Here is a 72089-nt window from a genome sequence, read left to right on the forward strand (position 1 = left end):
GATTTAACATTGGCTATCTCCGCAAGGAAACATCAGATCTGCTCAACCCATGGTTTTTTGGTCTTCGGGGAGGATGGGGAACATGAATATGTGTTTGTTTTTCGAATTTGAGCTCTTTCTGCAATGGGCACTTTTCATGCTATAAGCAGTTTTTCCTAACAAATGCAAGATATAACATTGGCTATCTCCGCAAGGAAACATGAGATCTGCAAACGTTATGGTTTTTTGGTCTTCGGGGAGGATGGGGAACATGAATATGTTTTTGTTTTTCGAATTTGAGCTCTATCTGAAATGAGCACTTTTCATGCTCTAAGCAGTTTTTCCTAACAAATGCAAGATATAACATTGGCTATCTCCGCAAGGAAACATCAGATCTGCACAACTCATGGTTTTTTGGTCTTCGGGGAGGATGGGGAACATGAATATGTGATTGTTTTTCGAATTTGAGCTCTTTCTGCAATGGGCACTTTTCATACTATAAGCAGTTTTTCCTAACAAATGCAAGATATAACATGGGCTATCTCCGCAAGGAAACATGAGATCTGCAAAAGTTATGGTTTTTTGTTCTTCGGGGAGGATGGGGAACATGAATATGTGTTTGTTTTTCGAATTTGACCTCTATCTGAAATGAGCACTTTTCATGCTCTAAGCAGTTTTTCCTAACAAATGCAAAATATAACATAGGCTATCTCCGCAAGGAAACATCAGATCTGCTCAACCCATGGTTTTTTGGTCTTCGGGGAGGATGGGGAACATGAATATGTGATTGTTTTTCGAATTTGAGCTCTTTCTGCAATGGGCACTTTTCATACTATAAGCAGTTTTTCCTAACAAATGCAAGATATAACATGGGCTATCTCCGCAAGGAAACATCAGATCTGCACAACTCATGGTTTTTTGGTCTTCGGGGAGGAGGGGGAACATGAATATGTGTTTGTTTTTCGAATTTGAGATCTTTCTGCAATGGGCACTTTTCATACTATAAGCAGTTTTTCCTAACAAATGCAAGATTTAACATTGGCTATCTCCGCAAGGAAACATCAGATCTGCTCAACCCATGGTTTTTTGGTCTTCGGGGAGGATGGGGAACATGAATATGTTTTTCTTTTTCGAATTTGAGCTCTTTCTGCAATGGGCACTTTTCATACTATAAGCAGTTTTTCCTAACAAATGCAAGATATAACATGGGCTATCTCCGCAAGGAAACATGAGATCTGCAAACGTTATGGTTTTTTGGTCTTCGGGGAGGATGGGGAACATGAATATGTTTTTGTTTTTCGAATTTGAGCTCTATCTGAAATGAGCACTTTTCATGCTCTAAGCAGTTTTTCCTAACAAATGCAAGATATAACATTGGCTATCTCCGCAAGGAAACATCAGATCTGCACAACTCATGGTTTTTTGGTCTTCGGGGAGGATGGGGAACATGAATATGTGATTGTTTTTCGAATTTGAGCTCTTTCTGCAATGGGCACTTTTCATACTATAAGCAGTTTTTCCTAACAAATGCAAGATATAACATGGGCTATCTCCGCAAGGAAACATGAGATCTGCAAAAGTTATGGTTTTTTGTTCTTCGGGGAGGATGGGGAACATGAATATGTGTTTGTTTTTCGAATTTGACCTCTATCTGAAATGAGCACTTTTCATGCTCTAAGCAGTTTTTCCTAACAAATGCAAGATATAACATTGCCTATCTCCGCAAGGAAACATCAGATCTGCACAACTCATGGTTTTTTTGTCTTCGGGGAGGATGGGGAACATGAATATGTGTTTGTTTTTCGAATTTGAGCTCTTTCTGCAATGGCCACTTTTCATGCTATAAGCAGTTTTTCCTAACAAATGCAAGATATAACATGGGCTATCTCCGCAAGGAAACATGAGATCTGCAAAAGTTATGGTTTTTTGTTCTTCGGGGAGGATGGGGAACATGAATATGTGTTTGTTTTTCGAATTTGACCTCTATCTGAAATGAGCACTTTTCATGCTCTAAGCAGTTTTTCCTAACAAATGCAAAATATAACATTGGCTATCTCCGCAAGGAAACATCAGATCTGCACAACTCATGGTTTTTTGGTCTTCGGGGAGGATGGGGAACATGAATATGTGTTTGTTTTTCGAATTTGAGATCTTTCTGCAATGGGCACTTTTCATACTATAAGCAGTTTTTCCTAACAAATGCATGCTATTACATTGGCAATCTCCGCAAGGAAACATCAGATCTGCTCAACTCATGGTTTTTTGGTCTTCGGGGAGGAGGGGGAACATGAATATGTGTTTGTTTTTCGAATTTGAGCTCTTTCTGCAATGGCCACTTTTCATACTATAAGCAGTTTTTCCTAACAAATGCATGATATAACATGGGCTATCTACGCAAGGAAACATGAGATCTGCAAACGTTATGGTTTTTTGGTCTTCGGGGAGGATGGGGAACATGAATATGTTTTTGTTTTTCGAATTTGAGCTCTATCTGAAATGAGCACTTTTCATGCTCTAAGCAGTTTTTCCTAACAAATGCAAGATATAACATTGGCTATCTCCGCAAGGAAACATCAGATCTGCACAACTCATGGTTTTTTGGTCTTCGGGGAGGATGGGGAACATGAATATGTGATTGTTTTTCGAATTTGAGCTCTTTCTGCAATGGGCACTTTTCATACTATGTTTTTCCTAACAAATGCAAGATATAACATTGGCTATCTCCGCAAGGAAACATCAGATCTGCACAACTCATGGTTTTTTGGTCTTCGGGGAGGATGGGGAACATGAATATGTGTTTGTTTTTCGAATTTGAGATCTTTCTGCAATGGGCACTTTTCATACTATAAGCAGTTTTTCCTAACAAATGCAAGCTATTACATTGGCAATCTCCGCAAGGAAACATCAGATCTGCTCAACTCATGGTTTTTTGGTCTTCGGGGAGGAGGGGGAACATGAATATGTGTTTGTTTTTCGAATTTGAGCTCTTTCTGCAATTGGCACTTTTCATACTATAAGCAGTTTTTCCTAACAAATGCATGATATAACATGGGCTATCTACGCAAGGAAACATGAGATCTGCAAACGTTATGGTTTTTTGGTCTTCGGGGAGGATGGGGAACATGAATATGTTTTTGTTTTTCGAATTTGAGCTCTATCTGAAATGAGCACTTTTCATGCTCTAAGCAGTTTTTCCTAACAAATGCAAGATATAACATTGGCTATCTCCGCAAGGAAACATCAGATCTGCACAACTCATGGTTTTTTGGTCTTCGGGGAGGATGGGGAACATGAATATGTGATTGTTTTTCGAATTTGAGCTCTTTCTGCAATGGGCACTTTTCATACTATGTTTTTCCTAACAAATGCAAGATATAACATTGGCTATCTCCGCAAGGAAACATCAGATCTGCACAACTCATGGTTTTTTGGTCTTCGGGGAGGATGGGGAACATGAATATGTGTTTGTTTTTCGAATTTGAGATCTTTCTGCAATGGGCACTTTTCATACTATAAGCAGTTTTTCCTAACAAATGCAAGCTATTACATTGGCAATCTCCGCAAGGAAACATCAGATCTGCTCAACTCATGGTTTTTTGGTCTTCGGGGAGGATGGGGAACATGAATATGTGATTGTTTTTCGAATTTGAGCTCTTTCTGCAATGGGCACTTTTCATGCTAATAAGCAGTTTTTCCTAACAAATGCAAGATAGAACATTGGCTATCTCTGCAAGGAAACATCAGATCTGCACAACTCATGGTTTTTTGGTCTTCGGGGAGGATGGGGAACATGAATATGTGTTTGTTTTTCGAATTTGAGATCTTTCTGCAATGGGCACTTTTCATACTGTAAGCAGTTTTTCCTAACAAATGCAAGATTTAACATTGGCTATCTCCGCAAGGAAACATCAGATCTGCTCAACCCATGGTTTTTTTGTCTTCGGGGAGGATGGGGAACATGAATATGTGTTTGTTTTTCGAATTTTAGCTCTTTCTGCAATGGGCACTTTTCATACTGTAAGCAGTTTTTCCTAACAAATGCAAGATTTAACATTGGCTATCTCCGCAAGGAAACATCAGATCTGCTCAACCCATGGTTTTTTGGTCTTCGGGGAGGAGGGGGAACATGAATATGTGTTTCTTTTTCGAATTTGAGCTCTTTCTGCAATGGGCACTTTTCATACTATAAGCAGTTTTTCCTAACAAATGCAAGATATAACATGGGCTATCTCCGCAAGGAAACATCAGATCTGCACAACTCATGGTTTTTTGGTCTTCGAGAAGGATGGGGAACATGAATATGTGATTGTTTTTCGAATTTGAGCTCTTTCTGCAATGGGCACTTTTCATGCTAATAAGCAGTTTTTCCTAACAAATGCAAGATAGAACATTGGCTATCTCTGCAAGGAAACATCAGATCTGTACAACTCATGGTTTTTTGGTCTTCGGGGAGGATGGGGAACATGAATATGTGTTTGTTTTTCGAATTTGAGATCTTTCTGCAATGGGCACTTTTCATACTGTAAGCAGTTTTTCCTAACAAATGCAAGATATAACATGGGCTATCTCCGCAAGGAAACATGAGATCTGCAAACGTTATGGTTTTTTGGTCTTCGGGGAGGATGGGGAACATGAATATGTGTTTGTTTTTCGAATTTTAGCTCTTTCTGCAATGGGCACTTTTCATACTGTAAGCAGTTTTTCCTAACAAATGCAAGATTTAACATTGGCTATCTCCGCAAGGAAACATCAGATCTGCTCAACCCATGGTTTTTTTGTCTTCGGGGAGGATGGGGAACATGAATATGTGTTTGTTTTTCGAATTTGAGCTCTATCTGAAATGAGCACTTTTCATGCTCTAAGCAGTTTTTCCTAACAAATGCAAGATTTAACATTGGCTATCTCCGCAAGGAAACATCAGATCTGCTCAACCCATGGTTTTTTGGTCTTCGGGGAGGAGGGGGAACATGAATATGTGTTTCTTTTTCGAATTTGAGCTCTTTCTGCAATGGGCACTTTTCATGCTATAAGCAGTTTTTCCTAACAAATGCAAGATATAACATTGGCTATCTCCGCAAGGAAACATCAGATCTGCACAACTCATGGTTTTTTGGTCTTCGGGGAGGATGGGGAACATGAAAATGTGTTTGTTTTTCGAATTTGACCTCTATCTGAAATGGGCACTTTTCATGCTATAAGCAGTTTTTCCTAACAAATGCAAGATATAACATGGGATATCTCCGCAAGGAAACATGAGATCTGCAAAAGTTATGGTTTTTTGGTCTTCGGGGAGGATGGGGAACATGAATATGTGATTGTTTTTCGAATTTGAGCTCTTTCTGCAATGGGCACTTTTCATGCTAATAAGCAGTTTTTCCTAACAAATGCAAGATATAACATTGGCTATCTCTGCAAGGAAACATCAGATCTGCACAACTCATGGTTTTTTGGTCTTCGGGGAGGATGGGGAACATGAATATGTGTTTGTTTTTCGAATTTGAGATCTTTCTGCAATGGGCACTTTTCATACTGTAAGCAGTTTTTCCTAACAAATGCAAGATTTAACATTGGCTATCTCCGCAAGGAAACATCAGATCTGCTCAACCCATGGTTTTTTGGTCTTCGGGGAGGATGGGGAACATGAATATGTGTTTGTTTTTCGAATTTGACCTCTATCTGAAATGAGCACTTTTCATGCTCTAACCAGTTTTTCCTAACAAATGCAAGATATAACATTGCCTATCTCCGCAAGGAAACATCAGATCTGCACAACTCATGGTTTTTTTGTCTTCGGGGAGGATGGGGAACATGAATATGTGTTTGTTTTTCGAATTTGAGCTCTTTCTGCAATGGGCACTTTTCATGCTATAAGCAGTTTTTCCTAACAAATGCAAGATATAACATGGGCTATCTCCGCAAGGAAACATCAGATCTGCACAACTCATGGTTTTTTGGTCTTCGGGGAGGATGGGGAACATGAATATGTGTTTGTTTTTCGAATTTGAGATCTTTCTGCAATGGGCACTTTTCATACTATAAGCAGTTTTTCCTAACAAATGCAAGATTTAACATTGGCTATCTCCGCAAGGAAACATCAGATCTGCTCAACCCATGGTTTTTTGGTCTTCGGGGAGAATGGGGAACATGAATATGTGTTTGTTTTTCGAATTTGAGCTCTTTCTGCAATGGGCACTTTTCATGCTATAAGCAGTTTTTCCTAACAAATGCAAGATATAACATTGGCTATCTCCGCAAGGAAACATCAGATCAGCACAACTCATGGTTTTTTGGTCTTCGGGGAGGATGGGGAACATGAATATATGTTTGTTTTTCGAATTTGAGATCTTTCTGCAATGGGCACTTTTCATACTATAAGCAGTTTTTCCTAACAAATGCAAGCTATTACATTGGCAATCTCCGCAAGGAAACATCAGATCTGCTCAACTCATGGTTTTTTGGTCTTCGGGGAGGATGGGGAACATGAATATGTGATTGTTTTTCGAATTTGAGCTCTTTCTGCAATGGGCACTTTTCATACTATAAGCAGTTTTTCCTAACAAATGCAAGATATAACATGGGCTATCTCCGCAAGGAAACATGAGATCTGCAAAAGTTATGGTTTTTTGTTCTTCGGGGAGGATGGGGAACATGAATATGTGTTTGTTTTTCGAATTTGACCTCTATCTGAAATGAGCACTTTTCATGCTCTAAGCAGTTTTTCCTAACAAATGCAAAATATAACATAGGCTATCTCCGCAAGGAAACATCAGATCTGCTCAACCCATGGTTTTTTGGTCTTCGGGGAGGATGGGGAACATGAATATGTGATTGTTTTTCGAATTTGAGCTCTTTCTGCAATGGGCACTTTTCATACTATAAGCAGTTTTTCCTAACAAATGCAAGATATAACATGGGCTATCTCCGCAAGGAAACATCAGATCTGCACAACTCATGGTTTTTTGGTCTTCGGGGAGGAGGGGGAACATGAATATGTGTTTGTTTTTCGAATTTGAGATCTTTCTGCAATGGGCACTTTTCATACTATAAGCAGTTTTTCCTAACAAATGCAAGATTTAACATTGGCTATCTCCGCAAGGAAACATCAGATCTGCTCAACCCATGGTTTTTTGGTCTTCGGGGAGGATGGGGAACATGAATATGTTTTTCTTTTTCGAATTTGAGCTCTTTCTGCAATGGGCACTTTTCATACTATAAGCAGTTTTTCCTAACAAATGCAAGATATAACATGGGCTATCTCCGCAAGGAAACATGAGATCTGCAAACGTTATGGTTTTTTGGTCTTCGGGGAGGATGGGGAACATGAATATGTTTTTGTTTTTCGAATTTGAGCTCTATCTGAAATGAGCACTTTTCATGCTCTAAGCAGTTTTTCCTAACAAATGCAAGATATAACATTGGCTATCTCCGCAAGGAAACATCAGATCTGCACAACTCATGGTTTTTTGGTCTTCGGGGAGGATGGGGAACATGAATATGTGATTGTTTTTCGAATTTGAGCTCTTTCTGCAATGGGCACTTTTCATACTATAAGCAGTTTTTCCTAACAAATGCAAGATATAACATGGGCTATCTCCGCAAGGAAACATGAGATCTGCAAAAGTTATGGTTTTTTGTTCTTCGGGGAGGATGGGGAACATGAATATGTGTTTGTTTTTCGAATTTGACCTCTATCTGAAATGAGCACTTTTCATGCTCTAAGCAGTTTTTCCTAACAAATGCAAAATATAACATTGGCTATCTCCGCAAGGAAACATCAGATCTGCACAACTCATGGTTTTTTGGTCTTCGGGGAGGATGGGGAACATGAATATGTGTTTGTTTTTCGAATTTGAGATCTTTCTGCAATGGGCACTTTTCATACTATAAGCAGTTTTTCCTAACAAATGCATGCTATTACATTGGCAATCTCCGCAAGGAAACATCAGATCTGCTCAACTCATGGTTTTTTGGTCTTCGGGGAGGAGGGGGAACATGAATATGTGTTTGTTTTTCGAATTTGAGCTCTTTCTGCAATGGCCACTTTTCATACTATAAGCAGTTTTTCCTAACAAATGCATGATATAACATGGGCTATCTACGCAAGGAAACATGAGATCTGCAAACGTTATGGTTTTTTGGTCTTCGGGGAGGATGGGGAACATGAATATGTTTTTGTTTTTCGAATTTGAGCTCTATCTGAAATGAGCACTTTTCATGCTCTAAGCAGTTTTTCCTAACAAATGCAAGATATAACATTGGCTATCTCCGCAAGGAAACATCAGATCTGCACAACTCATGGTTTTTTGGTCTTCGGGGAGGATGGGGAACATTATGTGATTGTTTTTCGAATTTGAGCTCTTTCTGCAATGGGCACTTTTCATACTATGTTTTTCCTAACAAATGCAAGATATAACATTGGCTATCTCCGCAAGGAAACATCAGATCTGCACAACTCATGGTTTTTTGGTCTTCGGGGAGGATGGGGAACATGAATATGTGTTTGTTTTTCGAATTTGAGATCTTTCTGCAATGGGCACTTTTCATACTATAAGCAGTTTTTCCTAACAAATGCAAGCTATTACATTGGCAATCTCCGCAAGGAAACATCAGATCTGCTCAACTCATGGTTTTTTGGTCTTCGGGGAGGAGGGGGAACATGAATATGTGTTTGTTTTTCGAATTTGAGCTCTTTCTGCAATGGGCACTTTTCATACTATAAGCAGTTTTTCCTAACAAATGCATGATATAACATGGGCTATCTACGCAAGGAAACATGAGATCTGCAAACGTTATGGTTTTTTGGTCTTCGGGGAGGATGGGGAACATGAACATGTTTTTGTTTTTCGAATTTGAGCTCTTTCTGCAACGAGCACTTTTCATGCTATAAGCAGTTTTTCCTAACAAATGCAAGCAATTACATTGTCAATCTCCGCAAGGAAACATCAGATCTGCACAACTCATGGTTTTTTGGTCTTCGGGGAGGATGGGGAACATGAATATGTGATTGTTTTTCGAATTTGAGCTCTTTCTGCAATGGGCACTTTTCATGCTAATAAGCAGTTTTTCCTAACAAATGCAAGATATAACATTGGCTATCTCTGCAAGGAAACATCAGATCTGCACAACTCATGGTTTTTTGGTCTTCGGGGAGGATGGGGAACATGAATATGTGTTTGTTTTTCGAATTTGAGATCTTTCTGCAATGGGCACTTTTCATACTGTAAGCAGTTTTTCCTAACAAATGCAAGATTTAACATTGGCTATCTCCGCAAGGAAACATCAGATCTGCTCAACCCATGGTTTTTTGGTCTTCGGGGAGGATGGGGAACATGAATATGTGTTTGTTTTTCGAATTTGACCTCTATCTGAAATGAGCACTTTTCATGCTCTAAGCAGTTTTTCCTAACAAATGCAAGATATAACATTGCCTATCTCCGCAAGGAAACATCAGATCTGCACAACTCATGGTTTTTTTGTCTTCGGGGAGGATGGGGAACATGAATATGTGTTTGTTTTTCGAATTTGAGCTCTTTCTGCAATGGGCACTTTTCATGCTATAAGCAGTTTTTCCTAACAAATGCAAGATATAACATGGGCTATCTCCGCAAGGAAACATCAGATCTGCACAACTCATGGTTTTTTGGTCTTCGGGGAGGATGGGGAACATGAATATGTGTTTGTTTTTCGAATTTGAGATCTTTCTGCAATGGGCACTTTTCATACTATAAGCAGTTTTTCCTAACAAATGCAAGATTTAACATTGGCTATCTCCGCAAGGAAACATCAGATCTGCTCAACCCATGGTTTTTTGGTCTTCGGGGAGGATGGGGAACATGAATATGTGTTTGTTTTTCGAATTTGAGCTCTTTCTGCAATGGGCACTTTTCATGCTATAAGCAGTTTTTCCTAACAAATGCAAGATATAACATTGGCTATCTCCGCAAGGAAACATCAGATCAGCACAACTCATGGTTTTTTGGTCTTCGGGGAGGATGGGGAACATGAATATATGTTTGTTTTTCGAATTTGAGATCTTTCTGCAATGGGCACTTTTCATACTATAAGCAGTTTTTCCTAACAAATGCAAGCTATTACATTGGCAATCTCCGCAAGGAAACATCAGATCTGCTCAACTCATGGTTTTTTGGTCTTCGGGGAGGATGGGGAACATGAATATGTGATTGTTTTTCGAATTTGAGCTCTTTCTGCAATGGGCACTTTTCATACTATAAGCAGTTTTTCCTAACAAATGCAAGATATAACATGGGCTATCTCCGCAAGGAAACATGAGATCTGCAAAAGTTATGGTTTTTTGTTCTTCGGGGAGGATGGGGAACATGAATATGTGTTTGTTTTTCGAATTTGACCTCTATCTGAAATGAGCACTTTTCATGCTCTAAGCAGTTTTTCCTAACAAATGCAAAATATAACATAGGCTATCTCCGCAAGGAAACATCAGATCTGCTCAACCCATGGTTTTTTGGTCTTCGGGGAGGATGGGGAACATGAATATGTGATTGTTTTTCGAATTTGAGCTCTTTCTGCAATGGGCACTTTTCATACTATAAGCAGTTTTTCCTAACAAATGCAAGATATAACATGGGCTATCTCCGCAAGGAAACATCAGATCTGCACAACTCATGGTTTTTTGGTCTTCGGGGAGGAGGGGGAACATGAATATGTGTTTGTTTTTCGAATTTGAGATCTTTCTGCAATGGGCACTTTTCATACTATAAGCAGTTTTTCCTAACAAATGCAAGATTTAACATTGGCTATCTCCGCAAGGAAACATCAGATCTGCTCAACCCATGGTTTTTTGGTCTTCGGGGAGGATGGGGAACATGAATATGTTTTTCTTTTTCGAATTTGAGCTCTTTCTGCAATGGGCACTTTTCATACTATAAGCAGTTTTTCCTAACAAATGCAAGATATAACATGGGCTATCTCCGCAAGGAAACATGAGATCTGCAAACGTTATGGTTTTTTGGTCTTCGGGGAGGATGGGGAACATGAATATGTTTTTGTTTTTCGAATTTGAGCTCTATCTGAAATGAGCACTTTTCATGCTCTAAGCAGTTTTTCCTAACAAATGCAAGATATAACATTGGCTATCTCCGCAAGGAAACATCAGATCTGCACAACTCATGGTTTTTTGGTCTTCGGGGAGGATGGGGAACATGAATATGTGATTGTTTTTCGAATTTGAGCTCTTTCTGCAATGGGCACTTTTCATACTATAAGCAGTTTTTCCTAACAAATGCAAGATATAACATGGGCTATCTCCGCAAGGAAACATGAGATCTGCAAAAGTTATGGTTTTTTGTTCTTCGGGGAGGATGGGGAACATGAATATGTGTTTGTTTTTCGAATTTGACCTCTATCTGAAATGAGCACTTTTCATGCTCTAAGCAGTTTTTCCTAACAAATGCAAGATATAACATTGCCTATCTCCGCAAGGAAACATCAGATCTGCACAACTCATGGTTTTTTTGTCTTCGGGGAGGATGGGGAACATGAATATGTGTTTGTTTTTCGAATTTGAGCTCTTTCTGCAATGGCCACTTTTCATGCTATAAGCAGTTTTTCCTAACAAATGCAAGATATAACATGGGCTATCTCCGCAAGGAAACATGAGATCTGCAAAAGTTATGGTTTTTTGTTGTTCGGGGAGGATGGGGAACATGAATATGTGTTTGTTTTTCGAATTTGACCTCTATCTGAAATGAGCACTTTTCATGCTCTAAGCAGTTTTTCCTAACAAATGCAAAATATAACATTGGCTATCTCCGCAAGGAAACATCAGATCTGCACAACTCATGGTTTTTTGGTCTTCGGGGAGGATGGGGAACATGAATATGTGTTTGTTTTTCGAATTTGAGATCTTTCTGCAATGGGCACTTTTCATACTATAAGCAGTTTTTCCTAACAAATGCATGCTATTACATTGGCAATCTCCGCAAGGAAACATCAGATCTGCTCAACTCATGGTTTTTTGGTCTTCGGGGAGGAGGGGGAACATGAATATGTGTTTGTTTTTCGAATTTGAGCTCTTTCTGCAATGGCCACTTTTCATACTATAAGCAGTTTTTCCTAACAAATGCATGATATAACATGGGCTATCTACGCAAGGAAACATGAGATCTGCAAACGTTATGGTTTTTTGGTCTTCGGGGAGGATGGGGAACATGAATATGTTTTTGTTTTTCGAATTTGAGCTCTATCTGAAATGAGCACTTTTCATGCTCTAAGCAGTTTTTCCTAACAAATGCAAGATATAACATTGGCTATCTCCGCAAGGAAACATCAGATCTGCACAACTCATGGTTTTTTGGTCTTCGGGGAGGATGGGGAACATGAATATGTGATTGTTTTTCGAATTTGAGCTCTTTCTGCAATGGGCACTTTTCATACTATGTTTTTCCTAACAAATGCAAGATATAACATTGGCTATCTCCGCAAGGAAACATCAGATCTGCACAACTCATGGTTTTTTGGTCTTCGGGGAGGATGGGGAACATGAATATGTGTTTGTTTTTCGAATTTGAGATCTTTCTGCAATGGGCACTTTTCATACTATAAGCAGTTTTTCCTAACAAATGCAAGCTATTACATTGGCAATCTCCGCAAGGAAACATCAGATCTGCTCAACTCATGGTTTTTTGGTCTTCGGGGAGGAGGGGGAACATGAATATGTGTTTGTTTTTCGAATTTGAGCTCTTTCTGCAATGGGCACTTTTCATACTATAAGCAGTTTTTCCTAACAAATGCATGATATAACATGGGCTATCTACGCAAGGAAACATGAGATCTGCAAACGTTATGGTTTTTTGGTCTTCGGGGAGGATGGGGAACATGAATATGTTTTTGTTTTTCGAATTTGAGCTCTATCTGAAATGAGCACTTTTCATGCTCTAAGCAGTTTTTCCTAACAAATGCAAGATATAACATTGGCTATCTCCGCAAGGAAACATCAGATCTGCACAACTCATGGTTTTTTGGTCTTCGGGGAGGATGGGGAACATGAATATGTGATTGTTTTTCGAATTTGAGCTCTTTCTGCAATGGGCACTTTTCATACTATGTTTTTCCTAACAAATGCAAGATATAACATTGGCTATCTCCGCAAGGAAACATCAGATCTGCACAACTCATGGTTTTTTGGTCTTCGGGGAGGATGGGGAACATGAATATGTGTTTGTTTTTCGAATTTGAGATCTTTCTGCAATGGGCACTTTTCATACTATAAGCAGTTTTTCCTAACAAATGCAAGCTATTACATTGGCAATCTCCGCAAGGAAACATCAGATCTGCTCAACTCATGGTTTTTTGGTCTTCGGGGAGGAGGGGGAACATGAATATGTGTTTGTTTTTCGAATTTGAGCTCTTTCTGCAATGGGCACTTTTCATACTATAAGCAGTTTTTCCTAACAAATGCATGATATAACATGGGCTATCTACGCAAGGAAACATGAGATCTGCAAACGTTATGGTTTTTTGGTCTTCGGGGAGGATGGGGAACATGAACATGTTTTTGTTTTTCGAATTTGAGCTCTTTCTGCAACGAGCACTTTTCATGCTATAAGCAGTTTTTCCTAACAAATGCAAGCAATTACATTGTCAATCTCCGCAAGGAAACATCAGATCTGCACAACTCATGGTTTTTTGGTCTTCGGGGAGGATGGGGAACATGAATATGTGATTGTTTTTCGAATTTGAGCTCTTTCTGCAATGGGCACTTTTCATGCTAATAAGCAGTTTTTCCTAACAAATGCAAGATATAACATTGGCTATCTCTGCAAGGAAACATCAGATCTGCACAACTCATGGTTTTTTGGTCTTCGGGGAGGATGGGGAACATGAATATGTGTTTGTTTTTCGAATTTGAGATCTTTCTGCAATGGGCACTTTTCATACTGTAAGCAGTTTTTCCTAACAAATGCAAGATTTAACATTGGCTATCTCCGCAAGGAAACATCAGATCTGCTCAACCCATGGTTTTTTGGTCTTCGGGGAGGAGGGGGAACATGAATATGTGTTTCTTTTTCGAATTTGAGCTCTTTCTGCAATGGGCACTTTTCATACTATAAGCAGTTTTTCCTAACAAATGCAAGATATAACATGGGCTATCTCCGCAAGGAAACATGAGATCTGCAAACGTTATGGTTTTTTGGTCTTCGGGGAGGATGGGGAACATGAATATGTTTTTGTTTTTCGAATTTGAGCTCTATCTGAAATGAGCACTTTTCATGCTCTAAGCAGTTTTTCCTAACAAATGCAAGATTTAACATTGGCTATCTCCGCAAGGAAACATCAGATCTGCTCAACCCATGGTTTTTTGGTCTTCGGGGAGGAGGAGGAACATGAATATGTGTTTGTTTTTCGAATTTGAGCTCTTTCTGCAATGGCCACTTTTCATGCTATAAGCAGTTTTTCCTAACAAATGCAAGATATAACATGGGCTATCTCCGCAAGGAAACATGAGATCTGCAAAAGTTATGGTTTTTTGTTCTTCGGGGAGGATGGGGAACATGAACATGTTTTTGTTTTTCGAATTTGAGCTCTTTCTGCAACGAGCACTTTTCATGCTATAAGCAGTTTTTCCTAACAAATGCAAGCAATTACATTGGCAATCTCCGCAAGGAAACATCAGATCTGCACAACTCATGGTTTTTTGGTCTTCGGGGAGGATGGGGAACATGAATATGTGATTGTTTTTCGAATTTGAGCTCTTTCTGCAATGGGCACTTTTCATGCTAATAAGCAGTTTTTCCTAACAAATGCAAGATATAACATTGGCTATCTCTGCAAGGAAACATCAGATCTGCACAACTCATGGTTTTTTGGTCTTCGGGGAGGATGGGGAACATGAATATGTGTTTGTTTTTCGAATTTGAGATCTTTCTGCAATGGGCACTTTTCATACTGTAAGCAGTTTTTCCTAACAAATGCAAGATTTAACATTGGCTATCTCCGCAAGGAAACATCAGATCTGCTCAACCCATGGTTTTTTGGTCTTCGGGGAGGAGGGGGAACATGAATATGTGTTTCTTTTTCGAATTTGAGCTCTTTCTGCAATGGGCACTTTTCATACTATAAGCAGTTTTTCCTAACAAATGCAAGATATAACATGGGCTATCTCCGCAAGGAAACATGAGATCTGCAAACGTTATGGTTTTTTGGTCTTCGGGGAGGATGGGGAACATGAATATGTTTTTGTTTTTCGAATTTGAGCTCTATCTGAAATGAGCACTTTTCATGCTCTAAGCAGTTTTTCCTAACAAATGCAAGATTTGACATTGGCTATCTCCGCAAGGAAACATCAGATCTGCTCAACCCATGGTTTTTTGGTCTTCGGGGAGGAGGAGGAACATGAATATGTGTTTGTTTTTCGAATTTGAGCTCTTTCTGCAATGGCCACTTTTCATGCTATAAGCAGTTTTTCCTAACAAATGCAAGATATAACATGGGCTATCTCCGCAAGGAAACATGAGATCTGCAAAAGTTATGGTTTTTTGTTCTTCGGGGAGGATGGGGAACATGAATATGTGTTTGTTTTTCGAATTTGACCTCTATCTGAAATGAGCACTTTTCATGCTCTAAGCAGTTTTTCCTAACAAATGCAAAATATAACATTGGCTATCTCCGCAAGGAAACATCAGATCTGCACAACTCATGGTTTTTTGGTCTTCGGGGAGGATGGGGAACATGAATATGTGATTGTTTTTCGAATTTGAGATCTTTCTGCAATGGGCACTTTTCATGCTATAAGCAGTTTTTCCTAACAAATGCAAGATATAACATTGGCTATCTCCGCAAGGAAACATCAGATCTGCACAACTCATGGTTTTTTGGTCTTCGGGGAGGATGGGGAACATGAATATGTGTTTGTTTTTCGAATTTGAGATCTTTCTGCAATGGGCACTTTTCATACTATAAGCAGTTTTTCCTAACAAATGCATGCTATTACATTGGCAATCTCCGCAAGGAAACATCAGATCTGCTCAACTCATGGTTTTTTGGTCTTCGGGGAGGAGGGGGAACATGAATATGTGTTTGTTTTTCGAATTTGAGCTCTTTCTGCAATGGCCACTTTTCATACTATAAGCAGTTTTTCCTAACAAATGCATGATATAACATGGGCTATCTACGCAAGGAAACATGAGATCTGCAAACGTTATGGTTTTTTGGTCTTCGGGGAGGATGGGGAACATGAATATGTTTTTGTTTTTCGAATTTGAGCTCTATCTGAAATGAGCACTTTTCATGCTCTAAGCAGTTTTTCCTAACAAATGCAAGATATAACATTGGCTATCTCCGCAAGGAAACATCAGATCTGCACAACTCATGGTTTTTTGGTCTTCGGGGAGGATGGGGAACATGAATATGTGATTGTTTTTCGAATTTGAGATCTTTCTGCAATGGGCACTTTTCATACTGTAAGCAGTTTTTCCTAACAAATGCAAGATTTAACATTGGCTATCTCCGCAAGGAAACATCAGATCTGCTCAACCCATGGTTTTTTGGTCTTCGGGGAGGAGGGGGAACATGAATATGTGTTTCTTTTTCGAATTTGAGCTCTTTCTGCAATGGGCACTTTTCATACTATAAGCAGTTTTTCCTAACAAATGCAAGATATAACATGGGCTATCTCCGCAAGGAAACATCAGATCTGCACAACTCATGGTTTTTTGGTCTTCGGGGAGGATGGGGAACATGAATATGTGATTGTTTTTCGAATTTGAGCTCTTTCTGCAATGGGCACTTTTCATGCTAATAAGCAGTTTTTCCTAACAAATGCAAGATATAACATTGGCTATCTCTGCAAGGAAACATCAGATCTGCACAACTCATGGTTTTTTGGTCTTCGGGGAGGATGGGGAACATGAATATGTGTTTGTTTTTCGAATTTGAGATCTTTCTGCAATGGGCACTTTTCATACTGTAAGCAGTTTTTCCTAACAAATGCAAGATTTAACATTGGCTATCTCCGCAAGGAAACATCAGATCTGCTCAACCCATGGTTTTTTGGTCTTCGGGGAGGAGGGGGAACATGAATATGTGTTTCTTTTTCGAATTAGAGCTCTTTCTGCAATGGGCACTTTTCATACTATAAGCAGTTTTTCCTAACAAATGCAAGATATAACATGGGCTATCTCTGCAAGGAAATATCAGATCTGCAAACGTTATGGTTTTTTGGTCTTCGGGGAGGATGGGGAACATGAATATGTGTTTGTTTTTCGAATTTGAGCTCTATCTGAAATGAGCACTTTTCATGCTCTAAGCAGTTTTTCCTAACAAATGCAAGATATAACATTGGCTATCTCCGCAACGAAACATCAGATCTGCACAACTCATGGTTTTTTGGTCTTCGGGGAGGATGGGGAACATGAATATGTGATTGTTTTTCGAATTTGAGCTCTTTCTGCAATGGGCACTTTTCATACTATAAGCAGTTTTTCCTAACAAATGCAAGATATAACATGGGCTATCTCCGCAAGGAAACATGAGATCTGCAAAAGTTATGGTTTTTTGTTCTTCGGGGAGGATGGGGAACATGAATATGTGTTTGTTTTTCGAATTTGACCTCTATCTGAAATGAGCACTTTTCATGCTCTAAGCAGTTTTTCCTAACAAATGCAAGATATAACATTGGCTATCTCCGCAAGGAAACATCAGATCTGCACAACTCAAGGTTTTTTGGTCTTCGGGGAGGATGGGGAACATGAATATGTGATTGTTTTTCGAATTTGAGCTCTTTCTGCAATGGGCACTTTTCATGCTATAAGCAGTTTTTCCTAACAAATGCAAGATATAACATTGGCTATCTCCGCAAGGAAACATCAGATCTACACAACTCATGGTTTTTTGGTCTTCGGGGAGGATGGGGAACATGAAAATGTGTTTGTTTTTCGAATTTGACCTCTATCTGAAATGGGCACTTTTCATGCTATAAGCAGTTTTTCCTAACAAATGCAAGATATAACATGGGATATCTCCGCAAGGAAACATGAGATCTGCAAAAGTTATGGTTTTTTGGTCTTCGGGGAGGATGGGGAACATGAATATGTGATTGTTTTTTGAATTTGAGCTCTTTCTGCAATGGGCACTTTTCATGCTAATAAGCAGTTTTTCCTAACAAATGCAAGATATAACATTGGCTATCTCCGCAAGGAAACATCAGATCTGCACAACTCATGGTTTTTTGGTCTTTGGGGAGGATGGGGAACATGAATATGTGATTGTTTTTCGAATTTGAGCTCTTTCTGCAATGGGCACTTTTCATGCTATAAGCAGTTTTTCCTAACAAATGCAAGATATAACATGGGATATCTCCGCAAGGAAACATGAGATCTGCAAAAGTTATGGTTTTTTGGTCTTCGGGGAGGATGGGGAACATGAATATGTGTTTGTTTTTCGAATTTGACCTCTATCTGAAATGGGCACTTTTCATGCTATAAGCAGTTTTTCCTAACAAATGCAAGATATAACATGGGATATCTCCGCAAGGAAACATGAGATCTGCAAAAGTTATGGTTTTTTGGTCTTCGGGGAGGATGGGGAACATGAATATGTGTTTGTTTTTCGAATTTGACCTCTATCTGAAATTAGCACTTTTCATGCTCTAAGCAGTTTTTCCTAACAAATGCAAGATATAACATTGGCTATCTCCGCAAGGAAACATCAGATCTGCACAACTCATGGTTTTTTGGTCTTCGGGGAGGAGGGGGAACATGAATATGTGTTTGTTTTTCGAATTTGAGATCTTTCTGCAATGGGCACTTTTCATACTATAAGCAGTTTTTCCTAACAAATGCAAGATATAACATTGGCAATCTCCGCAAGGAAACATCAGATCTGCTCAACTCATGGTTTTTTGGTCTTCGGGGAGGAGGGGGAACATGAATATGTGTTTGTTTTTCGAATTTGAGCTCTTTCTGCAATGGGCACTTTTCATGCTATAAGCACTTTTTCCTAACAAATGCAAGATATAGCATTTGCTATCTCCGCAAGGAAACATCAGATCTGCACAACTCATGGTTTTTTGGTCTTCGGGGAGGATGGGGAACATGAATATGTGATTGTTTTTCGAATTTGAGCTCTTTCTGCAATGGGCACTTTTCATGCTAATAAGCAGTTTTACCTAACAAATGCAAGATATAACATTGGCTATCTCTGCAAGGAAACATCAGATCTGCACAACTCATGGTTTTTTGGTCTTCGGGGAGGATGGGGAACATGAATATGTGTTTGTTTTTCGAATTTGAGCTCTTTCTGCAATGGGCACTTTTCATGCTAATAAGCAGTTTTTCCTAACAAATGCAAGATATAACATTGGCTATCTCTGCAAGGAAACATCAGATCTGCTCAACCCATGGTTTTTTGGTCTTCGGGGAGGAGGGGGAACATGAATATGTGTTTCTTTTTCGAATTTGAGCTCTTTCTGCAATGGGCACTTTTCATACTATAAGCAGTTTTTCCTAACAAATGCAAGATATAACATGGGCTATCTCCGCAAGGAAACATGAGATCTGCAAACGTTATGGTTTTTTGGTCTTCGGGGAGCATGGGGAACATGAATATGTTTTTGTTTTTCGAATTTGAGCTCTATCTGAAATGAGCACTTTTCATGCTCTAAGCAGTTTTTCCTAACAAATGCAAGATATAACATTGGCTATCTCCGCAACGAAACATCAGATCTGCACAACTCATGGTTTTTTGGTCTTCGGGGAGGATGGGGAACATGAATTTAATTTAATAATTTAATATTTGCATTTGTATACCGCCCTTTCCCTGAGGACTCAGGGCGGTTTACAGGGAATTAAAATCGAAACATACAAAAGTTAAAACCAATTAAAAAAGCATTAAATTCACCCTGTAGATTAAAACCCCAGTTAAAATTTTCTCCTCAGCCTGGGCCCGAGAGCTCAAAGAGCCAGGTCTTCAGGCCCCGGCGGAATGATCGGAGGTCGGGAGCAGTCCTCAGCTCTACCGGCAGCTGGTTCCAGAGGGCAGGCGCTCCCACCGAGAAGGCCCTATCCCTGGGTGTCACCCGCCGGCAATCTCTCACCAGCGGAACCCTGAGCAGACCCTCCCTGTGGGAGCGCACTGGGCGAAGGGCGTTTGATGCCGGCAGCAGGTGTTCCCTCAAATAACCCGGACCCAGGCCATGTAGGGCTTTATAGGTGATAACCAGCACCTTGAATTTCACCCGGAGGGCAACCGGAAGCCAATGCAGCTCGCGGAGTAGAGGTGTTACATGGGAGTATCGGGAAACCCCCATTACAACTCGCGCGGCCGCATTCTGCACCAGTTGAAGCCTCCGAGTGGTCTTCAAGGGCAGCCCCATGTAGAGAGCGTTGCAGTAGTCCAAACGGGAGGTCACAAGCGCATGAGTGACTGTGCGTAGGGCGTCTCGGTCCAGATAGGGACGCAACTGGCGCACCAGGCGAACCTGTGCAAAAGCCCCCCTGGTCACGGCTCCTATGTGATCTTCAAAATTGAGCCGTGAATCCAGGAGGACGCCCAAGTTGCGAGCCCTATCAACGGGGTGTAACACCTCACCCCCCATCGTTAGAGGTGGAATAACTTGGTTAACCCGAGACGCCGATATGCACAGCCACTCAGTCTTGGCGGGATTGAGACGAAGCCTGTTTCTCCCCATCCAGACCTGAACCGCCTCCAGGCACCGGGACATCACGGAGAGGGCATCACTGGGTTGGTTCGGGGTGGAAAGAAAAAGTTGGGTATCATCAGCGTACTGGTGATACCCCACCCCAAAACCACGAATGATCTCGCCCAGCGGCTTCATGTAGATGTTGAACAGGAGGGGCGAGAGAACCGACCCCTGAGGGACTCCACAAATGAGAGACCTCGGGGCGGATCTCTGCCCTCCTGTCAACACCGACTGCGAGCGGCCCTGGAGGTAGGAGGAGAACCACCGTAAAACGGTGCCTCCCACTCCCAGCCCCCTGAGACGCCGCAGCAGGATACCATGGTCGATGGTATCGAAAGCCGCTGAGAGATCTAATAGGACCAGGACAGAGGAGCAACCCCTGTCCCTAGCCCTCCAGAGATCATTCACCAGCGCGACCAATGCCGTCTCCGTGCTGTGTCCAGGCCTGAAGCCCGATTGGTACGGGTCCAGATAATCAGTTTCCTCCAGGAACAGAGGGAGCTGATGCGCCACCACACTCTCAACAACCTTCGCCAGGAAGCGAAGGTTGGAGACTGGACGATAGTTGTTTAAAACAGCGGGGTCCAAAGCAGGCTTCTTGAGGAGGGGTCTCACCACCGCCTCCTTCAAGGCGGCAGGGAAGACACCCTCCTTCAAAGAAGCAGTTATTACTGCATGGAACCAGCCTCGTGTTCCCTCCAGAGCCGCATAAGCTAGCCAGGAGGGGCACGGATCCAACAAACAGGTGGTGGAGCTCAGTCTCCCCATGATCCTGTCCACATCATCAGGGGAAACAGGGTCGAACTCAGTCCAGATAACGTGCTCAAGACCGCCTGATTCCTCCACATCAGACTCTGCCCAGTCAGAGTCCAAGCCGGTCCGGATCCGAGCGATTTTGTCCGTCAGATGATGACTAAACTCCTCGGCTCGTCCCTGCAAGGGATCCTCCCTCACCTCCTGGTTAAGGAGGGAGCGAGCCACCCTAAACAATATGTGATTGTTTTTCGAATTTGAGCTCTTTCTGCAATGGGCACTTTTCATACTATAAGCAGTTTTTCCTAACAAATGCAAGATATAACATTGGCTATCTCCGCAAGGAAACATCAGATCTGCACAACTCATGGTTTTTTGGTCTTCGGGGAGGATGGGGAACATGAATATGTGATTGTTTTTCGTATTTGAGCTCTTTCTGCAATGGGCACTTTTCATGCTAATAAGCAGTTTTTCCTAACAAATGCAAGATATAACATTGGCTATCTCTGCAAGGAAACATCAGATCTGCACAACTCATGGTTTTTTGGTCTTCGGGGAGGATGGGGAACATGAATATGTGTTTGTTTTTCGAATTTGAGATCTTTCTGCAATGGGCACTTTTCATACTGTAAGCAGTTTTTCCTAACAAATGCAAGATTTAACATTGGCTATCTCCGCAAGGAAACATCAGATCTGCTCAACCCATGGTTTTTTGGTCTTCGGGGAGGAGGGGGAACATGAATATGTGTTTCTTTTTCGAATTTGAGCTCTTTCTGCAATGGGCACTTTTCATACTATAAGCAGTTTTTCCTAACAAATGCAAGATATAACATGGGCTATCTCCGCAAGGAAACATCAGATCTGCTCAACCCATGGTTTTTTGGTCTTCGGGGAGGAGGGGGAACATGAATATGTGTTTCTTTTTCGAATTTGAGCTCTTTCTGCAATGGGCACTTTTCATGCTATAAGCAGTTTTTCCTAACAAATGCAAGATATAACATTGGCTATCTCCGCAAGGAAACATCAGATCTGCACAACTCATGGTTTTTTGGTCTTCGGGGAGGATGGGGAACATGAAAATGTGTTTGTTTTTCGAATTTGACCTCTATCTGAAATGGGCACTTTTCATGCTATAAGCAGTTTTTCCTAACAAATGCAAGATATAACATGGGATATCTCCGCAAGGAAACATGAGATCTGCAAAAGTTATGGTTTTTTGGTCTTCGGGGAGGATGGGGAACATGAATATGTGATTGTTTTTCGAATTTGAGCTCTTTCTGCAATGGGCACTTTTCATGCTAATAAGCAGTTTTTCCTAACAAATGCAAGATATAACATTGGCTATCTCTGCAAGGAAACATCAGATCTGCACAACTCATGGTTTTTTGGTCTTCGGGGAGGATGGGGAACATGAATATGTGTTTGTTTTTCGAATTTGAGATCTTTCTGCAATGGGCACTTTTCATACTGTAAGCAGTTTTTCCTAACAAATGCAAGATTTAACATTGGCTATCTCCGCAAGGAAACATCAGATCTGCTCAACCCATGGTTTTTTGGTCTTCGGGGAGGATGGGGAACATGAATATGTGTTTGTTTTTCGAATTTGACCTCTATCTGAAATGAGCACTTTTCATGCTCTAAGCAGTTTTTCCTAACAAATGCAAGATATAACATTGCCTATCTCCGCAAGGAAACATCAGATCTGCACAACTCATGGTTTTTTTGTCTTCGGGGAGGATGGGGAACATGAATATGTGTTTGTTTTTCGAATTTGAGCTCTTTCTGCAATGGGCACTTTTCATGCTATAAGCAGTTTTTCCTAACAAATGCAAGATATAACATGGGCTATCTCCGCAAGGAAACATCAGATCTGCACAACTCATGGTTTTTTGGTCTTCGGGGAGGATGGGGAACATGAATATGTGTTTGTTTTTCGAATTTGAGATCTTTCTGCAATGGGCACTTTTCATACTATAAGCAGTTTTTCCTAACAAATGCAAGATTTAACATTGGCTATCTCCGCAAGGAAACATCAGATCTGCTCAACCCATGGTTTTTTGGTCTTCGGGGAGGATGGGGAACATGAATATGTTTTTCTTTTTCGAATTTGAGCTCTTTCTGCAATGGGCACTTTTCATACTATAAGCAGTTTTTCCTAACAAATGCAAGATATAACGTGGGCTATCTCCGCAAGGAAACATGAGATCTGCAAACGTTATGGTTTTTTGGTCTTCGGGGAGGATGGGGAACATGAATATGTTTTTGTTTTTCGAATTTGAGCTCTATCTGAAATGAGCACTTTTCATGCTCTAAGCAGTTTTTCCTAACAAATGCAAGATATAACATTGGCTATCTCCGCAAGGAAACATCAGATCTGCACAACTCATGGTTTTTTGGTCTTCGGGGAGGATGGGGAACATGAATATGTGATTGTTTTTCGAATTTGAGCTCTTTCTGCAATGGGCACTTTTCATACTATAAGCAGTTTTTCCTAACAAATGCAAGATATAACATGGGCTATCTCCGCAAGGAAACATCAGATCTGCTCAACCCATGGTTTTTTGGTCTTCGGGGAGGAGGGGGAACATGAATATGTGTTTCTTTTTCGAATTTGAGCTCTTTCTGCAATGGGCACTTTTCATACTATAAGCAGTTTTTCCTAACAAATGCAAGATATAACATGGGCTATCTCCGCAAGGAAACATCAGATCTGAACAACTCATGGTTTTTTGGTCTTCGGGGAGGATGGGGAACATGAATATGTGATTGTTTTTCGAATTTGAGCTCTATCTGCAATGGGCACTTTTCATGCTATAAGCAGTTTTTCCTAACAAATGCAAGATATAACATTGGCTATCTCCGCAAGGAAACATCAGATCTGCACAACTCATGGTTTTTTGGTCTTCGGGGAGGATGGGGAACATGAATATGTGTTTGTTTTTCGAATTTGAGATCTTTCTGCAATGGGCACTTTTCATACTATAAGCAGTTTTTCCTAACAAATGCAAGGTATTACATTGGCAATCTCCGCAAGGAAACATCAGATCTGCTCAACTCATGGTTTTTTGGTCTTCGGGGAGGAGGGGGAACATGAATATGTGTTTGTTTTTCGAATTTGAGCTCTTTCTGCAATGGGCACTTTTCATACTATAAGCAGTTTTTCCTAACAAATGCATGATATAACATGGGCTATCTACGCAAGGAAACATGAGATCTGCAAACGTTATGGTTTTTTGGTCTTCGGGGAGGATGGGGAACATGAATATGTTTTTGTTTTTCGAATTTGAGCTCTATCTGAAATGAGCACTTTTCATGCTCTAAGCAGTTTTTCCTAACAAATGCAAGATATAACATTGGCTATCTCCGCAAGGAAACATCAGATCTGCACAACTCATGGTTTTTTGGTCTTCGGGGAGGATGGGGAACATGAATATGTGATTGTTTTTCGAATTTGAGCTCTTTCTGCAATGGGCACTTTTCATACTATAAGCAGTTTTTCCTAACAAATGCAAGATATAACATTGGCTATCTCCGCAAGGAAACATCAGATCTGCACAACTCATGGTTTTTTGGTCTTCGGGGAGGAGGGGGAACATGAATATGAGTTTGTTTTTCGAATTTGAGCTCAATCTGCAATGGGCACTTTTCATACTTTAAGCAGTTTTTCCTAACAAATGCAAGATATAACATGGGCTATCTCCGCAAGGAAACATCAGATCTGCACAACTCATGGTTTTTTGGTCTTCGGGGAGGAGGGGGAACATGAATATGTGTTTGTTTTTCGAATTTGAGATCTTTCTGCAATGGGCACTTTTCATACTATAAGCAGTTTTTCCTAACAAATGCAAGATTTAACATTGGCTATCTCCGCAAGGAAACATCAGATCTGCTCAACCCATGGTTTTTTGGTCTTCGGGGAGGATGGGGAACATGAATATGTTTTTCTTTTTCGAATTTGAGCTCTTTCTGCAATGGGCACTTTTCATGCTATAAGCAGTTTTTCCTAACAAATGCAAGATATAACATGGGCTATCTCCGCAAGGAAACATGAGATCTGCAAACGTTATGGTTTTTTGGTCTTCGGGGAGGATGGGGAACATGAATATGTTTTTGTTTTTCGAATTTGAGCTCTATCTGAAATGAGCACTTTTCATGCTCTAAGCAGTTTTTCCTAACAAATGCAAGATATAACATTGGCTATCTCCGCAAGGAAACATCAGATCTGCACAACTCATGGTTTTTTGGTCTTCGGGGAGGATGGGGAACATGAATATGTGATTGTTTTTCGAATTTGAGCTCTTTCTGCAATGGGCACTTTTCATACTATAAGCAGTTTTTCCTAACAAATGCAAGATATAACATGGGCTATCTCCGCAAGGAAACATGAGATCTGCAAAAGTTATGGTTTTTTGTTCTTCGGGGAGGATGGGGAACATGAATATGTGTTTGTTTTTCGAATTTGACCTCTATCTGAAATGAGCACTTTTCATGCTCTAAGCAGTTTTTCCTAACAAATGCAAGATATAACATTGCCTATCTCCGCAAGGAAACATCAGATCTGCACAACTCATGGTTTTTTTGTCTTCGGGGAGGATGGGGAACATGAATATGTGTTTGTTTTTCGAATTTGAGCTCTTTCTGCAATGGGCACTTTTCATGCTATAAGCAGTTTTTCCTAACAAATGCAAGATATAACATTGGCTATCTCCGCAAGGAAACATCAGATCTGCACAACTCATGGTTTTTTGGTCTTCGGGGAGGATGGGGAACATGAATATATGTTTGTTTTTCGAATTTGAGATCTTTCTGCAATGGGCACTTTTCATACTATAAGCAGTTTTTCCTAACAAATGCAAGCTATTACATTGGCAATCTCCGCAAGGAAACATCAGATCTGCTCAACTCATGGTTTTTTGGTCTTCGGGGAGGATGGGGAACATGAATATGTGATTGTTTTTCGAATTTGAGCTCTTTCTGCAATGGGCACTTTTCATACTATAAGCAGTTTTTCCTAACAAATGCAAGATATAACATGGGCTATCTCCGCAAGGAAACATGAGATCTGCAAAAGTTATGGTTTTTTGTTCTTCGGGGAGGATGGGGAACATGAATATGTGTTTGTTTTTCGAATTTGACCTCTATCTGAAATGAGCACTTTTCATACTCTAAGCAGTTTTTCCTAACAAATGCAAAATATAACATAGGCTATCTCCGCAAGGAAACATCAGATCTGCTCAACCCATGGTTTTTTGGTCTTCGGGGAGGATGGGGAACATGAATATGTGATTGTTTTTCGAATTTGAGCTCTTTCTGCAATGGGCACTTTTCATACTATAAGCAGTTTTTCCTAACAAATGCAAGATATAACATGGGCTATCTCCGCAAGGAAACATCAGATCTGCACAACTCATGGTTTTTTGGTCTTCGGGGAGGAGGGGGAACATGAATATGTGTTTGTTTTTCGAATTTGAGATCTTTCTGCAATGGGCACTTTTCATACTATAAGCAGTTTTTCCTAACAAATGCAAGATTTAACATTGGCTATCTCCGCAAGGAAACATCAGATCTGCTCAACCCATGGTTTTTTGGTCTTCGGGGAGGATGGGGAACATGAATATGTTTTTCTTTTTCGAATTTGAGCTCTTTCTGCAATGGGCACTTTTCATACTATAAGCAGTTTTTCCTAACAAATGCAAGATATAACATGGGCTATCTCCGCAAGGAAACATGAGATCTGCAAACGTTATGGTTTTTTGGTCTTCGGGGAGGATGGGGAACATGAATATGTTTTTGTTTTTCGAATTTGAGCTCTATCTGAAATGAGCACTTTTCATGCTCTAAGCAGTTTTTCCTAACAAATGCAAGATATAACATTGGCTATCTCCGCAAGGAAACATCAGATCTGCACAACTCATGGTTTTTTGGTCTTCGGGGAGGATGGGGAACATGAATATGTGATTGTTTTTCGAATTTGAGCTCTTTCTGCAATGGGCACTTTTCATACTATAAGCAGTTTTTCCTAACAAATGCAAGATATAACATGGGCTATCTCCGCAAGGAAACATGAGATCTGCAAAAGTTATGGTTTTTTGTTCTTCGGGGAGGATGGGGAACATGAATATGTGTTTGTTTTTCGAATTTGACCTCTATCTGAAATGAGCACTTTTCATGCTCTAAGCAGTTTTTCCTAACAAATGCACGATATAACATTGCCTATCTCCGCAAGGAAACATCAGATCTGCACAACTCATGGTTTTTTTGTCTTCGGGGAGGATGGGGAACATGAATATGTGTTTGTTTTTCGAATTTGAGCTCTTTCTGCAATGGCCACTTTTCATGCTATAAGCAGTTTTTCCTAACAAATGCAAGATATAACATGGGCTATCTCCGCAAGGAAACATGAGATCTGCAAAAGTTATGGTTTTTTGTTCTTCGGGGAGGATGGGGAACATGAATATGTGTTTGTTTTTCGAATTTGACCTCTATCTGAAATGAGCACTTTTCATGCTCTAAGCAGTTTTTCCTAACAAATGCAAAATATAACATTGGCTATCTCCGCAAGGAAACATCAGATCTGCACAACTCATGGTTTTTTTGTCTTCGGGGAGGATGGGGAACATGAATATGTGTTTGTTTTTCGAATTTGAGCTCTTTCTGCAATGGGCACTTTTCATGCTATAAGCAGTTTTTCCTAACAAATGCAAGATATAACATTGGCTATCTCCGCAAGGAAACATCAGATCAGCACAACTCATGGTTTTTTGGTCTTCGGGGAGGATGGGGAACATGAATATATGTTTGTTTTTCGAATTTGAGATCTTTCTGCAATGGGCACTTTTCATACTATAAGCAGTTTTTCCTAACAAATGCAAGCTATTACATTGGCAATCTCCGCAAGGAAACATCAGATCTGCTCAACTCATGGTTTTTTGGTCTTCGGGGAGGATGGGGAACATGAATATGTGATTGTTTTTCGAATTTGAGCTCTTTCTGCAATGGGCACTTTTCATACTATAAGCAGTTTTTCCTAACAAATGCAAGATATAACATGGGCTATCTCCGCAAGGAAACATGAGATCTGCAAAAGTTATGGTTTTTTGTTCTTCGGGGAGGATGGGGAACATGAATATGTGTTTGTTTTTCGAATTTGACCTCTATCTGAAATGAGCACTTTTCATGCTCTAAGCAGTTTTTCCTAACAAATGCAAAATATAACATAGGCTATCTCCGCAAGGAAACATCAGATCTGCTCAACCCATGGTTTTTTGGTCTTCGGGGAGGATGGGGAACATGAATATGTGATTGTTTTTCGAATTTGAGCTCTTTCTGCAATGGGCACTTTTCATACTATAAGCAGTTTTTCCTAACAAATGCAAGATATAACATGGGCTATCTCCGCAAGGAAACATCAGATCTGCACAACTCATGGTTTTTTGGTCTTCGGGGAGGAGGGGGAACATGAATATGTGTTTGTTTTTCGAATTTGAGATCTTTCTGCAATGGGCACTTTTCATACTATAAGCAGTTTTTCCTAACAAATGCAAGATTTAACATTGGCTATCTCCGCAAGGAAACATCAGATCTGCTCAACCCATGGTTTTTTGGTCTTCGGGGAGGATGGGGAACATGAATATGTTTTTCTTTTTCGAATTTGAGCTCTTTCTGCAATGGGCACTTTTCATACTATAAGCAGTTTTTCCTAACAAATGCAAGATATAACATGGGCTATCTCCGCAAGGAAACATGAGATCTGTAAACGTTATGGTTTTTTGGTCTTCGGGGAGGATGGGGAACATGAATATGTTTTTGTTTTTCGAATTTGAGCTCTATCTGAAATGAGCACTTTTCATGCTCTAAGCAGTTTTTCCTAACAAATGCAAGATATAACATTGGCTATCTCCGCAAGGAAACATCAGATCTGCACAACTCATGGTTTTTTGGTCTTCGGGGAGGATGGGGAACATGAATATGTGATTGTTTTTCGAATTTGAGCTCTTTCTGCAATGGGCACTTTTCATACTATAAGCAGTTTTTCCTAACAAATGCAAGATATAACATGGGCTATCTCCGCAAGGAAACATGAGATCTGCAAAAGTTATGGTTTTTTGTTCTTCGGGGAGGATGGGGAACATGAATATGTGTTTGTTTTTCGAATTTGACCTCTATCTGAAATGAGCACTTTTCATGCTCTAAGCAGTTTTTCCTAACAAATGCAAGATATAACATTGCCTATCTCCGCAAGGAAACATCAGATCTGCACAACTCATGGTTTTTTTGTCTTCGGGGAGGATGGGGAACATGAATATGTGTTTGTTTTTCGAATTTGAGCTCTTTCTGCAATGGCCACTTTTCATGCTATAAGCAGTTTTTCCTAACAAATGCAAGATATAACATGGGCTATCTCCGCAAGGAAACATGAGATCTGCAAAAGTTATGGTTTTTTGTTCTTCGGGGAGGATGGGGAACATGAATATGTGTTTGTTTTTCGAATTTGACCTCTATCTGAAATGAGCACTTTTCATGCTCTAAGCAGTTTTTCCTAACAAATGCAAAATATAACATTGGCTATCTCCGCAAGGAAACATCAGATCTGCACAACTCATGGTTTTTTGGTCTTCGGGGAGGATGGGGAACATGAATATGTGTTTGTTTTTCGAATTTGAGATCTTTCTGCAATGGGCACTTTTCATACTATAAGCAGTTTTTCCTAACAAATGCATGCTATTACATTGGCAATCTCCGCAAGGAAACATCAGATCTGCTCAACTCATGGTTTTTTGGTCTTCGGGGAGGAGGGGGAACATGAATATGTGTTTGTTTTTCGAATTTGAGCTCTTTCTGCAATGGCCACTTTTCATACTATAAGCAGTTTTTCCTAACAAATGCATGATATAACATGGGCTATCTACGCAAGGAAACATGAGATCTGCAAACGTTATGGTTTTTTGGTCTTCGGGGAGGATGGGGAACATGAATATGTTTTTGTTTTTCGAATTTGAGCTCTATCTGAAATGAGCACTTTTCATGCTCTAAGCAGTTTTTCCTAACAAATGCAAGATATAACATTGGCTATCTCCGCAAGGAAACATCAGATCTGCACAACTCATGGTTTTTTGGTCTTCGGGGAGGATGGGGAACATGAATATGTGATTGTTTTTCGAATTTGAGCTCTTTCTGCAATGGGCACTTTTCATACTATGTTTTTCCTAACAAATGCAAGATATAACATTGGCTATCTCCGCAAGGAAACATCAGATCTGTACAACTCATGGTTTTTTGGTCTTCGGGGAGGATGGGGAACATGAATATGTGTTTGTTTTTCGAATTTGAGATCTTTCTGCAATGGGCACTTTTCATACTATAAGCAGTTTTTCCTAACAAATGCAAGCTATTACATTGGCAATCTCCGCAAGGAAACATCAGATCTGCTCAACTCATGGTTTTTTGGTCTTCGGGGAGGAGGGGGAACATGAATATGTGTTTGTTTTTCGAATTTGAGCTCTTTCTGCAATGGGCACTTTTCATACTATAAGCAGTTTTTCCTAACAAATGCATGATATAACATGGGCTATCTACGCAAGGAAACATGAGATCTGCAAACGTTATGGTTTTTTTGTCTTCGGGGAGGATGGGGAACATGAACATGTTTTTGTTTTTCGAATTTGAGCTCTTTCTGCAACGAGCACTTTTCATGCTATAAGCAGTTTTTCCTAACAAATGCAAGCAATTACATTGGCAATCTCCGCAAGGAAACATCAGATCTGCACAACTCATGGTTTTTTGGTCTTCGGGGAGGATGGGGAACATGAATATGTGATTGTTTTTCGAATTTGAGCTCTTTCTGCAATGGGCACTTTTCATGCTAATAAGCAGTTTTTCCTAACAAATGCAAGATATAACATTGGCTATCTCTGCAAGGAAACATCAGATCTGCACAACTCATGGTTTTTTGGTCTTCGGGGAGGATGGGGAACATGAATATGTGTTTGTTTTTCGAATTTGAGATCTTTCTGCAATGGGCACTTTTCATACTGTAAGCAGTTTTTCCTAACAAATGCAAGATTTAACATTGGCTATCTCCGCAAGGAAACATCAGATCTGCTCAACCCATGGTTTTTTGGTCTTCGGGGAGGAGGGGGAACATGAATATGTGTTTCTTTTTCGAATTTGAGCTCTTTCTGCAATGGGCACTTTTCATGCTATAAGCAGTTTTTCCTAACAAATGCAAGCAATTACATTGGCAATCTCCGCAAGGAAACATCAGATCTGCACAACTCATGGTTTTTTGGTCTTCGGGGAGGATGGGGAACATGAATATGTGATTGTTTTTCGAATTTGAGCTCTTTCTGCAATGGGCACTTTTCATGCTAATAAGCAGTTTTTCCTAACAAATGCAAGATATAACATTGGCTATCTCTGCAAGGAAACATCAGATCTGCACAACTCATGGTGTTTTGGTCTTCGGGGAGGATGGGGAACATGAATATGTGTTTGTTTTTCGAATTTGAGATCTTTCTGCAATGGGCACTTTTCATACTGTAAGCAGTTTTTCCTAACAAATGCAAGATTTAACATTGGCTATCTCCGCAAGGAAACATCAGATCTGCTCAACCCATGGTTTTTTGGTCTTCGGGGAGGAGGGGGAACATGAATATGTGTTTCTTTTTCGAATTTGAGCTCTTTCTGCAATGGGCACTTTTCATACTATAAGCAGTTTTTCCTAACAAATGCAAGATATAACATGGGCTATCTCCGCAAGGAAACATGAGATCTGCAAACGTTATGGTTTTTTGGTCTTCGGGGAGGATGGGGAACATGAATATGTTTTTGTTTTTCGAATTTGAGCTCTATCTGAAATGAGCACTTTTCATGCTCTAAGCAGTTTTTCCTAACAAATGCAAGATTTAACATTGGCTATCTCCGCAAGGAAACATCAGATCTGCTCAACCCATGGTTTTTTGGTCTTCGGGGAGGAGGAGGAACATGAATATGTGTTTGTTTTTCGAATTTGAGCTCTTTCTGCAATGGCCACTTTTCATGCTATAAGCAGTTTTTCCTAACAAATGCAAGATATAACATGGGCTATCTCCGCAAGGAAACATGAGATCTGCAAAAGTTATGGTTTTTTGTTCTTCGGGGAGGATGGGGAACATGAATATGTGTTTGTTTTTCGAATTTGACCTCTATCTGAAATGAGCACTTTTCATGCTCTAAGCAGTTTTTCCTAACAAATGCAAAATATAACATTGGCTATCTCCGCAAGGAAACATCAGATCTGCACAACTCATGGTTTTTTGGTCTTCGGGGAGGATGGGGAACATGAATATGTGATTGTTTTTCGAATTTGAGATCTTTCTGCAATGGGCACTTTTCATGCTATAAGCAGTTTTTCCTAACAAATGCAAGATATAACATTGGCTATCTCCGCAAGGAAACATCAGATCTGCACAACTCATGGTTTTTTGGTCTTCGGGGAGGATGGGGAACATGAATATGTGTTTGTTTTTCGAATTTGAGATCTTTCTGCAATGGGCACTTTTCATACTATAAGCAGTTTTTCCTAACAAATGCATGCTATTACATTGGCAATCTCCGCAAGGAAACATCAGATCTGCTCAACTCATGGTTTTTTGGTCTTCGGGGAGGAGGGGGAACATGAATATGTGTTTGTTTTTCGAATTTGAGCTCTTTCTGCAATGGCCACTTTTCATACTATAAGCAGTTTTTCCTAACAAATGCATGATATAACATGGGCTATCTACGCAAGGAAACATGAGATCTGCAAACGTTATGGTTTTTTGGTCTTCGGGGAGGATGGGGAACATGAATATGTTTTTGTTTTTCGAATTTGAGCTCTATCTGAAATGAGCACTTTTCATGCTCTAAGCAGTTTTTCCTAACAAATGCAAGATATAACATTGGCTATCTCCGCAAGGAAACATCAGATCTGCACAACTCATGGTTTTTTGGTCTTCGGGGAGGATGGGGAACATGAATATGTGATTGTTTTTCGAATTTGAGATCTTTCTGCAATGGGCACTTTTCATACTGTAAGCAGTTTTTCCTAACAAATGCAAGATTTAACATTGGCTATCTCCGCAAGGAAACATCAGATCTGCTCAACCCATGGTTTTTTGGTCTTCGGGGAGGAGGGGGAACATGAATATGTGTTTCTTTTTCGAATTTGAGCTCTTTCTGCAATGGGCACTTTTCATACTATAAGCAGTTTTTCCTAACAAATGCAAGATATAACATGGGCTATCTCCGCAAGGAAACATCAGATCTGCACAACTCATGGTTTTTTGGTCTTCGGGGAGGATGGGGAACATGAATATGTGATTGTTTTTCGAATTTGAGCTCTTTCTGCAATGGGCACTTTTCATGCTAATAAGCAGTTTTTCCTAACAAATGCAAGATATAACATTGGCTATCTCTGCAAGGAAACATCAGATCTGCACAACTCATGGTTTTTTGGTCTTCGGGGAGGATGGGGAACATGAATATGTGTTTGTTTTTCGAATTTGAGATCTTTCTGCAATGGGCACTTTTCATACTGTAAGCAGTTTTTCCTAACAAATGCAAGATTTAACATTGGCTATCTCCGCAAGGAAACATCAGATCTGCTCAACCCATGGTTTTTTGGTCTTCGGGGAGGAGGGGGAACATGAATATGTGTTTCTTTTTCGAATTTGAGCTCTTTCTGCAATGGGCACTTTTCATACTATAAGCAGTTTTTCCTAACAAATGCAAGATATAACATGGGCTATCTCTGCAAGGAAACATCAGATCTGCAAACGTTATGGTTTTTTGGTCTTCGGGGAGGATGGGGAACATGAATATGTTTTTGTTTTTCGAATTTGAGCTCTATCTGAAATGAGCACTTTTCATGCTCTAAGCAGTTTTTCCTAACAAATGCAAGATATAACATGGGCTATCTCCGCAAGGAAACATCAGATCTGCACAACTCATGGTTTTTTGGTCTTCGGGGAGGATGGGGAACATGAATATGTGATTGTTTTTCGAATTTGAGCTCTTTCTGCAATGGGCACTTTTCATGCTAATAAGCAGTTTTTCCTAACAAATGCAAGATATAACATTGGCTATCTCTGCAAGGAAACATCAGATCTGCACAACTCATGGTTTTTTGGTCTTCGGGGAGGATGGGGAACATGAATATGTGTTTGTTTTTCGAATTTGAGATCTTTCTGCAATGGGCACTTTTCATACTGTAAGCAGTTTTTCCTAACAAATGCAAGATTTAACATTGGCTATCTCCGCAAGGAAACATCAGATCTGGTCAACCCATGGTTTTTTGGTCTTCGGGGAGGAGGGGGAACATGAATATGTGTTTCTTTTTCGAATTAGAGCTCTTTCTGCAATGGGCACTTTTCATACTATAAGCAGTTTTTCCTAACAAATGCAAGATATAACATGGGCTATCTCCGCAAGGAAACATCAGATCTGCACAACTCATGGTTTTTTGGTCTTCGGGGAGGATGGGGAACATGAATATGTGATTGTTTTTCGAATTTGAGCTCTTTCTGCAATGGGCACTTTTCATGCTAATAAGCAGTTTTTCCTAACAAATGCAAGATATAACATTGGCTATCTCTGCAAGGAAACATCAGATCTGCACAACTCATGGTTTTTTGGTCTTCGGGGAGGATGGGGAACATGAATATGTGTTTGTTTTTCGAATTTGAGATCTTTCTGCAATGGGCACTTTTCATACTGTAAGCAGTTTTTCCTAACAAATGCAAGATTTAACATTGGCTATCTCCGCAAGGAAACATCAGATCTGCTCAACCCATGGTTTTTTGGTCTTCGGGGAGGAGGGGGAACATGAATATGTGTTTCTTTTTCGAATTTGAGCTCTTTCTGCAATGGGCACTTTTCATACTATAAGCAGTTTTTCCTAACAAATGCAAGATATAACATGGGCTATCTCTGCAAGGAAACATCAGATCTGCAAACGTTATGGTTTTTTGGTCTTCGGGGAGGATGGGGAACATGAATATGTTTTTGTTTTTCGAATTTGAGCTCTATCTGAAATGAGCACTTTTCATGCTCTAAGCAGTTTTTCCTAACAAATGCAAGATATAACATGGGCTATCTCCGCAAGGAAACATCAGATCTGCACAACTCATGGTTTTTTGGTCTTCGGGGAGGATGGGGAACATGAATATGTGATTGTTTTTCGAATTTGAGCTCTTTCTGCAATGGGCACTTTTCATGCTAATAAGCAGTTTTTCCTAACAAATGCAAGATATAACATTGGCTATCTCTGCAAGGAAACATCAGATCTGCACAACTCATGGTTTTTTGGTCTTCGGGGAGGATGGGGAACATGAATATGTGTTTGTTTTTCGAATTTGAGATCTTTCTGCAATGGGCACTTTTCATACTGTAAGCAGTTTTTCCTAACAAATGCAAGATTTAACATTGGCTATCTCCGCAAGGAAACATCAGATCTGCTCAACCCATGGTTTTTTGGTCTTCGGGGAGGAGGGGGAACATGAATATGTGTTTCTTTTTCGAATTAGAGCTCTTTCTGCAATGGGCACTTTTCATACTATAAGCAGTTTTTCCTAACAAATGCAAGATATAACATGGGCTATCTCTGCAAGGAAACATCAGATCTGCAAACGTTATGGTTTTTTGGTCTTCGGGGAGGATGGGGAACATGAATATGTGTTTGTTTTTCGAATTTGAGCTCTATCTGAAATGAGCACTTTTCATGCTCTAAGCAGTTTTTCCTAACAAATGCAAGATATAACATTGGCTATCTCCGCAACGAAACATCAGATCTGCACAACTCATGGTTTTTTGGTCTTCGGGGAGGATGGGGAACATGAATATGTGATTGTTTTTCGAATTTGAGCTCTTTCTGCAATGGGCACTTTTCATACTATAAGCAGTTTTTCCTAACAAATGCAAGATATAACATGGGCTATCTCCGCAAGGAAACATGAGATCTGCAAAAGTTATGGTTTTTTGTTCTTCGGGGAGGATGGGGAACATGAATATGTGTTTGTTTTTCGAATTTGACCTCTATCTGAAATGAGCACTTTTCATGCTCTAAGCAGTTTTTCCTAACAAATGCAAGATATAACATTGGCTATCTCCGCAAGGAAACATCAGATCTGCACAACTCAAGGTTTTTTGGTCTTCGGGGAGGATGGGGAACATGAATATGTGATTGTTTTTCGAATTTGAGCTCTTTCTGCAATGGGCACTTTTCATGCTATAAGCAGTTTTTCCTAACAAATGCAAGATATAACATAGGCTACCTCCGCAAGGAAACATCAGATCTACACAACTCATGGTTTTTTGGTCTTCGGGGAGGATGGGGAACATGAAAATGTGTTTGTTTTTCGAATTTGACCTCTATCTGAAATGGGCACTTTTCATGCTATAAGCAGTTTTTCCTAACAAATGCAAGATATAACATGGGATATCTCCGCAAGGAAACATGAGATCTGCAAAAGTTATGGTTTTTTGGTCTTCGGGGAGGATGGGGAACATGAATATGTGATTGTTTTTTGAATTTGAGCTCTTTCTGCAATGGGCACTTTTCATGCTAATAAGCAGTTTTTCCTAACAAATGCAAGATATAACATTGGCTATCTCCGCAAGGAAACATCAGATCTGCACAACTCATGGTTTTTTGGTCTTTGGGGAGGATGGGGAACATGAATATGTGATTGTTTTTCGAATTTGAGCTCTTTCTGCAATGGGCACTTTTCATGCTATAAGCAGTTTTTCCTAACAAATGCAAGATATAACATTGGCTATCTCCGCAAGGAAACATCAGATCTGCACAACTCATGGTTTTTTGGTCTTCGGGGAGGATGGGGAACATGAAAATGTGTTTGTTTTTCGAATTTGACCTCTATCTGAAATGGGCACTTTTCATGCTATAAGCAGTTTTTCCTAACAAATGCAAGATATAACATGGGATATCTCCGCAAGGAAACATGAGATCTGCAAAAGTTATGGTTTTTTGGTCTTCGGGGAGGATGGGGAACATGAATATGTGTTTGTTTTTCGAATTTGACCTCTATCTGAAATTAGCACTTTTCATGCTCTAAGCAGTTTTTCCTAACAAATGCAAGATATAACATTGGCTATCTCCGCAAGGAAACATCAGATCTGCACAACTCATGGTTTTTTGGTCTTCGGGGAGGAGGGGGAACATGAATATGTGTTTGTTTTTCGAATTTGAGATCTTTCTGCAATGGGCACTTTTCATACTATAAGCAGTTTTTCCTAACAAATGCAAGATATAACATTGGCAATCTCCGCAAGGAAACATCAGATCTGCTCAACTCATGGTTTTTTGGTCTTCGGGGAGGAGGGGGAACATGAATATGTGTTTGTTTTTCGAATTTGAGCTCTTTCTGCAATGGGCACTTTTCATGCTATAAGCACTTTTTCCTAACAAATGCAAGATATAGCATTTGCTATCTCCGCAAGGAAACATCAGATCTGCACAACTCATGGTTTTTTGGTCTTCGGGGAGCCTGGGGAACATGAAAATGTGTTTGTTTTTCGAATTTGAGATCTTTCTGCAATGGGCACTTTTCATACTGTAAGCAGTTTTTCCTAACAAATGCAAGATTTAACATTGGCTATCTCCGCAAGGAAACATCAGATCTGCTCAACCCATGGTTTTTTGGTCTTCGGGGAGGAGGGGGAACATGAATATGTGTTTCTTTTTCGAATTTGAGCTCTTTCTGCAATGGGCACTTTTCATACTATAAGCAGTTTTTCCTAACAAATGCAAGATATAACATGGGCTATCTCCGCAAGGAAACATCAGATCTGCACAACTCATGGTTTTTTGGTCTTCGGGGAGGATGGGGAACATGAATATGTGATTGTTTTTCGAATTTGAGCTCTTTCTGCAATGGGCACTTTTCATGCTAATAAGCAGTTTTTCCTAACAAATGCAAGATATAACATTGGCTATCTCTGCAAGGAAACATCAGATCTGCACAACTCATGGTTTTTTGGTCTTCGGGGAGGATGGGGAACATGAATATGTGTTTGTTTTTCGAATTTGAGCTCTTTCTGCAATGGGCACTTTTCATGCTAATAAGCAGTTTTTCCTAACAAATGCAAGATATAACATTGGCTATCTCTGCAAGGAAACATCAGATCTGCTCAACCCATGGTTTTTTGGTCTTCGGGGAGGAGGGGGAACATGAATATGTGTTTCTTTTTCGAATTTGAGCTCTTTCTGCAATGGGCACTTTTCATACTATAAGCAGTTTTTCCTAACAAATGCAAGATATAACATGGGCTATCTCCGCAAGGAAACATGAGATCTGCAAACGTTATGGTTTTTTGGTCTTCGGGGAGCATGGGGAACATGAATATGTTTTTGTTTTTCGAATTTGAGCTCTATCTGAAATGAGCACTTTTCATGCTCTAAGCAGTTTTTCCTAACAAATGCAAGATATAACATTGGCTATCTCCGCAACGAAACATCAGATCTGCACAACTCATGGTTTTTTGGTCTTCGGGGAGGATGGGGAACATGAATTTAATTTAATAATTTAATATTTGCATTTGTATACCGCCCTTTCCCTGAGGACTCAGGGCGGTTTACAGGGAATTAAAATCGAAACATACAAAAGTTAAAACCAATTAAAAAAGCATTAAATTCACCCTGTAGATTAAAACCCCAGTTAAAATTTTCTCCTCAGCCTGGGCCCGAGAGCTCAAAGAGCCAGGTCTTCAGGCCCCGGCGGAATGATCGGAGGTCGGGAGCAGTCCTCAGCTCTACCGGCAGCTGGTTCCAGAGGGCAGGCGCTCCCACCGAGAAGGCCCTATCCCTGGGTGTCACCCGCCGGCAATCTCTCACCGGCGGAACCCTGAGCAGACCCTCCCTGTGGGAGCGCACTGGGCGAAGGGCGTTTGATGCCGGCAGCAGGTGTTCCCTCAAATAACCCGGACCCAGGCCATGTAGGGCTTTATAGGTGATAACCAGCACCTTGAATTTCACCCGGAGGGCAACCGGAAGCCAATGCAGCTCGCGGAGTAGAGGTGTTACATGGGAGTATCGGGAAACCCCCATTACAACTCGCGCGGCCGCATTCTGCACCAGTTGAAGCCTCCGAGTGGTCTTCAAGGGCAGCCCCATGTAGAGAGCGTTGCAGTAGTCCAAACGGGAGGTCACAAGCGCATGAGTGACTGTGCGTAGGGCGTCTCGGTCCAGATAGGGACGCAACTGGCGCACCAGGCGAACCTGTGCAAAAGCCCCCCTGGTCACGGCTCCTATGTGATCTTCAAAATTGAGCCGTGAATCCAGGAGGACGCCCAAGTTGCGAGCCCTATCAACGGGGGGTAACACCTCACCCCCCATCGTTAGAGGTGGAATAACTTGGTTAACCCGAGACGCCGATATGCACAGCCACTCAGTCTTGGCGGGATTGAGACGAAGCCTGTTTCTCCCCATCCAGACCTGAACCGCCTCCAGGCACCGGGACATCACGGAGAGGGCATCACTGGGTTGGTTCGGGGTGGAAAGAAAAAGTTGGGTATCATCAGCGTACTGGTGATACCCCACCCCAAAACCACGAATGATCTCGCCCAGCGGCTTCATGTAGATGTTGAACAGGAGGGGCGAGAGAACCGACCCCTGAGGGACTCCACAAATGAGAGACCTCGGGGCGGATCTCTGCCCTCCTGTCAACACCGACTGCGAGCGGCCCTGGAGGTAGGAGGAGAACCACCGTAAAACGGTGCCTCCCACTCCCAGCCCCCTGAGACGCCGCAGCAGGATACCATGGTCGATGGTATCGAAAGCCGCTGAGAGATCTAATAGGACCAGGACAGAGGAGCAACCCCTGTCCCTAGCCCTCCAGAGATCATTCACCAGCGCGACCAATGCCGTCTCCGTGCTGTGTCCAGGCCTGAAGCCCGATTGGTACGGGTCCAGATAATCAGTTTCCTCCAGGAACAGAGGGAGCTGATGCGCCACCACACTCTCAACAACCTTCGCCAGGAAGCGAAGGTTGGAGACTGGACGATAGTTGTTTAAAACAGCCGGGTCCAAAGCAGGCTTCTTGAGGAGGGGTCTCACCACCGCCTCCTTCAAGGCGGCAGGGAAGACACCCTCCTTCAAAGAAGCAGTTATTACTGCATGGAACCAGCCTCGTGTTCCCTCCCGAGCCGCATAAGCTAGCCAGGAGGGGCACGGATCCAACAAACAGGTGGTGGAGCTCAGTCTCCCCATGATCCTGTCCACATCATCAGGGGAAACAGGGTCGAACTCAGTCCAGATAACGTGCTCAAGACCGCCTGATTCCTCCACATCAGACTCTGCCCAGTCAGAGTCCAAGCCGGTCCGGATCCGAGCGATTTTGTCCGTCAGATGATGACTAAACTCCTCGGCTCGTCCCTGCAAGGGATCCTCCCTCACCTCCTGGTTAAGGAGGGAGCGAGCCACCCTAAACAATATGTGATTGTTTTTCGAATTTGAGCTCTTTCTGCAATGGGCACTTTTCATACTATAAGCAGTTTTTCCTAACAAATGCAAGATATAACATTGGCTATCTCCGCAAGGAAACATCAGATCTGCACAACTCATGGTTTTTTGGTCTTCGGGGAGGATGGGGAACATGAATATGTGATTGTTTTTCGAATTTGAGCTCTTTCTGCAATGGGCACTTTTCATGCTAATAAGCAGTTTTTCCTAACAAATGCAAGATATAACATTGGCTATCTCTGCAAGGAAACATCAGATATGCACAACTCATGGTTTTTTGGTCTTCGGGGAGGATGGGGAACATGAATATGTGTTTGTTTTTCGAATTTGAGATCTTTCTGCAATGGGCACTTTTCATACTGTAAGCAGTTTTTCCTAACAAATGCAAGATTTAACATTGGCTATCTCCGCAAGGAAACATCAGATCTGCTCAACCCATGGTTTTTTGGTCTTCGGGGAGGAGGGGGAACATGAATATGTGTTTGTTTTTCGAATTTGAGCTCTTTCTGCAATGGGCACTTTTCATACTATAAGCAGTTTTTCCTAACAAATGCAAGATATAACATTGGCTATCTCTGCAAGGAAACATCAGATCTGCACAACTCATGGTTTTTTGGTCTTCGGGGAGGATGGGGAACATGAATATGTGATTGTTTTTCGAATTTGAGCTCTTTCTGCAATGGGCACTTTTCATGCTAATAAGCAGTTTTTCCTAACAAATGCAAGATATAACATGGGCTATCTCCGCAAGGAAACATCAGATCTGCACAACTCATGGTTTTTTGGTCTTCGGGGAGGATGGGGAACATGAATATGTGATTGTTTTTCGAATTTGAGCTCTTTCTGCAATGGGCACTTTTCATGCTAATAAGCAGTTTTACCTAACAAATGCAAGATATAACATTGGCTATCTCTGCAAGGAAACATCAGATCTGCACAACTCATGGTTTTTTGGTCTTCGGGGAGGATGGGGAACATGAATATGTGTTTGTTTTTCGAATTTGAGCTCTTTCTGCAATGGGCACTTTTCATGCTAATAAGCAGTTTTTCCTAACAAATGCAAGATATAACATTGGCTATCTCTGCAAGGAAACATCAGATCTGCTCAACCCATGGTTTTTTGGTCTTCGGGGAGGATGGGGAACATGAATTTAATTTAATAATTTAATATTTGCATTTGTATACCGCCCTTTCCCTGAGGACTCAGGGCGGTTTACAGGGAATTAAAATCGAAACATACAAAAGTTAAAACCAATTAAAAAAGCATTAAATTCACCCTGTAGATTAAAACCCCAGTTAAAATTTTCTCCTCAGCCTGGGCCCGAGAGCTCAAAGAGCCAGGTCTTCAGGCCCCGGCGGAATGATCGGAGGTCGGGAGCAGTCCTCAGCTCTACCGGCAGCTGGTTCTAGAGGGCAGGCGCTCCCACCGAGAAGGCCCTATCCCTGGGTGTCACCCGCCGGCAATCTCTCACCGGCGGAACCCTGAGCAGACCCTCCCTGTGGGAGCGCACTGGGCGAAGGGCGTTTGATGCCGGCAGCAGGTGTTCCCTCAAATAACCCGGACCCAGGCCATGTAGGGCTTTATAGGTGATAACCAGCACCTTGAATTTCACCCGGAGGGCAACCAGAAGCCAATGCAGCTCGCGGAGTAGAGGTGTTACATGGGAGTATCGGGAAACCCCCATTACAACTCGCGCGGCCGCATTCTGCACCAGTTGAAGCCTCCGAGTGGTCTTCAAGGGCAGCCCCATGTAGAGAGCGTTGCAGTAGTCCAAACGGGAGGTCACAAGCGCATGAGTGACTGTGCGTAGGGCGTCTCGGTCCAGATAGGGACGCAACTGGCGCACCAGGCGAACCTGTGCAAAAGCCCCCCTGGTCACGGCTCCTATGTGATCTTCAAAATTGAGCCGTGAATCCAGGAGGACGCCCAAGTTGCGAGCCCTATCAACGGGGGGTAACACCTCACCCCCCATCGTTAGAGGTGGAATAACTTGGTTAACCCGAGACGCCGATATGCACAGCCACTCAGTCTTGGCGGGATTGAGACGAAGCCTGTTTCTCCCCATCCAGACCTGAACCGCCTCCAGGCACCGGGACATCACGGAGAGGGCATCACTGGGTTGGTTCGGGGTGGAAAGAAAAAGTTGGGTATCATCAGCGTACTGGTGATACCCCACCCCAAAACCACGAATGATCTCGCCCAGCGGCTTCATGTAGATGTTGAACAGGAGGGGCGAGAGAACCGACCCCTGAGGGACTCCACAAATGAGAGACCTCGGGGCGGATCTCTGCCCTCCTGTCAACACCGACTGCAAGCGGCCCTGGAGGTAGGAGGAGAACCACCGTAAAACGGTGCCTCCCACTCCCAGCCCCCTGAGACGCCGCAGCAGGATACCATGGTCAATGGTATCGAAAGCCGCTGAGAGATCTAATAGGACCAGGACAGAGGAGCAACCCCTGTCCCTAGCCCTCCAGAGATCATTCACCAGCGCGACCAATGCCGTCTCCGTGCTGTGTCCAGGCCTGAAGCCCGATTGGTACGGGTCCAGATAATCAGTTTCCTCCAGGAACAGAGGGAGCTGATGCGCCACCACACTCTCAACAACCTTCGCCAGGAAGCGAAGGTTGGAGACTGGACGATAGTTGTTTAAAACAGCCGGGTCCAAAGCAGGCTTCTTGAGGAGGGGTCTCACCACCGCCTCCTTCAAGGCGGCAGGGAAGACACCCTCCTTCAAAGAAGCAGTTATTACTGCATGGAACCAGCCTCGTGTTCCCTCCCGAGCCGCATAAGCTAGCCAGGAGGGGCACGGATCCAACAAACAGGTGGTGGAGCTCAGTCTCCCCATGATCCTGTCCACATCATCAGGGGAAACAGGGTCGAACTCAGTCCAGATAACGTGCTCAAGACCGCCTGATTCCTCCACATCAGACTCTGCCCAGTCAGAGTCCAAGCCGGTCCGGATCCGAGCGATTTTGTCCGTCAGATGATGACTAAACTCCTCGGCTCGTCCCTGCAAGGGATCCTCCCTCACCTCCTGGTTAAGGAGGGAGCGAGTCACCCTAAACAATATGTGATTGTTTTTCGAATTTGAGCTCTTTCTGCAATGGGCACTTTTCATACTATAAGCAGTTTTTCCTAACAAATGCAAGATATAACATTGGCTATCTCCGCAAGGAAACATCAGATCTGCACAACTCATGGTTTTTGTTCTTCGGGGAGGATGGGGAACATGAATATGTGTTTCTTTTTCGAATTTGAGCTCTTTCTGCAATGGGCACTTTTCATACTATAAGCAGTTTTTCCTAACAAATGCAAGATATAACATGGGCTATCTCCGCAAGGAAACATCAGATCTGCACAACTCATGGTTTTTTGGTCTTCGGGGAGGATGGGGAACATGAATATGTGATTGTTTTTCGAATTTGAGCTCTTTCTGCAATGGGCACTTTTCATGCTAATAAGCAGTTTTTCCTAACAAATGCAAGATATAACATTGGCTATCTCTGCAAGGAAACATCAGATCTGCACAACTCATGGTTTTTTGGTCTTCGGGGAGGATGGGGAACATGAATATGTGTTTGTTTTTCGAATTTGAGATCTTTCTGCAATGGGCACTTTTCATACTGTAAGCAGTTTTTCCTAACAAATGCAAGATATAACATGGGCTATCTCCGCAAGGAAACATGAGATCTGCAAACGTTATGGTTTTTTGGTCTTCGGGGAGCATGGGGAACATGAATATGTTTTTGTTTTTCGAATTTGAGCTCTATCTGAAATGAGCACTTTTCATGCTCTAAGCAGTTTTTCCTAACAAATGCAAGATATAACATTGGCTATCTCCGCAACGAAACATCAGATCTGCACAACTCATGGTTTTTTGGTCTTCGGGGAGGATGGGGAACATGAATATGTGATTGTTTTTCGAATTTGAGCTCTTTCTGCAATGGGCACTTTTCATACTATAAGCAGTTTTTCCTAACAAATGCAAGATATAACATTGGCTATCTCCGCAAGGAAACATCAGATCTGCACAACTCATGGCTTTTGTTCTTCGGGGAGGATGGGGAACATGAATATGTGTTTGTTTTTCGAATTTGAGCTCTTTCTGCAATGGGCACTTTTCATACTGTAAGCAGTTTTTCCTAACAAATGCAAGATTTAACATTGGCTATCTCCGCAAGGAAACATCAGATCTGCTCAACCCATGGTTTTTTGGTCTTCGGGGAGGAGGGGGAACATGAATATGTGTTTCTTTTTCGAATTTGAGCTCTTTCTGCAATGGGCACTTTTCATACTATAAGCAGTTTTTCCTAACAAATGCAAGATATAACATGGGCTATCTCCGCAAGGAAACATCAGATCTGCACAACTCATGGTTTTTGGTCTTCGGGGAGGATGGGGAACATGAATATGAGATTGTTTTTCGAATTTGAGCTCTTTCTGCAATGGGCACTTTTCATGCTAATAAGCAGTTTTTCCTAACAAATGCAAGATATAACATTGGCTATCTCTGCAAGGAAACATCAGATCTGCACAACTCATGGTTTTTTGGTCTTCGGGGAGGATGGGGAACATGAATATGTGTTTGTTTTTCGAATTTGAGATCTTTCTGCAATGGGCACTTTTCATACTGTAAGCAGTTTTTCCTAACAAATGCAAGATATAACATTGGCTATCTCCGCAACGAAACATCAGATCTGCACAACTCATGGTTTTTTGGTCTTCGGGGAGGATGGGGAACATGAATATGTGATTGTTTTTCGAATTTGAGCTCTTTCTGCAATGGGCACTTTTCATACTATAAGCAGTTTTTCCTAACAAATGCAAGATATAACATGGGCTATCTCCGCAAGGAAACATGAGATCTGCAAAAGTTATGGTTTTTTGTTCTTCGGGGAGGATGGGGAACATGAATATGTGTTTGTTTTTCGAATTTGACCTCTATCTGAAATGAGCACTTTTCATGCTCTAAGCAGTTTTTCCTAACAAATGCAAGATATAACATTGGCTATCTCCGCAAGGAAACATCAGATCTGCACAACTCATGGTTTTTTGGTCTTCGGGGAGGATGGGGAACATGAATATGTTTTTGTTTTTCAAATTTGAGATCTTTCTGCAATGGGCACTTTTCATACTGTAAGCAGTTTTTCCTAACAAATGCAAGATTTAACATTGGCTATCTCCGCAAGGAAACATCAGATCTGCTCAACCCATGGTTTTTTGGTCTTCGGGGAGGAGGGGGAACATGAATATGTGTTTCTTTTTCGAATTTGAGCTCTTTCTGCAATGGGCACTTTTCATACTATAAGCAGTTTTTCCTAACAAATGCAAGATATAACATGGGCTATCTCCGCAAGGAAACATCAGATCTGCACAACTCATGGTTTTTTGGTCTTCGGGGAGGATGGGGAACATGAATATGTGTTTGTTTTTCGAATTTGAGATCTTTCTGCAATGGGCACTTTTCATACTGTAAGCAGTTTTTCCTAACAAATGCAAGATTTAACATTGGCTATCTCCGCAAGGAAACATCAGATCTGCTCAACCCATGGTTTTTTGGTCTTCGGGGAGGAGGGGGAACATGAATATGTGTTTCTTTTTCGAATTTGAGCTCTTTCTGCAATGGGCACTTTTCATACTATAAGCAGTTTTTCCTAACAAATGCAAGATATAACATGGGCTATCTCCGCAAGGAAACATCAGATCTGCACAACTCATGGTTTTTTGGTCTTCGGGGAGGATGGGGAACATGAATATGTGTTTGTTTTTCGAATTTGAGCTCTTTCTGCAATGGGCACTTTTCATGCTAATAAGCAGTTTTTCCTAACAAATGCAAGATATAACATTGGCTATCTCTGCAAGGAAACATCAGATCTGCTCAACCCATGGTTTTTTGGTCTTCGGGGAGGAGGGGGAACATGAATATGTGTTTCTTTTTCGAATTTGAGCTCTTTCTGCAATGGGCACTTTTCATACTATAAGCAGTTTTTCCTAACAAATGCAAGATATAACATGGGCTATCTCCGCAAGGAAACATGAGATCTGCAAACGTTATGGTTTTTTGGTCTTCGGGGAGCATGGAGAACATGAATATGTTTTTGTTTTTCGAATTTGAGCTCTATCTGAAATGAGCACTTTTCATGCTCTAAGCAGTTTTTCCTAACAAATGCAAGATATAACATTGGCTATCTCCGCAACGAAACATCAGATCTGCACAACTCATGGTTTTTTGGTCTTCGGGGAGGATGGGGAACATGAATATGTGATTGTTTTTCGAATTTGAGCTCTTTCTGCAATGGGCACTTTTCATACTATAAGCAGTTTTTCCTAACAAATGCAAGATATAACATTGGCTATCTCCGCAAGGAAACATCAGATCTGCACAACTCATGGTTTTTGTTCTTCGGGGAGGATGGGGAACATGAATATGTGTTTGTTTTTCGAATTTGAGCTCTTTCTGCAATGGGCACTTTTCATACTGTAAGCAGTTTTTCCTAACAAATGCAAGATATAACATTGGCTATCTCTGCAAGGAAACATCAGATCTGCACAACTCATGGTTTTTTGGTCTTCGGGGAGGATGGGGAACATGAATATGTGTTTGTTTTTCGAATTTGAGATCTTTCTGCAATGGGCACTTTTCATACTGTAAGCAGTTTTTCCTAACAAATGCAAGATTTAACATTGGCTATCTCCGCAAGGAAACATCAGATCTGCTCAACCCATGGTTTTTTGGTATTCGGGGAGGAGGGGGAACATGAATATGTGTTGCTTTTTCGAATTTGAGCTCTTTCTGCAATGGGCACTTTTCATACTATAAGCAGTTTTTCCTAACAAATGCAAGATATAACATGGGCTATCTCCGCAAGGAAACATGAGATCTGCAAACGTTATGGTTTTTTGGTCTTCGGGGAGCATGGGGAACATGAATATGTTTTTGTTTTTCGAATTTGAGCTCTATCTGAAATGAGCACTTTTCATGCTCTAAGCAGTTTTTCCTAACAAATGCAAGATATAACATTGGCTATCTCCGCAACGAAACATCAGATCTGCACAACTCATGGTTTTTTGGTCTTCGGGGAGGATGGGGAACATGAATATGTGATTGTTTTTCGAATTTGAGCTCTTTCTGCAATGGGCACTTTTCATACTATAAGCAGTTTTTCCTAACAAATGCAAGATATAACATGGGCTATCTCCACAAGGAAACATGAGATCTGCAAAAGTTATGGTTTTTTGTTCTTCGGGGAGGATGGGGAACATGAATATGTGTTTGTTTTTCGAATTTGACCTCTATCTGAAATGAGCACTTTTCATGCTCTAAGCAGTTTTTCCTAACAAATGCAAGATATAACATTGGCTATCTCCGCAACGAAACATCAGATCTGCACAACTCATGGTTTTTTGGTCTTCGGGGAGGATGGGGAACATGAATATGTGTTTGTTTTTCGAATTCGAGATCTTTCTGCAATGGGCACTTTTCATACTGTAAGCAGTTTTTCCTAACAAATGCAAGATTTAACATTGGCTATCTCCGCAAGGAAACATCAGATCTGCTCAACCCATGGTTTTTTGGTCTTCGGGGAGGAGGGGGAACATGAATATGTGTTTCTTTTTCGAATTTGAGCTCTTTCTGCAATGGGCACTTTTCATACTATAAGCAGTTTTTCCTAACAAATGCAAGATATAACATGGGCTATCTCCGCAAGGAAACATCAGATCTGCACAACTCATGGTTTTTTGGTCTTCGGGGAGGATGGGGAACATGAATATGTGATTGTTTTTCGAATTTGAGCTCTTTCTGCAATGGGCACTTTTCATGCTAATAAGCAGTTTTTCCTAACAAATGCAAGATATAACATTTGCTATCTCTGCAAGGAAACATCAGATCTGCACAACTCATGGTTTTTTGGTCTTCGGGGAGGATGGGGAACATGAATATGTGTTTGTTTTTCGAATTTGAGATCTTTCTGCAATGGGCACTTTTCATACTGTAAGCAGTTTTTCCTAACAAATGCAAGATTTAACATTGGCTATCTCCACAAGGAAACATCAGATCTGCTCAACCCATGGTTTTTTGGTCTTCGGGGAGGAGGGGGAACATGAATATGTGTTTCTTTTTCGAATTTGAGCTCTTTCTGCAATGGGCACTTTTCATACTATAAGCAGTTTTTCCTAACAAATGCAAGATATAACATGGGCTATCTCCGCAAGGAAACATGAGATCTGCAAACGTTATGGTTTTTTGGTCTTCGGGGAGGATGGGGAACATGAATATGTTTTTGTTTTTCGAATTTGAGCTCTATCTGAAATGAGCACTTTTCATGCTCTAAGCAGTTTTTCCTAACAAATGCAAGATTTAACATTGGCTATCTCCGCAAGGAAACATCAGATCTGCTCAACTCATGGTTTTTTTGGTCTTCGGGGAGGAGGGGGAACATGAATATGTGTTTGTTTTTCGAATTTGAGCTCTTTCTGCAATGGGCACTTTTCATACTATAAGCAGTTTTTCCTAACAAATGCATGATATAACATGGGCTATCTACGCAAGGAAACATGAGATCTGCAAACGTTATGGTTTTTTGGTCTTCGGGGAGGATGGGGAACATGAATATGTTTTTGTTTTTCGAATTTGAGCTCTTTCTGCAATGAGCACTTTTCATGCTATAAGCACTTTTTCCTAACAAATGCAAGATATAACATTGGCTATCTCCGCAAGGAAACATCAGATCTGCTCAACCCATGGTTTTTTGGTCTTCGGGGAGGATGGGGAACATGAATATGTGATTGTTTTTCGAATTTGAGCTCTTTCTGCAATGGGCACTTTTCATACTATAAGCAGTTTTTCCTAACAAATGCAAGATATAACATGGGCTATCTCCGCAAGGAAACATCAGATCTGCACAACTCATGGTTTTTTGGTCTTCGGGGAGGAGGGGGAACATGAATATGTGTTTGTTTTTCGAATTTGAGCTCTTTCTGCAATGGGCACTTTTCATACTATAAGCAGTTTTTCCTAACAAATGCAAGATTTAACATTGGCTATCTCCGCAAGGAAACATCAGATCTGCTCAACCCATGGTTTTTTGGTCTTCGGGGAGGATGGGGAACATGAATATGTTTTTCTTTTTCGAATTTGAGCTCTTTCTGCAATGGGCACTTTTCATACTATAAGCAGTTTTTCCTAACAAATGCAAGATATAACATGGGCTATCTCCGCAAGGAAACATGAGATCTGCAAACGTTATGGTTTTTTGGTCTTCGGGGAGGATGGGGAACATGAATATGTTTTTGTTTTTCGAATTTGAGCTCTATCTGAAATGAGCACTTTTCATGCTCTAAGCAGTTTTTCCTAACAAATGCAAGATATAACATTGGCTATCTCCGCAAGGAAACATCAGATCTGCACAACTCATGGTTTTTTGGTCTTCGGGGAGGATGGGGAACATGAATATGTGATTGTTTTTCGAATTTGAGCTCTTTCTGCAATGGGCACTTTTCATACTATAAGCAGTTTTTCCTAACAAATGCAAGATATAACATGGGCTATCTCCGCAAGGAAACATGAGATCTGCAAAAGTTATGGTTTTTTGTTCTTCGGGGAGGATGGGGAACATGAATATGTGTTTGTTTTTCGAATTTGACCTCTATCTGAAATGAGCACTTTTCATGCTCTAAGCAGTTTTTCCTAACAAATGCAAGATATAACATTGCCTATCTCTGCAAGGAAACATCAGATCTGCACAACTCATGGTTTTTTTGTCTTCGGGGATCATGGGGAACATGAATATGTGTTTGTTTTTCGAATTTGAGCTCTTTCTGCAATGGGCACTTTTCATGCTATAAGCAGTTTTTCCTAACAAATGCAAGATATAACATTTGCTATCTCCGCAAGGAAACATCAGATCTGCACAACTCATGGTTTTTTGGTCTTCGGGGAGGATGGGGAACATGAATATGTGATTGTTTTTCGAATTTGAGCTCTTTCTGCAATGGGCACTTTTCATACTATAAGCAGTTTTTCCTAACAAATGCAAGATATAACATGGGCTATCTCCGCAAGGAAACATGAGATCTGCAAAAGTTATGGTTTTTTGGTCTTCGGGGAGGATGGGGAACATGAATATGTGATTGTTTTTCGAATTTGAGCTCTTTCTGCAATGGGCACTTTTCATACTATAAGCAGTTTTTCCTAACAAATGCAAGATATAACATGGGCTATCTCCGCAAGGAAACATGAGATCTGCAAAAGTTATGGTTTTTTGTTCTTCGGGGAGGATGGGGAACATGAATATGTGTTTGTTTTTCGAATTTGACCTCTATCTGAAATGAGCACTTTTCATGCTCTAAGCAGTTTTTCCTAACAAATGCAAAATATAACATTGGCTATCTCCGCAAGGAAACATCAGATCTGCACAACTCATGGTTTTTTGGTCTTCGGGGAGGATGGGGAACATGAATATGTGTTTGTTTTTCGAATTTGAGATCTTTCTGCAATGGGCACTTTTCATACTATAAGCAGTTTTTCCTAACAAATGCATGTTATTACATTGGCAATCTCCGCAAGGAAACATCAGATCTGCTCAACTCATGGTTTTTTGGTCTTCGGGGAGGAGGGGGAACATGAATATGTGTTTCTTTTTCGAATTTGAGCTCTTTCTGCAATGGGCACTTTTCATACTATAAGCAGTTTTTCCTAACAAATGCATGATATAACATGGGCTATCTACGCAAGGAAACATGAGATCTCCAAACGTTATGGTTTTTAGGTCTTCGGGGAGGATGGGGAACATGAATATGTTTTTGTTTTTCGAATTTGAGCTCTATCTGAAATGAGCACTTTTCATGCTCTAAGCAGTTTTTCCTAACAAATGCAAGATATAACATTGGCTATCTCCGCAAGGAAACATCAGATCTGCACAACTCATGGTTTTTTGGTCTTCGGGGAGGATGGGGAACATGAATATGTGATTGTTTTTCGAATTTGAGCTCTTTCTGCAATGGGCACTTTTCATACTATAAGCAGTTTTTCCTAACAAATGCAAGATATAACATTGGCTATCTCCGCAAGGAAACATCAGATCTGCAAAACTCATGGTTTTTTGGTCTTCGGGGAGGATGGGGAACATGAATATGTGATTGTTTTTCGAATTTGAGCTCTTTCTGCAATGGGCACTTTTCATACTATAAGCAGTTTTTCCTAACAAATGCAAGATATAACATGGGCTATCTCCGCAAGGAAACATGAGATCTGCAAAAGTTATGGTTTTTTGTTCTTCGGGGAGGATGGGGAACATGAATATGTGTTTGTTTTTCGAATTTGACCTCTATCTGAAATGAGCACTTTTCATGCTCTAAGCAGTTTTTCCTAACAAATGCAAAATATAACATTGGCTATCTCCGCAAGGAAACATCAGATCTGCACAACTCATGGTTTTTTGGTCTTCGGGGAGGATGGGGAACATGAATATGTGATTGTTTTTCGAATTTGAGCTCTTTCTGCAATGGGCACTTTTCATACTATAAGCAGTTTTTCCTAACAAATGCAAGATATAACATGGGCTATCTCCGCAAGGAAACATGAGATGTGCAAAAGTTATGGTTTTTTGTTCTTCGGGGAGGATGGGGAACATGAATATGTGTTTGTTTTTCGAATTTGACCTCTATCTGAAATGAGCACTTTTCATGCTCTAAGCAGTTTTTCCTAACAAATGCAAAATATAACATGGGCTATCTCCGCAAGGAAACATCAGATCTGCACAACTCATGGTTTTTTGGTCTTCGGGGAGGATGGGGAACATGAATATGTGATTTCTTTTCGAATTTGAGATCTTTCTGCAATGGGCACTTTTAATGCTATAAGCAGTTTTTCCTAACAAATGCAAGATATAACATTGGCTATCTCCGCAAGGAAACATCAGATCTGCACAACTCATGGTTTTTTGGTCTTCGGGGAGGATGGGGAACATGAATATGTGTTTGTTTTTCGAATTTGAGATCTTTCTGCAATGGGCACTTTTCATACTATTAGCAGTTTTTCCTAACAAATGCAAGCAATTACATTGGCAATCTCCGCAAGGAAACATCAGATCTGCACAACTCATGGTTTTTTGGTCTTCGGGGAGGAGGGGGAACATGAATATGTGTTTGTTTTTCGAATTTGAGCTCTTTCTGCAATGGGCACTTTTCATACTATAAGCAGTTTTTCCTAACAAATGCAAGATATAACATGGGCTATCTCCGCAAGGAAACATGAGATCTGCAAACGTTATGGTTTTTTGGTCTTCGGGGAGGGTGGGGAACATGAATATGTTTTTGTTTTTCGAATTTGAGCTCTATCTGAAATGACCACTTTTCATGCTCTAAGCAGTTTTTCCTAACAAATGCAAGATATAACATTGGCTATCTCCGCAAGGAAACATCAGATCTGCAAAACTCATGGTTTTTTGGTCTTCGGGGAGGATGGGGAACATGAATATGTGATTGTTTTTCGAATTTGAGCTCTTTCTGCAATGGGCACTTTTCATACTATAAGCAGTTTTTCCTAACAAATGCAAGATATAACATGGGCTATCTCCGCAAGGAAACATGAGATCTGCAAAAGTTATGGTTTTTTGTTCTTCGGGGAGGATGGGGAACATGAATATGTGTTTGTTTTTCGAATTTGACCTCTATCTGAAATGAGCACTTTTCATGCTCTAAGCAGTTTTTCCTAACAAATGCAAAATATAACATTGGCTATCTCCGCAAGGAAACATCAGATCTGCACAACTCATGGTTTTTTGGTCTTCGGGGAGGATGGGGAACATGAATATGTGATTGTTTTTCGAATTTGAGATCTTTCTGCAATGGGCACTTTTCATACTCTAAGCAGTTTTTCCTAACAAATGCAAGCTATTACATTGGCAATCTCCGCAAGGAAACGTCAGATCTGCTCAACTCATGGTTTTTTTGGTCTTCGGGGAGGAGGGGGAACATGAATATGTGTTTGTTTTTCGAATTTGAGCTCTTTCTGCAATGGGCACTTTTCATACTATAAGCAGTTTTTCCTAACAAATGCATGATATAACATGGGCTATCTCCGCAAGGAAACATGAGATCTGCAAACGTTATGGTTTTTTGGTCTTCGGGGAGGATGGGGAACATGAATATGTTTTTGTTTTTCGAATTTGAGCTCTATCTGAAATGACCACTTTTCATGCTCTAAGCAGTTTTTCCTAACAAATGCAAGATATAACATTGGCTATCTCCGCAAGGAAACATCAGATCTGCACAAGTCATGGTTTTTTGGTCTTCGGGGAGGATGGGGAACATGAATATGTGATTGTTTTTCGAATTTGAGCTCTTTCTGCAATGGGCACTTTTCATACTATAAGCAGTTTTTCCTAACAAATGCAAGATATAACATTGGCTATCTCCGCAAAAAAACATCAGATCTGCACAACTCATGGTTTTTTGGTCTTCGGGGAGGATGGGGAACATGAATATGTGTTTGTTTTTCGAATTTGAGATCTTTCTGCAATGGGCACTTTTCATACTATAAGCAGTTTTTCCTAACAAATGCAAGCTATTACATTGGCAATCTCCGCAAGGAAACATCAGATCTGCTCAACTCATGGTTTTTTGGTCTTCGGGGAGGAGGGGGAACATGAATATGTGTTTGTTTTTCGAATTTGAGCTCTTTCTGCAATGGGCACTTTTCATACTATAAGCAGTTTTTCCTAACAAATGCATGATATAACATGGGCTATCTCCGCAAGGAAACATGAGATCTGCAAACATTATGGTTTTTTGGTCTTCGGGGAGGATGGGGAACATGAATATGTTTTTGTTTTTCGAATTTGAGCTCTATCTGAAATGACCACTTTTCATGCTCTAAGCAGTTTTTCCTAACAAATGCAAGATATAACATTGGCTATCTCCGCAAGGAAACATCAGATCTGCACAACTCATGGTTTTTTGGTTTTCGGGGAGGATGGGGAACATGAATATGTGATTGTTTTTCGAATTTGACCTCTATCTGAAATGAGCACTTTTCATGCTCTAAGCAGTTTTTCCTAACAAATGCAAAATATAACATTGGCTATCTCCGCAAGGAAACATCAGATCTGCACAACTCATGGTTTTTTGGTCTTCGGGGAGGATGGGGAACATGAATATGTGATTGTTTTTCGAATTTGAGATCTTTCTGCAATGGGCACTTTTCATACTATAAGCAGTTTTTCCTAACAAATGCAAGCTATTACATTGGCAATCTCCGCAAGGAAACGTCAGATCTGCTCAACTCATGGTTTTTTTGGTCTTCGGGGAGGAGGGGGAACATGAATATGTGTTTGTTTTTCGAATTTGAGCTCTTTCTGCAATGGGCACTTTTCATACTATAAGCAGTTTTTCCTAACAAATGCATGATATAACATGGGCTATCTCCGCAAGGAAACATGAGATCTGCAAACGTTATGGTTTTTTGGTCTTCGGGGAGGATGGGGAACATGAATATGTTTTTGTTTTTCGAATTTGAGCTCTATCTGAAATGACCACTTTTCATGCTCTAAGCAGTTTTTCCTAACAAATGCAAGATATAACATTGGCTATCTCCGCAAGGAAACATCAGATCTGCACAACTCATGGTTTTTTGGTCTTCGGGGAGGATGGGGAACATGAATATGTGATTGTTTTTCGAATTTGAGCTCTTTCTGCAATGGGCACTTTTCATACTATAAGCAGTTTTTCCTAACAAATGCAAGATATAACATGGGCTATCTCTGCAAGGAAACATGAGATCTGCAAAAGTTATGGTTTTTTGTTCTTCGGGGAGGATGGGGAACATGAATATGTGTTTGTTTTTCGAATTTGACCTCTATCTGAAATGAGCACTTTTCATGCTCTAAGCAGTTTTTCCTAACAAATGCAAAATATAACATGGGCTATCTCCGCAAGGAAACATCAGATCTGCACAACTCATGGTTTTTTGGTCTTCGGGGAGGATGGGGAACATGAATATGTGATTTCTTTTCGAATTTGAGATCTTTCTGCAATGGGCACTTTTAATGCTATAAGCAGTTTTTCCTAACAAATGCAAGATATAACATTGGCTATCTCCGCAAGGAAACATCAGATCTGCACAACTCATGGTTTTTTGGTCTTCGGGGAGGATGGGGAACATGAATATGTGATTGTTTTTCGAATTTGAGATCTTTCTGCAATGGGCACTTTTCATACTATAAGCAGTTTTTCCTAACAAATGCAAGCTATTACATTGGCAATCTCCGCAAGGAAACGTCAGATCTGCTCAACTCATGGTTTTTTTGGTCTTCGGGGAGGAGGGGGAACATGAATATGTGTTTGTTTTTCGAATTTGAGCTCTTTCTGCAATGGGCACTTTTCATACTATAAGCAGTTTTTCCTAACAAATGCATGATATAACATGGGCTATCTCCGCAAGGAAACATGAGATCTGCAAACGTTATGGTTTTTTGGTCTTCGGGGAGGATGGGGAACATGAATATGTTTTTGTTTTTCGAATTTGAGCTCTATCTGAAATGACCACTTTTCATGCTCTAAGCAGTTTTTCCTAACAAATGCAAGATATAACATTGGCTATCTCCGCAAGGAAACATCAGATCTGCACAACTCATGGTTTTTTGGTCTTCGGGGAGGATGGGGAACATGAATATGTGATTGTTTTTCGAATTTGAGCTCTTTCTGCAATGGGCACTTTTCATACTATAAGCAGTTTTTCCTAACAAATGCAAGATATAACATTGGCTATCTCCGCAAGGAAACATCAGATCTGCACAACTCATGGTTTTTTGGTCTTCGGGGAGGATGGGGAACATGAATATGTGTTTGTTTTTCGAATTTGAGATCATTCTGCAATGGGCACTTTTCATACTATAAGCAGTTTTTCCTAACAAATGCAAGCTATTACATTGGCAATCTCCGCAAGGAAACTTCAGATCTGCTCAACTCATGGTTTTTTGGTCTTCGGGGAGGAGGGGGAACATGAATATGTGTTTGTTTTTCGAATTTGAGCTCTTTCTGCAATGGGCTTTTCATACTATAAGCAGTTTTTCCTAACAAATGCATGATATAACATGGGCTATCTCCGCAAGGAAACATGAGATCTGCAAACATTATGGTTTTTTGGTCTTCGGGGAGGATGGGGAACATGAATATGTTTTTGTTTTTCGTATTTGAGCTCTATCTGAAATGACCACTTTTCATGCTCTAAGCAGTTTTTCCTAACAAATGCAAGATATAACATTGGCTATCTCCGCAAGGAAACATCAGATCTGCACAACTCATGGTTTTTTGGTTTTCGGGGAGGATGGGGAACATGAATATGTGATTGTTTTTTGAATTTGAGCTCTTTCTGAAATGAGCACTTTTCATGCTCTAAGCAGTTTTTCCTAACAAATGCAAAATATAACATTGGCTATCTCCGCAAGGAAACATCAGATCTGCACAACTCATGGTTTTTTGGTCTTCGGGGAGGATGGGGAACATGAATATGTGATTGTTTTTCGAATTTGAGATCTTTCTGCAATGGGCACTTTTCATACTATAAGCAGTTTTTCCTAACAAATGCAAGCTATTACATTGGCAATCTCCGCAAGGAAACGTCAGATCTGCTCAACTCATGGTTTTTTTGGTCTTCGGGGAGGAGGGGGAACATGAATATGTGTTTGTTTTTCGAATTTGAGCTCTTTCTGCAATGGGCACTTTTCATACTATAAGCAGTTTTTCCTAACAAATGCATGATATAACATGGGCTATCTCCGCAAGGAAACATGAGATCTGCAAACGTTATGGTTTTTTGGTCTTCGGGGAGGATGGGGAACATGAATATGTTTTTGTTTTTCGAATTTGAGCTCTATCTGAAATGACCACTTTTCATGCTCTAAGCAGTTTTTCCTAACAAATGCAAGATATAACATTGGCTATCTCCGCAAGGAAACATCAGATCTGCACAACTCATGGTTTTTTGGTCTTCGGGGAGGATGGGGAACATGAATATGTGATTGTTTTTCGAATTTGAGCTCTTTCTGCAATGGGCACTTTTCATACTATAAGCAGTTTTTCCTAACAAATGCAAGATATAACATGGGCTATCTCCGCAAGGAAACATGAGATCTGCAAAAGTTATGGTTTTTTGTTCTTTGGGGAGGATGGGGAACATGAATATGTGTTTGTTTTTCGAATTTGACCTCTATCTGAAATGAGCACTTTTCATGCTCTAAGCAGTTTTTCCTAACAAATGCAAAATATAACATTGGCTATCTCCGCAAGGAAACATCAGATCTGCACAACTCATGGTTTTTTGGTCTTCGGGGAGGATGGGGAACATGAATATGTGATTGCTTTTCGAATTTGAGATCTTTCTGCAATGGGCACTTTTAATGCTATAAGCAGTTTTTCCTAACAAATGCAAGATATAACATTGGCTATCTCCGCAAGGAAACATCAGATCTGCACAACTCATGGTTTTTTGGTCTTCGGGGAGGATGGGGAACATGAATATGTGATTGTTTTTCGAATTTGAGATCTTTCTGCAATGGGCACTTTTCATACTATAAGCAGTTTTTCCTAACAAATGCATGATATAACATGGGCTATCTCCGCAAGGAAACATGAGATCTGCAAACGTTATGGTTTTTTGGTCTTCGGGGAGGATGGGGAACATGAATATGTTTTTGTTTTTCGAATTTGAGCTCTATCTGAAATGACCACTTTTCATGCTCTAAGCAGTTTTTCCTAACAAATGCAAGATATAACATTGGCTATCTCCGCAAGGAAACATCAGATCTGCACAACTCATGGTTTTTTGGTCTTCGGGGAGGATGGGGAACATGAATATGTGATTGTTTTTTGAATTTGAGCTCTTTCTGCAATGGGCACTTTTCATACTATAAGCAGTTTTTCCTAACAAATGCATGATATAACATGGGCTATCTCCGCAAGGAAACATGAGATCTGCAAAAGTTATGGTTTTTTGTTCTTCGGGGAGGATGGGGAACATGAATATGTGTTTGTTTTTCGAATTTGAGATCTTTCTGCAATGGGCACTTTTCATACTATAAGCAGTTTTTCCTAACAAATGCAAGCTATTACATTGGCAATCTCCGCAAGGAAACATCAGATCTGCTCAACTCATGGTTTTTTGGTCTTCGGGGAGGAGGGGGAACATGAAAATGTGTTTGTTTTTCGAATTTGAGCTCTTTCTGCAATGGGCACTTTTCATACTATAAGCAGTTTTTCCTAACAAATGCATGATATAACATGGGCTATCTACGGAAGGAAACATGAGATCTGCAAACGTTATGGTTTTTTGGTCTTCGGGGAGGATGGGGAACATGAATATGTTTTTGTTTTTCGAATTTGAGCTCTTTCTGCAATGAGCACTTTTCATGCTATAAGCACTTTTTCCTAACAAATGCAAGATATAACATTGGCTATCTCCGCAAGGAAACATCAGATCTGCACAACTCATGGTTTTTTGTTCTTCGGGGAGGCGGGGGAACATGAAAATGTGTTTGTTTTTCGAATTTGACCTCTATCTGAAATGGGCACTTTTCATGCTATAAAGCAGTTTTTCCTAACAAATGCAAGATATAACATGGGCTATCTCCGCAAGGAAACATGAGATCTGCAAAAGTTATGTTTTTTTGTTCTTCGGGGAGGATGGGGAACATGAATATGTGTTTGTTTTTCGAATTTGACCTCTATCTGAAATGAGCACTTTTCATGCTCTAAGCAGTTTTTCCTAACAAATGCAAGATATAACATTGGCTATCTCCGCAAGGAAACATCAGATCTGCACAACTCATGGTTTTTTGGTCTTTGTGGAGGATGGGGAACATGAATATGTGATTGTTTTTTGAATTTGAGTTCTTTCTGCAATGGGCACTTTTCATACTATAAGCAGTTTTTCCTAACAAATGCAAGATATAACATGGGCTATCTCCGCAAGGAAACATGAGATCTGCAAACGTTATGGTTTTTTGGTCTTCGGGGAGGATGGGGAACATGAATATGTTTTTGTTTTTCGAATTTGAGCTCTTTCTGCAATGGGCACTTTTCATGCTATAAGCAGTTTTTCCTAACAAATGCAAGATATAACATTGGCTATCTCCGCAAGGAAACATCAGATCTGCACAACTCATGGTTTTTTGGTCTTCGGGGAGGATGGGGAACATGAATATGTGTTTGTTTTTCGAATTTGAGATCTTTCTGCAATGGGCACTTTTCATACTATAAGCAGTTTTTCCTAACAAATGCAAGATATAACATTGGTAATCTCCGCAAGGAAACATCAGATCTGCACAACTCATGGTTTTTTGGTCTTCGGGGAGGCTGGGGAACATGAAAATGTGTTTGTTTTTCGAATTTGACCTCTATCTGAATTGGGCACTTTTCATGCTATAAGCAGTTTTTCCTAAGAAATGCAAGATATAACATGGGCTATCTCCGCAAGGAAACATGAGATCTGCAAAAGTTATGGTTTTTTGGTCTTCGGGGAGGATTTGGAACATGAATATGTGTTTGTTTTTCGAATTTGACCTCTATCTGAAATGAGCACTTTTCATGCTCTAAGCAGTTTTTCCTAACAAATGCAAGATATAACATGGGCTATCTCCGCAAGGAAACATGAGATCTGCAAACGTTATGGTTTTTTGGTCTTCGGGGAGGATGGGGAACATGAATATGTTTTTGTTTTTCGAATTTGAGCTCTTTCTGCAATGGGCACTTTTCATGCTATAAGCAGTTTTTCCTAACAAATGCAAGATATAACATTGGCTATCTCCGCAAGGAAACATCAGATCTGCACAACTCATGGTTTTTTGGTCTTCGGGGAGGATGGGGAACATGAAAATGTGTTTGTTTTTCGAATTTGACCTCTATCTGAAATGGGCACTTTTCATGCTTATAAGCAGTTTTTCCTAACAAATGCAAGATATAACATGGGATATCTCCGCAAGGAAACATGAGATCTGCAAAAGTTATGGTTTTTTGGTCTTCGTGGAGGATGGGGAACATGAATATGTGTTTGTTTTTCGAATTTGACCTCTATCTGAAATGAGCACTTTTCATGCTCTAAGCAGTTTTTCCTAACAAATGCAAGATATAACATTGGCTATCTCCGCAAGGAAACATCAGATCTGCACAACTCATGGTTTTTTGGTCTTCGGGGAGGAGGGGGAACATGAATATGTGTTTGTTTTTCGAATTTGAGCTCTTTCTGCAATGGGCACTTTTCATACTATAAGCAGTTTTTCCTAACAAATGCATGATATAACATGGGCTATCTCCGCAAGGAAACATGAGATCTGCAAACGTTATGGTTTTTTGGTCTTCGGGGAGGATGGGGAACATGAATATGTTTTTGTTTTTCGAATTTGAGCTCTATCTGAAATGACCACTTTTCATGCTCTAAGCAGTTTTTCCTAACAAATGCAAGATATAACATTGGCTATCTCCGCAAGGAAACATCAGATCTGCACAACTCATGGTTTTTTGGTCTTCGGGGAGGATGGGGAACATGAATATGTGATTGTTTTTTGAATTTGAGCTCTTTCTGCAATGGGCACTTTTCATACTATAAGCAGTTTTTCCTAACAAATGCATGATATAACATGGGCTATCTACGCAAGGAAACATGAGATCTGCAAACGTTATGGTTTTTTGGTCTTCGGGGAGGATGGGGAACATGAATATGTTTTTGTTTTTCGAATTTGAGCTCTTTCTGCAATGAGCACTTTTCATGCTATAAGCACTTTTTCCTAACAAATGCAAGATATGAAACATCAGATCTGCTCAACCCATGGTTTTTTGGTCTTCGGGGAGGATGGGGAACATGAATATGTGATTGTTTTTCGAATTTGAGCTCTTTCTGCAATGGGCACTTTTCATACTATAAGCAGTTTTTCATAACAAATGCAAGATATAACATTGGCAATCTCCGCAAGGAAACATCAGATCTGCACAACTCATGGTTTTTTGGTCTTCGGGGAGGATGGGGAACATGAATATGTGATTGTTTTTCGAATTTGAGATCTTTCTGCAATGGGCACTTTTCATACTATAAGCAGTTTTTCCTAACAAATGCAAGCTATTACATTGGCAATCTCCGCAAGGAAACGTCAGATCTGCTCAACTCATGGTTTTTTTGGTCTTCGGGGAGGAGGGGGAACATGAATATGTGTTTGTTTTTCGAATTTGAGCTCTTTCTGCAATGGGCACTTTTCATACTATAAGCAGTTTTTCCTAACAAATGCATGATATAACATGGGCTATCTCCGCAAGGAAACATGAGATCTGCAAACGTTATGGTTTTTTGGTCTTCGGGGAGGATGGGGAACATGAATATGTTTTTGTTTTTCGAATTTGAGCTCTATCTGAAATGACCACTTTTCATGCTCTAAGCAGTTTTTCCTAACAAATGCAAGATATAACATTGGCTATCTCCGCAAGGAAACATCAGATCTGCACAAGTCATGGTTTTTTGGTCTTCGGGGAGGATGGGGAACATGAATATGTGATTGTTTTTCGAATTTGAGCTCTTTCTGCAATGGGCACTTTTCATACTATAAGCAGTTTTTCCTAACAAATGCAAGATATAACATGGGCTATCTCCGCAAGGAAACATGAGATCTGCAAAAGTTATGGTTTTTTGTTCTTCGGGGAGGATGGGGAACATGAATATGTGTTTGTTTTTCGAATTTGACCTCTATCTGAAATGAGCACTTTTCATGCTCTAAGCAGTTTTTCCTGACAAATGCAAAATATAACATTGGCTATCTCCGCAAGGAAACATCAGATCTGCACAACTCATGGTTTTTTGGTCTTCGGGGCGGATGGGGAACATGAATATGTGATTGCTTTTCGAATTTGAGATCTTTCTGCAATGGGCACTTTTAATGCTATAAGCAGTTTTTCCTAACAAATGCAAGATATAACATTGGCTATCTCCGCAAGGAAACATCAGATCTGCACAACTCATGGTTTTTTGGTCTTCGGGGAGGATGGGGAACATGAATATGTGTTTGTTTTTCGAATTTGAGATCTTTCTGCAATGGGCACTTTTCATACTATAAGCAGTTTTTCCTAACAAATGCAAGCTATTACATTGGCAATCTCCGCAAGGAAACGTCAGATCTGCTCAACTCATGGTTTTTTTGGTCTTCGGGGAGGAGGGGGAACATGAATATGTGTTTGTTTTTCGAATTTGAGCTCTTTCTGCAATGGGCACTTTTCATACTATAAGCAGTTTTTCCTAACAAATGCATGATATAACATGGGCTATCTCCGCAAGGAAACATGAGATCTGCAAACGTTATGGTTTTTTGGTCTTCGGGGAGGATGGGGAACATGAATATGTTTTTGTTTTTCGAATTTGAGCTCTATCTGAAATGACCACTTTTCATGCTCTAAGCAGTTTTTCCTAACAAATGCAAGATATAACATTGGCTATCTCCGCAAGGAAACATCAGATCTGCACAACTCATGGTTTTTTGGTCTTCGGGGAGGATGGGGAACATGAATATGTGATTGTTTTTCGAATTTGAGCTCTTTCTGCAATGGGCACTTTTCATACTATAAGCAGTTTTTCCTAACAAATGCAAGATATAACATGGGCTATCTCCGCAAGGAAACATGAGATCTGCAAAAGTTATGGTTTTTTGTTCTTCGGGGAGGATGGGGAACATGAATATGTGTTTGTTTTTCGAATTTGACCTCTATCTGAAATGAGCACTTTTCATGCTCTAAGCAGTTTTTCCTAACAAATGCAAAATATAACATTGGCTATCTCCGCAAGGAAACATCAGATCTGCACAACTCATGGTTTTTTGGTCTTCGGGGAGGATGGGGAACATGAATATGTGATTGCTTTTCGAATTTGAGATCTTTCTGCAATGGGCACTTTTAATGCTATAAGCAGTTTTTCCTAACAAATGCAAGATATAACATTGGCTATCTCCGCAAGGAAACATCAGATCTGCACAACTCATGGTTTTTTGGTCTTCGGGGAGGATGTGGAACATGAATATGTGTTTGTTTTTCGAATTTGAGATCTTTCTGCAATGGGCACTTTTCATACTATAAGCAGTTTTTCCTAACAAATGCAAGCTATTACATTGGCAATCTCCGCAAGGAAACATCAGATCTGCTCAACTCATGGTTTTTTGGTCTTCGGGGAGGAGGGGGAACATGAATATGTGTTTGTTTTTCGAATTTGAGCTCTTTCTGCAATGGGCACTTTTCATACTATAAGCAGTTTTTCCTAACAAATGCATGATATAACATGGGCTATCTCCGCAAGGAAACATGAGATCTGCAAACGTTATGGTTTTTTGGTCTTCGGGGAGGATGGGGAACATGAATATGTTTTTGTTTTTCGAATTTGAGCTCTATCTGAAATGACCACTTTTCATGCTCTAAGCAGTTTTTCCTAACAAATGCAAGATATAACATTGGCTATCTCCGCAAGGAAACATCAGATCTGCACAACTCATGGTTTTTTGGTCTTCAGGGAGGATGGGGAACATGAATATGTGATTGTTTTTTGAATTTGAGCTCTTTCTGCAATGGGCACTTTTCATACTATAAGCAGTTTTTCCTAACAAATGCATGATATAACATGGGCTATCTCCGCAAGGAAACATGAGATCTGCAAAAGTTATGGTTTTTTGTTCTTCGGGGAGGATGGGGAACATGAATATGTGTTTGTTTTTCGAATTTGACCTCTATCTGAAATGAGCACTTTTCATGCTCTTAGCAGTTTTTCCTAACAAATGCAAAATATAACATTGGCTATCTCCGCAAGGAAACATCAGATCTGCACAACTCATGGTTTTTTGGTCTTCGGGGCGGATGGGGAACATGAATATGTGATTGTTTTTCGAATTTGAGATCTTTCTGCAATGGGCACTTTTCATGCTATAAGCAGTTTTTCCTAACAAATGCAAGATATAACATTGGCTATCTCCGCAAGGAAACATCAGATCTGCACAACTCATGGTTTTTTGGTCTTCGGGGAGGATGGGGAACATGAATATGTGTTTGTTTTTCGAATTTGAGATCTTTCTGCAATGGGCACTTTTCATACTATAAGCAGTTTTTCCTAACAAATGCAAGCTATTACATTGGCAATCTCTGCAAGGAAACATCAGATCTGCTCAACTCATGGTTTTTTGGTCTTCGGGGAGGAGGGGGAACATGAATATGTGTTTGTTTTTCGAATTTGAGCTCTTTCTGCAATGGGCACTTTTCATACTATAAGCAGTTTTTCCTAACAAATGCATGATATAACATGGGCTATCTACGGAAGGAAACATGAGATCTGCAAACGTTATGGTTTTTTGGTCTTCGGGGAGGATGGGGAACATGAATATGTTTTTGTTTTTCGAATTTGAGCTCTTTCTGCAATGAGCACTTTTCATGCTATAAGCACTTTTTCCTAACAAATGCAAGATATAACATTGGCTATCTCCGCAAGGAAACATCAGATCTGCACAACTCATGGTTTTTTGTTTTTCGGGGAGGCGGGGGAACATGAAAATGTGTTTGTTTTTCGAATTTGACCTCTATCTGAAATGGGCACTTTTCATGCTATAAAGCAGTTTTTCCTAACAAATGCAAGATATAACATGGGCTATCTCCGCAAGGAAACATGAGATCTGCAAAAGTTATGTTTTTTTGTTCTTCGGGGAGGATGGGGAACATGAATATGTGTTTGTTTTTCGAATTTGACCTCTATCTGAAATGAGCACTTTTCATGCTCTAAGCAGTTTTTCCTAACAAATGCAAGATATAACATTGGCTATCTCCGCAATGAAACATCAGATCTGCACAACTCATGGTTTTTTGGTCTTTGTGGAGGATGGGGAACATGAATATGTGATTGTTTTTTGAATTTGAGTTCTTTCTGCAATGGGCACTTTTCATACTATAAGCAGTTTTTCCTAACAAATGCAAGATATAACATGGGCTATCTCCGCAAGGAAACATGAGATCTGCAAACGTTATGGTTTTTTGGTCTTCGGGGAGGATGGGGAACATGAATATGTTTTTGTTTTTCGAATTTGAGCTCTTTCTGCAATGGGCACTTTTCATGCTATAAGCAGTTTTTCCTAACAAATGCAAGATATAACATTGGCTATCTCCGCAAGGAAACATCAGATCTGCACAACTCATGGTTTTTTGGTCTTCGGGGAGGATGGGGAACATGAATATGTGTTTGTTTTTCGAATTTGAGATCTTTCTGCAATGGGCACTTTTCATACTATAAGCAGTTTTTCCTAACAAATGCAAGATATAACATTGGTAATCTCCGCAAGGAAACATCAGATCTGCACAACTCATGGTTTTTTGGTCTTCGGGGAGGCTGGGGAACATGAAAATGTGTTTGTTTTTCGAATTTGACCTCTATCTGAATTGGGCACTTTTCATGCTATAAGCAGTTTTTCCTAAGAAATGCAAGATATAACATGGGCTATCTCCGCAAGGAAACATGAGATCTGCAAACGTTATGGTTTTTTGGTCTTCGGGGAGGATGGGGAACATGAATATATTTTTGTTTTTCGAATTTGAGCTCTTTCTGCAATGGGCACTTTTCATGCTATAAGCAGTTTTTCCTAACAAATGCAAGATATAACATTGGCTATCTCCGCAAGGAAACATCAGATCTGCACAACTCATGGTTTTTTGGTCTTCGGGGAGGATGGGGAACATGAAAATGTGTTTGTTTTTCGAATTTGACCTCTATCTGAAATGGGCACTTTTCATGCTTATAAGCAGTTTTTCCTAACAAATGCAAGATATAACATGGGATATCTCCGCAAGGAAACATGAGATCTGCAAAAGTTATGGTTTTTTGGTCTTCGTGGAGGATGGGGAACATGAATATGTGTTTGTTTTTCGAATGTGACCTCTATCTGAAATGAGCACTTTTCATGCTCTAAGCAGTTTTTCCTAACAAATGCAAGATATAACATTGGCTATCTCCGCAAGGAAACATCAGATCTGCACAACTCATGGTTTTTTGGTCTTCGGGGAGGAGGGGGAACATGAATATGTGTTTGTTTTTCGAATTTGAGCTCTTTCTGCAATGGGCACTTTTCATACTATAAGCAGTTTTTCCTAACAAATGCATGATATAACATGGGCTATCTCCGCAAGGAAACATGAGATCTGCAAACGTTATGGTTTTTTGGTCTTCGGGGAGGATGGGGAACATGAATATGTTTTTGTTTTTCGAATTTGAGCTCTATCTGAAATGACCACTTTTCATGCTCTAAGCAGTTTTTCCTAACAAATGCAAGATATAACATTGGCTATCTCCGCAAGGAAACATCAGATCTGCACAACTCATGGTTTTTTGGTCTTCGGGGAGGATGGGGAACATGAATATGTGATTGTTTTTTGAATTTGAGCTCTTTCTGCAATGGGCACTTTTCATACTATAAGCAGTTTTTCCTAACAAATGCATGATATAACATGGGCTATCTACGCAAGGAAACATGAGATCTGCAAACGTTATGGTTTTTTGGTCTTCGGGGAGGATGGGGAACATGAATATGTTTTTGTTTTTCGAATTTGAGCTCTTTCTGCAATGAGCACTTTTCATGCTATAAGCACTTTTTCCTAACAAATGCAAGATATGAAACATCAGATCTGCTCAACCCATGGTTTTTTGGTCTTCGGGGAGGATGGGGAACATGAATATGTGATTGTTTTTCGAATTTGAGCTCTTTCTGCAATGGGCACTTTTCATACTATAAGCAGTTTTTCCTAACAAATGCAAGATATAACATGGGCTATCTCCGCAAGGAAACATCAGATCTGCACAACTCATGGTTTTTTGGTCTTCGGAGAGGAGGGGGAACATGAATATGTGTTTGTTTTTCGAATTTGAGATCTTTCTGCAATGGGCACTTTTCATACTATAAGCAGTTTTTCCTAACAAATGCAAGATTTAACATTGGCTATCTCCGCAAGGAAACATCAGATCTGCTCAACCCATGGTTTTTTGGTCTTCGGGGAGGATGGGATACATGAATATGTTTTTCTTTTTCGAATTTGAGCTCTTTCTGCAATGGGCACTTTTCATACTATAAGCAGTTTTTCCTAACAAATGCAAGATATAACATGGGCTATCTCCGCAAGGAAACATGAGATCTGCAAACGTTATGGTTTTTTGGTCTTCGGGGAGGATGGGGAACATGAATATGTTTTTGTTTTTCGAATTTGAGCTCTATCTGAAATGAGCACTTTTCATGCTCTAAGCAGTTTTTCCTAACAAATGCAAGATATAACATTGGCTATCTCCGCAAGGAAACATCAGATCTGCACAACTCATGGTTTTTTGGTCTTCGGGGAGGATGGGGAACATGAATATGTGATTGTTTTTTGAATTTGAGCTCTTTCTGCAATGGGCACTTTTCATACTATAAGCAGTTTTTCCTAACAAATGCATGATATAACATGGGCTATCTCCGCAAGGAAACATGAGATCTGCAAAAGTTATGGTTTTTTGTTCTTCGGGGAGGATGGGGAACATGAATATGTGTTTGTTTTTCGAATTTGACCTCTATCTGAAATGAGCACTTTTCTTGCTCTTAGCAGTTTTTCCTAACAAATGCAAAATATAACATTGGCTATCTCCGCAAGGAAACATCAGATCTGCACAACTCATGGTTTTTTGGTCTTCGGGGAGGATGGGGAACATGAATATGTGATTGTTTTTCGAATTTGAGATCTTTCTGCAATGGGCACTTTTCATGCTATAAGCAGTTTTTCCTAACAAATGCAAGATATAACATTGGCTATCTCCGCAAGGAAACATCAGATCTGCACAACTCATGGTTTTTTGGTCTTCGGGGAGGATGGGGAACATGAATATGTGTTTGTTTTTCGAATTTGAGATCTTTCTGCAATGGGCACTTTTCATACTATAAGCAGTTTTTCCTAACAAATGCAAGCTATTACATTGGCAATCTCTGCAAGGAAACATCAGATCTGCTCAACTCATGGTTTTTTGGTCTTCGGGGAGGATGGGGAACATGAAAATGTGTTTGTTTTTCGAATTTGACCTCTATCTGAAATGGGCACTTTTCATGCTTATAAGCAGTTTTTCCTAACAAATGCAAGATATAACATGGGATATCTCCGCAAGGAAACATGAGATCTGCAAAAGTTATGGTTTTTTGGTCTTCGTGGAGGATGGGGAACATGAATATGTGTTTGTTTTTCGAATGTGACCTCTATCTGAAATGAGCACTTTTCATGCTCTAAGCAGTTTTTCCTAACAAATGCAAGATATAACATTGGCTATCTCCGCAAGGAAACATCAGATCTGCACAACTCATGGTTTTTTGGTCTTCGGGGAGGAGGGGGAACATGAATATGTGTTTGTTTTTCGAATTTGAGCTCTTTCTGCAATGGGCACTTTTCATACTATAAGCAGTTTTTCCTAACAAATGCATGATATAACATGGGCTATCTCCGCAAGGAAACATGAGATCTGCAAACGTTATGGTTTTTTGGTCTTCGGGGAGGATGGGGAACATGAATATGTTTTTGTTTTTCGAATTTGAGCTCTATCTGAAATGACCACTTTTCATGCTCTAAGCAGTTTTTCCTAACAAATGCAAGATATAACATTGGCTATCTCCGCAAGGAAACATCAGATCTGCACAACTCATGGTTTTTTGGTCTTCGGGGAGGATGGGGAACATGAATATGTGATTGTTTTTTGAATTTGAGCTCTTTCTGCAATGGGCACTTTTCATACTATAAGCAGTTTTTCCTAACAAATGCATGATATAACATGGGCTATCTACGCAAGGAAACATGAGATCTGCAAACGTTATGGTTTTTTGGTCTTCGGGGAGGATGGGGAACATGAATATGTTTTTGTTTTTCGAATTTGAGCTCTTTCTGCAATGAGCACTTTTCATGCTATAAGCACTTTTTCCTAACAAATGCAAGATATGAAACATCAGATCTGCTCAACCCATGGTTTTTTGGTCTTCGGGGAGGATGGGGAACATGAATATGTGATTGTTTTTCGAATTTGAGCTCTTTCTGCAATGGGCACTTTTCATACTATAAGCAGTTTTTCCTAACAAATGCAAGATATAACATGGGCTATCTCCGCAAGGAAACATCAGATCTGCACAACTCATGGTTTTTTGGTCTTCGGAGAGGAGGGGGAACATGAATATGTGTTTGTTTTTCGAATTTGAGATCTTTCTGCAATGGGCACTTTTCATACTATAAGCAGTTTTTCCTAACAAATGCAAGATTTAACATTGGCTATCTCCGCAAGGAAACATCAGATCTGCTCAACCCATGGTTTTTTGGTCTTCGGGGAGGATGGGATACATGAATATGTTTTTCTTTTTCGAATTTGAGCTCTTTCTGCAATGGGCACTTTTCATACTATAAGCAGTTTTTCCTAACAAATGCAAGATATAACATGGGCTATCTCCGCAAGGAAACATGAGATCTGCAAACGTTATGGTTTTTTGGTCTTCGGGGAGGATGGGGAACATGAATATGTTTTTGTTTTTCGAATTTGAGCTCTATCTGAAATGAGCACTTTTCATGCTCTAAGCAGTTTTTCCTAACAAATGCAAGATATAACATTGGCTATCTCCGCAAGGAAACATCAGATCTGCACAACTCATGGTTTTTTGGTCTTCGGGGAGGATGGGGAACATGAATATGTGATTGTTTTTTGAATTTGAGCTCTTTCTGCAATGGGCACTTTTCATACTATAAGCAGTTTTTCCTAACAAATGCATGATATAACATGGGCTATCTCCGCAAGGAAACATGAGATCTGCAAAAGTTATGGTTTTTTGTTCTTCGGGGAGGATGGGGAACATGAATATGTGTTTGTTTTTCGAATTTGACCTCTATCTGAAATGAGCACTTTTCTTGCTCTTAGCAGTTTTTCCTAACAAATGCAAAATATAACATTGGCTATCTCCGCAAGGAAACATCAGATCTGCACAACTCATGGTTTTTTGGTCTTCGGGGAGGATGGGGAACATGAATATGTGATTGTTTTTCGAATTTGAGATCTTTCTGCAATGGGCACTTTTCATGCTATAAGCAGTTTTTCCTAACAAATGCAAGATATAACATTGGCTATCTCCGCAAGGAAACATCAGATCTGCACAACTCATGGTTTTTTGGTCTTCGGGGAGGATGGGGAACATGAATATGTGTTTGTTTTTCGAATTTGAGATCTTTCTGCAATGGGCACTTTTCATACTATAAGCAGTTTTTCCTAACAAATGCAAGCTATTACATTGGCAATCTCTGCAAGGAAACATCAGATCTGCTCAACTCATGGTTTTTTGGTCTTCGGGGAGGAGGGGGAACATGAATATGTGTTTGTTTTTCGAATTTGAGCTCTTTCTGCAATGGGCACTTTTCATACTATAAGCAGTTTTTCCTAACAAATGCATGATATAACATGGGCTATCTACGGAAGGAAACATGAGATCTGCAAACGTTATGGTTTTTTGGTCTTCGGGGAGGATGGGGAACATGAATATGTTTTTGTTTTTCGAATTTGAGCTCTTTCTGCAATGAGCACTTTTCATGCTATAAGCACTTTTTCCTAACAAATGCAAGATATAACATTGGCTATCTCCGCAAGGAAACATCAGATCTGCACAACTCATGGTTTTTTGTTCTTCGGGGAGGCGGGGGAACATGAAAATGTGTTTGTTTTTCGAATTTGACCTCTATCTGAAATGGGCACTTTTCATGCTATAAAGCAGTTTTTCCTAACAAATGCAAGATATAACATGGGCTATCTCCGCAAGGAAACATGAGATCTGCAAAAGTTATGTTTTTTTGTTCTTCGGGGAGGATGGGGAACATGAATATGTGTTTGTTTTTCGAATTTGACCTCTATCTGAAATGAGCACTTTTCATGCTCTAAGCAGTTTTTCCTAACAAATGCAAGATATAACATGGGCTATCTCCGCAAGGAAACATGAGATCTGCAAACGTTATGGTTTTTTGGTCTTCGGGGAGGATGGGGAACATGAATATGTTTTTGTTTTTCGAATTTGAGCTCTTTCTGCAATGGGCACTTTTCATGCTATAAGCAGTTTTTCCTAACAAATGCAAGATATAACATTGGCTATCTCCGCAAGGAAACATCA

Source organism: Vipera ursinii (assembly GCF_947247035.1).
Source record: "Vipera ursinii genome assembly, chromosome: 14".
NCBI lineage: Eukaryota > Metazoa > Chordata > Lepidosauria > Squamata > Viperidae > Vipera > Vipera ursinii.